We start from the raw sequence: 60,948 nt of genomic DNA, 5'->3' as shown, positions 1-60,948 counted from the left end.
AAAGCCTGTACTATTTTTCTCACCCGCGTTCAGTTGTGTAGCTCGCATGCTTTTGTACTCATTTCCCCTCCACTGTTATACGTCAGTGCGTTTGAGTATGCCGAGTGTGTGAAAGAAAGAGATGAAAAACGTCCGTGCTCTCTCTCTCTCTCTCTCTCTCTCTCTCTCTGTTGCAACATTCTGACATTGCGGAAAAATCAGCAGAATTATTCTTCCATTGTGAATTGAGTTTTCAAAATGTCGTTCGCCGTATGAGCTCTCTCGCGTACTGAATTTTAAAGGCTGCTCCATACTGTGAACTGGACTCCGTGCAGCCGAGTAGGCAGCGGAGGGGAGGTAGCGGTGCGGCGGTGCTGGCGTCCCCGCTTTCTCTGTGGCGCGGCGCGAGCGGCCGCGTGCTCTGCCGGAGTCTCTGCGTGAGTAGTTGGCCCAAGCGCCCGGCCGCGAGCACTGCCATTTATATCCGTATGTTTATTCTAACGGCAAAGAAAGATCGGCGACAGCATTAGTTTGATTTTCAAAGACGTTAATTCTAGTAAAATTATCTCAAGGTACTGATCTCGTGCTGTGAAGTTTGCCAGTGTCGACCTTTGTACATATACGTCATATACAATCAAAGTGTAGTGGATCAGAGACGAGGATGTGGCGCGAGCGAAGACTCGCGATCGGATACTCGCTGATGCTCGTACTCGTAGGTGACACATCGCAGCGAGAAAACGAGTCATCGAGACGACGATGACTGGTCGCGCCGCCACAGGTGTCTGTGTGTGCGTGTGTGATTGTTGAGTGCGCTTGAAAAGTGAGCGAGCTAGGTAGCTGCAAGGCGTTGCCGCAGTGCCGCACGCGCGCGCGAGATCGGCTCTCGCGAGAGGGACGCGCGACCGGTTATAGTTTCCAGTGCCAAGCTATACTTTTGAATCCGTCTCTTCCAACGTATAACAGAGCTGCAACGACGCGAGCTTCAAGAAGAGCAGGAGGAGAAGAAAGGAAAAGAAGGTATGGCGGCGGCGGTGCGGTGGCGCTGTTCGTTGGGTGGCGAGGATCGTAGCTGGGCCCGGTCTGCACGCTGCTGCTGGGCGAGGCCCAGAACCATGGTCACACAGGCAGTGTTACTTCTAGTGCTGATGTTTGCATCAACGACCATCGGTGAGTAGATGGGTCGAGGCGAGTCCAGTCATTTTCCTTTCTCTCTCTCTCTCTTTCTTATTTTTAGTATAAGGTAGTCAGTGTAGCATGTACCTGACTATAGCTTGAGCTCTCCTCCCGGGCCCCTTTCTCTCTACCTGTGTGCGCTCGTTCGCGGCTATAGCACTCCTCGTTGAGTTTTTGCTTTGAGACGGGGTGATGCTTTGTTGGCCGAGCAATTCTCAGTTTTCAGAACAAACTTGTACGCTGGATATTTCGTTGAGACAGGCTAACTAGTTTTACATTTCTCAGAGCGATGAAATGCACAATAATCTCACATGATCTTCTAAGAATTAAGCTCGTCCGTGTTAAATACGAGTTAACATACAGCAAAACGTGTTTTGTTATATTTTTTAATTATTGATGAAACCAATTGGTTACCCTTGGTCACGTTGCTGTAAAAAGAAATGCCAATTTAACGAATCATTAACTAAAGCTCGTTATTTGGTTGTTATTATTTTGGTGTTTCTTATAATTATTTATATGATCATCGAACGCGGCGGGTTCTTTAATTAAAATAATAATCGAAAGGAATGACTTTTTAATCGCAGACGCTGAATTGCTGGTCATAAAAAGTAATTAGCTGTCAAATATCGTGGTTTAAATTCTAATAACGTTAATACATACAATTTTTTCAAAGTAAATCACACTTTTAAAATTAAATGTTTATACGGCTCAACGCGTTGATTAAACGTACAAATGACTCATCGATGTTACGATACGATTATACCGTTACGTGTAAATAAAAAAACCAGATACGTTCAACTGAAAGCATAAGTTGGCATTTCGATAGAATTCATTGCAATCGCTTGCATCGATTGCTAATGCTTACTATCCTGTATTATTAAAAAACAAAAAAAATAGTCTATTGGCACAGGTTGTGGTATTTGATAATGCAATTATTGCACTGTAAATGCATCGTTGGTTTGCAATATTTGTGCATTCAAGTTCAATTATAAAGGATGGCCCAAATGTAAGAGGAAATGAAAGACTGAAACTTAATATCCATATCGTACGCTAGAAAAATACAAAAGTAGAGTAAATTACAGTTGATCTAGGTAGATATCGACAGGGATATCATATTTAATTTTCGAAGCATCTCAATAAATACCTTAGGAGAAAAATTACGATTGGAAGCGAGTCATAAAATTTGAAGCGTGTTTACGTAGATTTTTGGGTAAAACAGAGAGCGAGAGAGAGAGAGAGAGAGAGAGAGAGAGAGAGAAAGGGTAAGTTTAGAGCATAGTGTGCAAGTATAGGTATGGCTGGTTGGCCATGCGGATAGCGTGAGATAGAATAGAAAGTTGATTGAACGATGTCATCGGATCTGTACACATGCTTCGCCTTTTGGTTCTTGAGCTGCCGCAGCAGCAGCATACTGAATTACAAAATGTAGGCGATATAGGCGTTGGAGAGCACTCAAGAGAGTGTGGATATATAGACTACGCTATCCGTAAACCCGTGGGAATGACAGCCAATGCGCGCGTACGCACGCACGCAGACACACACACAGACGCAGACGAACAGGGTCTGCTTAGCTTCGAGCGATGCAACTCCTCGCTCCCACTCTGCCATGCATCACCCTGCTTGCTCTCTCTTCTTCCGATCGAGTCAACGGTGAAGGTTGGCCTCTATAACGATATACCGCTCTAATTGAGGCATTAAGTAGTTATTCTTGCAAAAAAAAAAACAACAAAAAGTGAAAGAAAAAAAGCGTAGATGCAAGGCTCTCACGATGTGTACCGTGGAGTCTCGTCGACTTTGATTTGATCATCCGACGAGCTCGAATGAACTTATGCGACGTACGCTTTTATAAAAGCATTCAAAGACAATATCCGAGAAGCAGCGTGAGATGCATTAAATTGAATGACGATAGATTGATATGTCGATCGGCTTTAAACTCATTGCGTATACAATATCAATGCAGTAGGTCGTCAAACTCGTATACTTGTATAGTGGCTTTCTTGTGTGATCGATGCCCCGGTCTGTACACTTACATAGGTTGAGTGCTGAATTGACCGACAGCGAATGTGTGGCGGTAGGTGTACCGCGACGGTCGCGGACTTTTAACCAGCGCGGCCCATTATTGGTTTTAGCTTTCGGCCGCGCGTGCCGACGTTTGTAAGTAAAGGTGCATTTTCTCGCGAGCTTTCGGGAAAGGGAAAGAGCGCCGTTTTGCATCCTGTCCCATTTAGGGTCAGGCTGGTTTTCCTCTTGGCCGAGATATATATAGAGTTTGGCAAGTTTATATCCTCGTGTCGGCGCGCGCAAGATATACCGGGGCAATACAGGCAAATCAGGCCATTCGCGTGTGCATCGACACACACGCCACACTGCCGTAGACCGACGACAAGGATTATGCAAATAAGAAGAGACAGAAACAAGGCGATTAACAGCCTGTACTATAGTGAACTGTTGCTGCAGTGCAATTGCACGCGTATGCAACGCCATGCCGCGCTTTTTTTTCATCTGTGTCATGTCTTCGAGAAGATCGAGTCTCAGCTGCATAAAGCTGACTGCTCTGAAAAATGCGGATGCAGATGCTATGAACATGTGCGCCGGATGCACTTTGCATACTCTGTCATTACCCGCGTTTTTCTCAACCTCTCTCTCTCTCTCTCTCTTCTTCTTACTGTTTCAACTTCGTCCTTACTTTTCTACTTCTGCTACTGTATATTTAATACTTTTATCTTTGAATTCTTTCTTTGGGAAAGCCGACGCTTCGCATTTCAAAAATGAAACTTTTCATCCCCTAAATTCCTCAATTGAAGCAGAGCTTTTTCCAGATAAAAGATTGATTGAGATATACTTGTTGAAAAAAATTCGAATTAAAAGACTTGACGACTATATAGTTATTGCATAGTTTTAGAATTTGAAGAAGGAAACAGCGCATAAGCGTAGATTTTTAATCCAATGCTTCTGAAATGTCGATAGTTAAATATTTTTTATTTATATTTTTTTGCTAATACTGAAATGAGGGGGCATTATTGTCCATAAGTCAATGTGCGCAACAAATATTGCACAATTTTTGCAATTAACCGTATTACTGTGTAATGTGGTTTTTTAATTTATGAATCTAACGTTTCATGAAATCTAGTTAGGAACTATGTTAGTTGAAACGAATGCTTGTCAACGACCGAGTAATGTATTTGTCAATTGTTGAATATCTTTAATCATGTATGGGACGAACTTTAACGAAATCAATATTAGTTATTTCAAATGGAGCGAGCGAGCAACTTGGACGATGAAAAGTTCTGCATTGCAGATCCAACCGCTGATTATATTTCGTGATAATAAAAATTAAAGGCTATTATTTTGAACGAATGATTGAATATATGCATTATTCAAGGCTAACGAGGTAAAACTATTAAAGGACTCGGAGAAGTTTAGTTTGCGCCTATACGTATACAAACGTGTCACCTCGCGGAGTTGCTACTTATGTACTTGCGCTAAAAATGAAGCACGATCAAGGGGGTAAACTAAGAAACGCGTCATATAAGAGAGCCAGGCTATATAGCAAAGAAAGAACAACGAGAGAGTGAGAGAGAGAGAGCGCACGATGGGAAGGGAAGGGGGAGCGAGGTCGGCGTCCGTTCATTGTAGGTGCAGTGCTGTATTCATTTACCTGGAGCCCGCTGTCTTTGCGTTCGTGCCACGGCTTAATGTACTGTTAAAAGAATTTGGAAAATGCAAACACAGTAAACTCGCTCGCTGGGATACGTGATCTATCGTAGCCGAGAACGTCGACAGCCGATTTGACGAATGCGAGCATCGCTAAGATCGGCTGTTTATCAGGCCACTTGGAACTTTTTTGTTTTCATCTTCGTGTCAGTATACTCCATTTTCGTAAAGTCGGCTGGTCGTTTACTTGTCACGGACAATAGGGTATAGTAAAAATAAAGAAAGAAACCGTTTGGTCAACGAAAAATAAGATAGCTTTCGTGAAATAGAACAAACAAGAAGAGTCATCTGAACAAACTGTACGTCTTGAAATTATCAGTTTTGGAACCGCGAAGGAGCGTTATCGTATCAGTTGGTTCGTGAAGCAGAGAGATTCGGATAGAAAAGATAAGGTTGTCAGTGCGACGACTACACGTCTATACTCGGTGTAAAAATCTGCGGTGTCACACGCGGGTGGTAGTAGCCGCGCGCGAACCGAGGTATTCGTTGCATGACGTCACTTTGGCTTGCGATATTTAAAAATAGCCGCTGCAGGAGAAGAACGAAACGGCGCGCGGGCGTGAGGTGGACGCGAAATTCGCGCGCACAAGGTAAACGATCGAGTCAGCGCTGCAGCGACGAGAAAAGAGGGAAGGAAAAGAATTCCTGACCGGCTGACTCATGGAGTCATGCCCCCCCCCCCTCCCCCCCTTTCTTCTTGCTTGCGGATGATACGTCGCGTGACACTTGCTTTTGTTGAAGCCTTCGCGGAGATGAGCGACGCGAACGAACACTTCTTACGCGCTGTGAAAGATGCGTTTGAACGAGAGCAGGAGAGTCGTTCGCTACTCGTCGCGATAGCTATTCAGGGTAGAAAGGAGTCGGAGGACGGAAATTAGTATTGCTCGGGCGAGAGCAGAAACAACTGCTTATTCGGTTATAGTTTCCGCCGTGTGCAGAGGGGGCTCGGAGAGAGCAGCGCTGTGCGAGAAACAGAGGGAATAAACTCAAGTGGCGAGATAGCAAAGACGACGGAGGAGAAGAAGGAGTATAGAGAGAGAGAGAGAGAGAGAGAGAGAGAGTGCGGCGTTGCCAGAGCGCGAAGGGCGAGCGAGCCCGCATCACGTCGGCTAGCGTAGCATAAACACGGCCCGAGACGGGAGACAGGAGACAGCGAGACCGAGCGCGATTCAATCTCTCGCGTGTATGTCGCGCTCGCGGCTAGACGCGCGTTTTGCCGTTACATTCGGCTCTCCTCTCTTCTTTATTGGCGCCCTCCTTCGCTGTTTCCTCTCCGGCGTTAATCGCAGCGGGCCAAACAACGGCAGCCGAGCGCGCGCGCGCATATACATAGCGTAAGGTTTGCGGCCTCAGCTGCTGGCTGCAGGCGGTCGAAAACTCGACAAAAGACTGGAGCCAAAGCCACCAACGGACCCTGCCCGACACGTGCCAAGCGACTGTTATTTGCTGCGGACGTACGTGAGCTCTGGTCAGCCTCGCGCCAACGTTTCAATGCACTCTCTCCCGCTTCCTTCTCTCGTTCGCATAAATCTTTTCTAAAGCCTAGCGGGAATCAATCGCCGAAGGTTTCGACAACGTCGAGCAGTTTCCGCGCTCGTTCCATTTTCAAGATGAAGAACGCCGAGCTGTCGCGTCGGTGCCGCATCGAAGAGCACCATCCGGGATGCAAAAATAGATCTAGAGGGAATGGCCGTAAGTCGGATTAGCGGCAGGTATTTCACGAGTTTGGCCGGTCGCTATCTCCGCCTGACTACTTTCGCATATACGCGTAACGTATGTGCAAAATTTGGCCCGATACCGCCTGTGCACATATGCGGCGTATGCAAGAGTTGCTTCGCGCCGGCTATAAACTTTGCTGAGTTTCAGGCTTATGAAACAAGATCGCCCCCGGGGCTTTGGGCCATTTTCGTGATTGCGCTCGCTTATACTTACTGTTTGCGTGACACATAATAGAGCGCGCCGCGTCATGATTCATTGGGAGAGAAACCGTAGAGCTGTATAGCCGAACGTAGCTTGAATTCCTCTCCCTTTTTCTCTTTCGCGTCCTATGCTCTCCGACTAACGCCCATCTTTCTCGTGACGTTTCCTAATAAAGGACGCGCGCGCTGTTCTGGTTCCATTGCATTTGGAGCCATCGGGATGTGGCGCTTCGCGGTTTCGTCAGAGCTGCAACCGAGAAAAAACATACTCATCGAGTGATCTCACTTATTATCGGATGACTGTTACTCAATGGGAAATGAAATTCCGTGATTAATGCGTTGAGTCATGGCTGGCGCCTGCCAAGCCGAGATTCGGCGCTTGGAATTCGCGTTAGGGAAGAGACGGCGAGGAAGGAAAAGGTCCGGCTCGGCTGCCAAGGAAGTGATGCTGCGCCACTTTCCAGAGCGACTCGCGCTCGTAAACGAGCTCCAAGTAATGGAGATTGCTGCTGCTGTGTACTCTTACTCGCTTTACTCGCTTGCTCACCGCGCGCGCGCTCTGACGAGACGAGTCTCCGAGAGGCACTTTTAGCTCGCGCAGCCAATGTAACCAAACTTAACGGCTCTTGTTCTCTTTCTCTCGTGTCCGCAAACTACCACTGACGACTCATTAAGCCAAGTGGTTAATCAATTATTCCAATCCAATTGCCGGGACTGCCGGCAATCTTTTGGAAAAAAGGAACGATTTTCTCGTCTCGCGTCGCGTTAGTCGCCGCGTTAGTTCTAGTTTTCTCGCGGTTGCTAATGCGATTACGCTCATTTTCCCTCCCAAACGAAAACCAGATCTCAAACAAAATGGCCATGTGTATGAGTTTTGGAAAAACTCGTAAAAAAGAACCCAAGTCTTTTTTCACGATTTTTCTTCGAACGTCCTTTTTTCCAAATGAATGATGCCGTAAATCACCGAATCGTTTTTCAAAAATAACACCAAATTATTCAGTAATATAATTTTTAATAGCAATTTTTTTTCAACGAAAAATGCTCTTTGACAGCCAAATTTCTTTCAAAGTTATATTATAATTATGCAAATGAATTTGGATGACTAAATAACTTTCTAGTATTCTGAAAACATCAGTCGTGAAGAGATTAGAGTTTTGAAATAATTGTTTTATCTTAACGTTAGAAAGTAACAATTTTCGCGTATTCTTACGCACAAAGGCAAAAAACACGAGCCTGCGTACGAAACTCGTAGGGCCGCGGCTTTTGTGCGTATAACAACAACGGAAAGAGTACTAGCTGTTGTGATCGATTGGGTAAAGAAAGAAAAAAAAAATAATAAAACGCGCGCCGCACCCACGCGAAATGCCTTTTATCTCGGTTGCTTTTACAGAGAGCCGAATTTTTCTCGGCTAATTGAATTGCAGCTACTCTAATTCGATTCACGCGCCAGGAACGTGCCACGGCCAATTTACCTCTTGGGCTTAGCGTTTAATTCTTTTTGTTTTAAGCCAGCTGCACGTAGCGCAGCTACAGTCGCCCAGCGGAAAGCAAAATCAACTGCGCATATGGCTACTAGATCGGCGGCCACTTGTTGTATTTCTATGCGCACGTCACGTGTGCTGCGTGTGTGCACGCGGCTACTTTGGCAGGCGCGCGCACACTCGAGCCCATATCTTTTCTACCCCTATCACCCAGTACTGCTCACGGTCGGCTTGATCAACACTGACAGACGTTCGTAGAAAGCACTATGTCTGACGAAGGCCTAATATAACGTGTATGTGAACGCGAACGGCCGCTCGACGGTTAATCCACGCCAGCAGAATGCACGACGTGCACTGCTCGGCTCGGGCTCATTTTATTTCACTTTTATTGAACAATCTGCTGGATATATATAATACGCCCGCTTGAAAATATCAAGAGCTAGTGTGCTTCAGCTGCGGGGCTAACGTAATTAATAGGTGCTCGTAAAAACTGCAGGGTTACTTACTCAGTGAAAGCAATTTCGCTAAAATCGGGTCATCGCGAATTTGGAGTACATAGTCGCCATATACAGTCTGCCGACGTATCTTTAATCTAAGCGACGCCTTTGCACTTTCTCAGACAGACGGAGGCGTCGCAAATAAAAGACTCTACCTACGCTCGACGTGCCAGAAAAGCGCATTTGTATTATCGTTACGCATATCAGCATTTCGAAGATGCATCTATTTGTTCTTCCTTTTTTACTCGAGATCATTGGAACTGCAACGGTTGTTACTATTGATGCACGTAACGTGCAATTTATATAATACGCTGGTTTTTAAAATTTCATGAGACCACGAAGAACTTTACTGTCAGCTCATCGATCCTTTACGAAAGGATTATTCGTAAAACCAGAGACTTTTGGCAGCTTTGACGCGTTTTGAGATCTCATGGAATATTTTATATTTTAGACGGACAGAACGAACAGAATCGCCATTTCTATCGTGCACGATTCCGTCGCCGTGAAAGAATATTCTCGAGTCAATATACGGTAGTACGCCGGCAGTTGATAAAGTTTTCAAATATGAAAACATTGCAGCAAACAAAGCTAAAGTCGTTCAGACTTTCGGCGCAGTACTCTCAGCGAGCTCACTTGTATATATATATATATAGAAGGTATATTAGTGGTGTATACTCGAGATCGTAAAACTGTAATCGCACTCTCGCGCTGCTTTGTCGCTTGAGCACGCGAGTCCTTCCAACAACGATGATTATTTTTCGAGCGGTATGCCTGTTACACACTTTCCTACCATTCACGTCGGCAAACATAATACCTCGTACTATGGATCAACATCAATCAAGCTACTCCGCTTCTCATTATCAAGCTCCAAACTACCAGGACAAAGCTGTAAATCGATTGACGTTGAGTACCGACGAGGTCGCGATTTTCAAGCTCCGCGCCCATCGCCTATATTTATCAGTGAAACCGTTCAATTTTACAAGCTTGCTCAATGAAAATCTTCATCTCAATAATAATGAATCCGCTGCTCCGAACGTCTTGGCCATTGAGCGTTCATTTTATTTGTCATCGTAGCGCGGCGCGTGCTGACCAAGACATCCACTCGCGTAATGACGGGTTCGTCGACCGCGTGCGTCGTCGCGTCGTAAGCTCGTTGCACGTCGCGTGCGCGTTCGGAGCCGCGATATCGGAGTCCGTCCGTCGAAAAATACGAGGGAGAAGCGCGCGGCGACGGCAGCAGCAACGCCCTCAAGCCGATGAGTAATAAGACGTATATTCGCTCTCCGTCTATTTTCGCTCGTGCCAGTGAAATGCCGCCGTAGGGGATTCGAGTGCTGCTCTGCTCCGCTTTGCCCCCCGGAAGAGCTTTGATACAAAGCGCGTAACCTTGCCCTTCTCGATGCGCACCGCCGAATATTGCGAGCCTAGGGGGGAACGCGGTAGCGTAGGTTGCCGTGCGATGCTTCACTTTTATTTGCTTCTTTCTTTGCTGTAGCGCTCGAGGCGCGCCGTTCGTATTTTCAATGCTTTGCTAAACGGCCTTTGTGTATTTTTACAAACATTTTTTAAAAAACGATTTGCCGACTCCCTGTCCACTTAGCATTTAACGTTCCTCAAGGAGCAAATCAGAGTAAGAACTATCAATCATCCACTAGAGAAGAGAAGTGCTGTAGCCACCTAAAATTTTATCTGCCTTTAATTATTCATTTGAATTATGCGACATTGTCCATTTTTGTCAAGTACTGCAGCGGACGACTATTCACGCTCGTGAGGAGTATCGATCAAAGGACTAATTACAAAGCTATATTTGCTTAAGTCAACGTAATATCTGAATAGCAATCAACGATTGCAAATCCCGTGTTTAAGTTTATATATATAGAACTGGGGCACCTGTTCCGGAGCTGCGCGGAAGCACCAAAGGTTTTTCATAAATCAGGTTAGATACTTGCTCCTTATTCGTAATCGGTTAATCTGCAAAAATACGAAAAGATTGGTTGACAAGTCACTTGAAGCTTGGGTGTGTGCATCGTTCGTCGTGAGTACTGACGGTTGCCGAGCGCGAAAAATTATTGTCAGGGCAACTGCGAGTACCGTAAAAGCTGTGTGGGATAATCCAAAGTTTACATGGATTGTGCATCATATGCCCGCGTTGGAAAAACTTTCCATCGCATGGAAGGTAATCTTATCGCCGCCCGTCTCCCTCGTAGTCGCGCTGTGCTGGCCAGGTGTGCGAGCGTCAGAGCGGATGCTCTTCTGGTTGCCGTGTATTTTCGGCATCTCTTGTTCGCTGCTGCGCGTCCGAGAGCGGGTGGGGAGGGGGGGGGGGGAGAAGGGAGGAAGCGCTTGCGCACGCCGGCAATGAAATGAATTCTCGAGCTCTGACTCATCGTCTCTGTTGTACGTTCGATGCACGCGTGCAACCCTCATTACCGATTGGTTTTCGTGCGTATATATCATACGGGGTGGGCTACTATTCACCACAAGTTTCGAGCTTGAACCCTCGCTCCCTACCTCTAGCCCAGCCTTTCGTCTCAACTTGAAGCGCTCGTACAATCGCTGGATCAGACGGACGATTGGCATACACAGCTCGTCGAAGCGAAAGCTAACCGTTGAAATAACGAAGACAGTTGCGTGCTCGATCGTCGTTGTCATCATCGAGGCGCCTTTGGCAGACGAGCAGTCGTCGCGTTCGTTTGGAAGGCGCGGGCGCGCACGGCGACGGCTATTTTGCGTAATAATATGCCTGGTGTGCGCACAACGTCCGACAGACGCGAGAGAGAGAGAGAGAGAGCGTCGCGAGACTGGCGTTCACTGTAGCCGTTTGTCGCGCTCGCGTCCCCCCTGCAGACTTTCATCGGGCGCGCGAGCCGTCGCTCGCTACGACGCCACTTTTGCAGCTTTCGATTCGCATTCGCCGGAGAAAGTGAGCGGCAACGAGCGCTCGCCGCGGCCGTAAGGGCTGAAGCCTTTGAAAGTTGACCCCGAACCGAAGTTTGCCGCCGAGATTACAGGCCGCGCGAGCGAATAAACGTCGAGACTGAAAATTCTTGTCCGCAACGGCATCTAAATGCGACCTTGCTCTTTGTGTGTTTCAGGCAATGTGCAGAGTTCGGGCATATCGACCTTCCTCAGCAGGAACATGTCGCGTGAGTACAATTTTCACACGGAAGATGCAAGGAAGGGCCGGGCAGCTGGCTCGGTGGCCCGTCGATCGGGCGGGCTTTTGCGGATTAGACGCGCAGGGAGAGGGATCGGCTTGTAATATTGGCTATAGCGCCGGTGGTCGGATGAAAGATCGTCGGCGCCGACGAGGGGGTAATATGCGTCATACTGGCGGCAGGCGGTCGTCAATGGACGAGCTCGGTCTCGAGAGCCTCCGCGGTAATAGAGCTACCGTGACACGTGCATGTGCTCGGCTTTCTCGTCGCGTCCGATTCCCAACTCGTTTCTTTCTCCGATAGGCTTTGTGCCATCACGCCAAAGCACCGCGACCGAGCTACCTTATTACCTCGCCTCGCGCAAGGCTCTCGTAAATATTACGAGCTGCCTATTTAAGCTCCACCAATACAATCTCCCGCTCATCGATCCCTTTACACCCACCTGCCCGCCTCTCGCGTATGAAATAGATAAGCACACACGACTCGCAAGAATTTTGCAGCGAGCACCTTGTCGAATCAAAATTGATACGTAGAAAATGCCACAGTTAGACCGATTATCACAGCATCGTAATGTAGCCCCGACATCGGCGAAAATTACATTGATCACGAAGCCGTGACGCTATAAAATTATCATGTCGCATATTTTAGTTATTTAGCCGATTCAATCGACCAGATTTAATCTGATAGATACGACAAGTAAGATTGAAAGTATATTAATTAATAATAATTGGAAGCCGTAATCCCTTGAGAATGAGATACCGGTATTGCATATTTTATTTAGATAACTCGAAATCGTCATTGCGGATATTAAATCTTGAAGCTACAAATATAAATGCCGTGGCTACGAAGGCGCACTCATCGTATGTACCGCGTTCAAACGATCCATCAATTTCTTCTTGAGTATCGGGTGCGTTAAATTTGTTCCGCTTCCGAGGAGCGATTAGTCATGACGCCGCGTCTGTGACGCATCGCCTTCACAAATTGATCGAAACACGTCGCACTAAAAATACATTCATCTTTGCATAACGAGTGCATTCAAAGCGCACCGAGCAAAGTGGAAAACAATTCAATCGATTGAATTGAACCGTCGGGGATTGGCCACCGTTGCGTTTGTTATTTGGCGCCCGGGCAAGAATACCGCGCGCTGATCAAAGAAAAGCAACAGCAGTGCTTTCGGAATTGAGGCGAGTAGAGGGGAAAAGGGCATCTAAATAAACTGAGGGAGCACTCGGTATTTAAATGTGTCGCGACACAATAACTCAGAGTCGAATACAAGGGGGAGTTGATGCGCCGTGTATACATAGAAAGGGAAGGAAAAGAAGCTGTTTTTTTTTGTCGTACGAAGCCTTACATCTACGTATAGGTGGATCGCTGTAGAAAAACGAGGCGCATGTGTGAGTTGTACGAGTGCACGATCACGCGAGGAGACTCGGCGCGCAACCGATCGAAAATAATTGAGGGAAACAAGAGCGCCGCAGCCATTCTCTCTTCTACACACACACACGTGCATGTTTATACGTACAACTGTCGGCTTGGAAGAGAGAGAGAGAGAGAGAGAGAGAGAGAGAGAGAGAGAGAGAGAGAGAGAGAGAGAGAGAGAGAGAGAGAGAGAGAGCTCTTTTGTTAATTTCGTTTTCTCTCTCTTTTGTCAAGAGAGCAGCATGTAAATTGTACGGACGTGCAACGAGGCTAATGAGGCGTCCTTTAAAAGTAGCTCGTCGCGATGCCCTTTTAGGTGATTACGTTGGTTTATCTAAAATATTCGCGGGTCATCCACGCGTGAGTTCTTTAGAACAGACAAAATTGTAAAAAGAATACTTATCGCACCAACAACTTTGGCTTTTAAAAGTGACGCGTGGATGCACTGTTCCTATCAGTTATTCTTCTCGCTTTAACGTCCCATTTCACTTGGCATTCGACGAATCTCGGTAGGTTTTCAGTTGTCCTCTGTGGCGTTTCGTTTATCGATGCACCGACTATAGATACGTTTTTTGGTTTATTAAAGCTCTGTCGGCCACGGTAATAACCATTGTTGGATTTGTTTGCGAGAAAAAAATTTAAGAACTTTTTTACTGCGTCGACACAGTAATTGAACAAGCAACTATTCAAGTAGAGCTCGCTGCAATAAAAGAATACACGGTGTAGAGCAATTCGCTCGTATAAACTTGGGCAATAAAGTGGAATTACAAAAGCGATGGCGTAGCGTTAATAATCCATGCGCAAGCGTAGCGAAAAAGCCATGAGAGAAGCGTTTATCAGGCGCTCGCGATTAATATCGGAGTTTATCGCGTACGAGAGTGGACAACCGATAGATAACGCGATGCCACGCAAACCGAGGGGCCCGGAGACAGAAGCGTTTTTGTTTCTCACCAGCCCCCTGCGTACAACAATATTGTCTCGCGGCTGTAACTTCAAATGAAAAATCAACGGTGATCTATTGTGAAAAAGTGCGCTTTTCAACTCGTTTAGGGTCACGGAAAAATGGCTTTGCAGCTCTCTGTCTCTCTGTCTCTCCGTCTCTCTGTCTCTCTTTTGTAGCGCCGCTTTATTTGCACATCCCAGTGCTAAACTGAAAAAGATTCATTCATGTTTTGTCGTTTCCTTCCAAACATTTCTCCGCGAGTCAAACAAATACTTGAAGCCGATCAACTCGATAACGAAATGCTATTTGTTCAGCACACGAATATCGTTGAAATAATTGAATAGGCAAATTGAACGATATGAGCAAATGCGGAGAATCAACGAGAACAAACAATGCGTCGTGTTTTCGGATCATCCATAAACGATGCCCGCTGCCGTTGCTCGCGCATCGATCATGCGTGCTTGTATAACCAATCTCAAAGTTTGGCATGCACGGTAATTTTATAATTTGCATGTAAATCGGGAGATGCTGCAATGCAGCAATGTTTTGCAAGTTTTCACCGCTACAAAGAAAAGGCAGAAAGTAGAAAATGGCTATAAAAATCAAGGCCTCGTTTAGCTCAGGTGTAACGCAGGTAGTCGGTAACCTCGGAAAGAAATAAACTGCGAGGCAATCTAATAACAGAGCCACATAAATATTCTGTACACGCGACATCGGGGCCGAGTAATAGGTTTTGCCACCGTTCACACGTAGTCCACAGTTTTTCAGCATTACGGTCATGCCTCCGAGGCTCGTTCGCTCTACGTGCATCTTTACTTTGACTTTTCAGTTCGGCGCGAATAAACGCACCTTCGTGCGTTATGCGTCGTCTATGGTGACCGTATACTCATGAAAATTAGCGCACTTTGTGGCAATTCAATTGATTGGTAATATTACACTCTGCATTCCGGACAGGTCGACTCTTAGTTTTTCAATTATTTTCTTGACTCATACAATTGGAAGAGCGCTGTATTGCAAATAAAATATCTCAGCGATTGAAAATATTCGCGACGGAGGCGACTTTGTTCTCTTGCAATTCAAGCCAAGTGTCCGTCAGTAAAGTTGGGTCAACATTGTAAGGCTGCTGCGACGTACGCATCTTTTGTAATTGTGTCGCGGGAGCGCGCAAGCTTTGTTCTTTTTGACGGTGAGAAAGGGAGGACAGGAGCAGTCAGCGAGACCCTGATGCTGCGGGCGCGAACGAAAGTTGCGCTTTGTCTTACGCCGTTCCACGAAGCGCGCGCGCGCCGCGCGATTTCCGCGATCGTAGGCTCCGAATTGATTTCATTTGCATACAGGCGCATTGTCCAGCCGTGTGCGCTCCAGTCGAAAGGGATACGAGGCGCACGTGCCACTTGCTCAGCGCAGCCAAATTGCCTTCCCTACCGTGCCGCGCACTTGCTATTTGCGCGCGCTCCTGCATAACGACAACCAGAGGGCTTGCGGCCGCGCGCAGTTTGATTTATGCGCGCATGTTCGCTTCTTTTTGCCTGCGCTCGCGTGGGGACAGCCAATAGCACGAAGCCTCGTTCGCACTATCAGATGTCCGCGCGCGCGCCAGTTCTTTCGATCCGTCCCTCGGATAATTTATGCCTCGCTCTTCTCGTCGCTTCGCCTGGCTGATTATTGGCTCCCGCGTGCTGTTGCATCACGGCGTGCTCGTGTCGGGCATGTTTCGAACGGACGCCGACGTTTTTCGTTATACCCGTTAATTTCGTTGGCCGCGCACTGATTGCCGCTTGAAAAATAAATACCGGCAATACCGGCAATACCGGCAGCTCGAATATTAGTTCCGCCGAGCGTAGGTCTAAGGTCTATCTCTAATGATTAAATCTATTTTCGTACCTCTGTTTCTTGGCTGACAAATAGCGTCTGACTCGAAATGAAATTTGCCGAAAGCTCCTAATAAGTTGTGTCGACGACTCGTATGGCCACGGGCTACGAGTCGCAAGCGAATGGCCTTCCGACTTTTCATTCCCCTTTCCACGCGCAGTTTGGCCAAAATCCAATAATCCTCTCGTCACTTTTCACTTAACACTTAGCTGCGTTTAATCGACAAAATTCACATCTGATTCTAAGCCTCTCTTTTATGTGAACAATTACAGTTTCCAATATTCGCAATAATCAGTCGCAGCCACGCGAAACGCGCGGTGAGCTTGCCTTTAGAATTGAATAGCAGACGTATTTGACTAATTGGCATTTTCAGCCGTAGCTCACGCTGATTTCTTTACATTCGCGCGAGACATTCGACCCAATCAATTAACGCCGGTCGGCGTATTTCAGAGACGCGTTTTTTTGCTGATTTTTTTTTTTTTTTTTTTTTTTTGAAAAATAATCCTCTCGCTCTCTCAGGCCAATTCGACAAAGGACAAAGCCAGCAAGACAGTTCTGTAATTATCCAACCGCGGCGCGCGAGCAACGTCTGTCATCGAGTGTTTCTACTACAAGGGAGAGAGAATGGGAGAAAAGGCTGTTTTTGTCGCAGCAACTAATGGCACCAAAGAGCAAATGAGTCTTGATGTTTTGTACGTACACAAGAGTGTAAAATTGAGGGCAAAGGGAGGCCGAGTCCAATTATAAACTGGAGCTTCTCTTTTCTCCCGTTGATCGATAATTCAAACGGGCGAAACTGAGATAGGGCATTCGTTTATGAAAATGACAATCGATTGACGCAACGAGAGTCGGTCGGAGGTGTAATGCAGCGAATTCGACAGGAGGCCGAGCACGTTTGTTTATTTTAACGGACCAGCGCGGCTATTGATGAGCTTGGCGCCCACGCGATGCGTTGCGGCGTCACTATTGACTGCCGGTGATCGTTGATTCCAGGCGAATGCACTCTACCGCGCGCTAGTGAGAGTTTTATCGCCCGTTTCGAAAATCTCTTGCTCGGCCCATTGGCAATAAATTGCTTTGAAAACGCTCGAGTGCGCGTCCGAGCGAGCCTTTATTAATAAAGCGCCGGTGTGCCTTGCACTCTTGGGATAATTCTGGATAAATGTACGAATTAGTCGGCGCAAGTGTGTCACTGACGCTGCGCATATTTGGGCTTGTAGAGCAGCGACTCGAGTAATTAGCGCCACTTTGATAATGCTCAATGCAGCAGAGAGCGCGCATCAACTACAACAGCCGAACACCCGGAAATTGCTTGATATGGTCCGCGATGACGATGGTCATAATGATGATGATGATGATGATGACTATGACGATGTGAATTACTATAGGCTATCGAGCTGCTTCGCAGTTGGTCGGCAATTACGATTGTCAGAAGTCTAATGCGCGACGGAGCCGTTTCGATGGCTTGTTTGTATTGTTGTCGTCGACCGATCTAGAAATTTAAATCAGTGATTAATATTTCGGTGGGAATATAGCGCCAACCTATTTATATCGGAAGCAGTACAGCAATAATCAAAACGAAATTATTTTGTTTCAGCTGACCTACCAAAAATCCGACACTCGAGGCACTTAGATTCAAAGTCGTCGTATCGGAACCCGGAGGTATTGGTAAGTCGGCTATATTTAAAATGTAATCAAGAAAGATAGTCGGTGAGGATCTGGAAATGCTCGATGCTCGCAGTGGCGTCAAAGTATTTCGAGAAAATAAAAGAAATACCTCCAGCGGGCTTTTCTTTTCTGTTTGTAGAAGCAACTGCAGCAGCGGAATAGCGAGAATCACAATCACAAGCCGGTCTTTTCCAACTGTTCGCGCTATGCGCCCGTGGTGAAGGAGGAAGAGTTGCCTGGTACGTTCGTTATCCAAGTGCAAGCCGAGGATCGGGATCCATCCGAGGAAGGAGGTAAAGTGTACAGATACGCTTACTCACTTATGACCTTTTCGCTTTTCAATTCTTCTTGCGAATCCAATTCCCCCATAGGCGTAATCTCGCTCCTTGTGCAAATGTCGTAATTTTGGAATTTCATTATTTTCGACAAATTCCGAGTTTTTTAATTTTTTCGCAACTTCACTAATCCAGTGGTCGGTTTGTCCGTACTGTTATTTTAAAAACAGATAAAATCCGAGTACTAAGTCGTGAATAGAGCGTGACATTTATTTGATAAATATTTCATAAACCAAAAGAAATGTGTTGTATTTTTGTGCGAGTTATACACGCGTGTACGTAATTGGGATGAAGACAATGAGCGTTTCATAGGTGTCTACATGCAAGTCAAAACGAGGGCAATTGTCTCAGAGCGTATAATCAGGTGAATAATTGAAGTAAAAAGAGGCGTATCGATTGTAGGAACGATCACGTATAGCTTCGTGACGGCAAACGGCGAGAAGCTCAAGTTCGACATCAACAATCAGACTGGTCTAATAAGGACGACACACGCTCACGATCGCGACGAGCCTGCTCGCGAGAAGGAGGTTTACCTGACGGTCCTCGCCACTGACAATGGTCGGCCGCAACTTGACGACGTTTGCACCTTCAAGGTCACTATCGAAGATATCAACGACAATGCGCCCGTCTTCGACAAAGTTGTGAGTATCGCACGAATGTTCTGCACGCGTAACTCTGCCTCGTATGCGCTTCTCAACTGTACAACGACGACTCGTGCGTTACAAAACTCACTGGTTTTCCAACTTTTCTATGTTCTTTTTTCTCCGTCTCGTGTGTATCTCTGTAAGCCGAGTCTGGACAAAGTAAACAAAAACAATTAATGATCCGTAGACGCATCAACCGAGATAGTTGCATCTCAAGCTTTACTTTATCTTTGCGTACGCGTTCGACTTTTATCTATAATGAAATCTGTTAGTTATCTTTTAAAGGTAATATTTAAATTTGATTAACAAATTATTGCGAGTGACGAGGCTCGAGATCAAACTAACATGTCTGTCTTTGTTTTTTTGCTTGGATTGTTTGCCTCCTTCATATAGGACTTCTGGGGACCAGGGCCGAAGGTTGGTTTTGTCGAATTTCTCCGTGTCCATGCACACGAAATACATGCACGAGCACGCGCACTCTCATGTGTCCTATGAATGTTCAGAGAACGTGAGCTGAGTGTCGTCGCTCTGCCACATGACCGATACGCGTGATCATTTTTCAACATTAATATTCTTTTCTTGTATTATATGTTATCTATCACTCTGTTTATGTGGCCCCCTTATTTACCACCACCTCTATAATTATCACCTTTTGTACACCTATAGACAAACTCAACTTACACGTGTACATAATTTCGTGTATATACATATACGCTGCACGTACACGCCTCACTAAAACACGCGCTCGTGCTTCTCGTTATTTATTTGCATTTATATTTTTGTTCACCTCCACGTAGAGACAACTCCATGCATACGAATCGCACTTCAGTCAAACGGCCCGTTAATTGTCTTAATAATACCCCTCGATGTTTTCTCTCTTCCCCCCCCCCCCTCTCACTCTCTCACTCTCTCTCTCTCTCTTTCTCTTTTTCTGTGTTTGTAACAATGCATGCCTTTTTTTACAAGGGTGAATTTTCATACATCACATTTATTTTTCATTATTCTCTTGACGTTTTTTGTCTACTTTTATTACTTTTATTGTTGCCGTTGTGTGTGTGTGCACCTTGTTTTATCAGAGATTTTTCATTATTCCTTTACGGCTTCTTTCATTGTGGCCCGACTCGACAATTAAAGCTTTTTATTGATAATACTGCACATTTGGACACTTTCGATAAATTTATTATGATGCATTCATTTTCGGACAATTCAATGTTTTTCTGCTTACAAACGCAAATATCACCTGAGCTTTGAGTTAGTTCACTTGGCAAGATGTAAGTAGAGCAAGTTCAATATCTGCTATCGGCGGGTTTTTATTTTTTCTGAAGTAAACTAATATTTAAAATGAGTGTTTACTGAATCAACATATATACTAGTGACATAATGCAAACTGTTAAACGGATTCATTTGAATAGGTTCAAAATCAAATCCAATATAGTTGAAATATGTGCATGCAGAGGTAGATTACAATCTACTGCAGTGTGTATAATGAGAAAATCGATCAGACACAGCGTATAGCGTCAGCAGCGGCGCTTTACACAATACGACACAGATTATGCATGATTGTACTGCGACAATAATTCGCAGCTATTATATACTTTTAGCTTGACACTTTAATGTTTAGATGTACTAGATGGCGAGTGGTCTCTGGATTAATTAATAACGATCTTATAGTCTGTATAGATGTAGGCGCCGAAGAGCTTTTCAGTGCGGTTTCTCATGATTGACAGTCTGACTATATAGTATAATCGATGCAATAAGGCTCTTATAAAGCTGCAGCGCGCTTAAATACTGGTGCTGGCATAAGTTAAACACAAAGCGCTCGATTTCATTTTTTCACATTCACGTTTAGGCTGTTCCTATGGCAGTTTACGCAGATACATGCGTGCCCAATTACATAAACAAAATGCCTTAATTATTTGACTTTGATTTTGCCTGGTTTTCAAATTCAGTGCGTGCTTCTAATCATTCTATTTTATCAGTATATGATGACAATAGAACCTAAAAACATTTATACCGTCTACTATGCATTTTTCTGATATTCCGTTTTTGCACTTTAAAATCCTAAAATCGCCCCCTTGAAAATCTTAAAATAAACGACGTGACAAACCAAAGTATTTTCCAATGGACAACCCTACATCCTTAAAATTTGACGAGAGTGCAATTTGAACATTGGACAATAACCGAAACGAATTTAGGCATTTTTTCTGTAGAATTGGCCACATGTATGTAGAATAAGCTTGCTGCGGCATTTCCCTGATTGCATCAGAAGGACTAAGTTTAATAAAGTTTTAAACTGAAAAAAGTTTATTGTTACAAGGCTGCTGCGTTCGCTTTTATAATTCAATGGAAATGAACAAAGTTTTGATCAATTGCAGCCATGAATAAGCGCTGAGCTCTTGATGATTGAAACACTTTGAGGCACGGATATGACTAGTCATTCATGAAAAATGTGTCGGTGAAAACTTGTAGCCGGCAGTCGCATAAAAAACTTATCGCATATATAATGAAATTGTATGGTATACTTGTCACAACTATACCTGATCAGAGGTCATATTTAATTGGTGTTTGATTATGATTCTTCCACAGTCATACATGGAATCGGTGCCGCAAGATCTTTCAATAGGCAGAGAGGTAATGAGGGTCTCGGCGACGGACATCGACGACGGTCCTAACTCAAAGGTGCAGTACAGCATCTCGCCTAAGCGCTTTGAGGACAGCATCTACTTTCGAATCGATGTCAATACTGGTGTCATCTTTTTGAATCATACCATAGACGTGAGTCAGTCCCGCATTGAAGTCTCGATTAAAAGTACATGTCGTTTATTCGCGTATGTCGTTGTTGTCTTTAGAAAACTCCGGGCTACAGATTCAGCATGACAGCGATGGCAAGAGACCAAGGTGACGAGCCGAAGCAAAACGTCATAGACATCGACATCCGTGTCGTTGAATCACACAAGAAGGCCCCCACCTTTACTTATTGCCCCGACGAAGCGATCAAACTGCCCGAGAACTTTAGCGATTACGAGGCGAGCATTGCCCGACTTGAGGCCGCGTCCAACATCGACGACAGTCCAGACTACTTTCTCTTTGAACTCGTTACTGGCAGAACCGAGCAGACCAACAAGGAGAACACCTTCAGGTTGGTGTCCAACAAGAACACTGCTGAGATAAAGCTGGCCAAGTCTCTGGACTACGAGAGTAATACCGAGTACTCGTTAATCGTACGCGTGCAAAACAAGTACCAGTTGGCCGCCGAGACAATGATCTACATCGAAGTGCTCGATGTCAATGATAATATTCCCGTATTTCGTGAGATGAAGAAGGGGAGCGTTCTGGAAAACGAACCACCGGGTACTCCTGTGATGCAGGTTCGAGCGATCGACGCCGATGGTACTTCAGCTCATAACCAGGTAAAATATATGTTACTTCATTTCTTATTCAGTTATTTTATCGAACCCGTCAATGCTATTCTAATAATCACTCCTCGTTTATTCCACATTCTATATTTGTGACGAATATACTTTTTAAAATAGTATTGTTATCAGAAATATTAAAAAATTTTAAGGTTAACAAATTTAAATTTTTAACTCTGCTCTTATACCGATTAAGAGTTTTGCTTGAATTGTTTTAAGATGTTACAATTTAAAAAAAAAATTGCATTATCCTCGAACATTGAACATAATTTAATTCATGACTATCGTGCAGGTGACTTATGCGCTTGGCAACTACGACAAGTTTTTCACAATTGACCGTTACACTGGTAACATTACTACTCTAGTAGAATTCGATCGTGAAACTGACTACACGTATACCGTCAAAGTCATCGCCACTGATAACTCGCCGAGTGCCCTCTTTAAGACGGGTGAGCACAACAAGGGTGAGCAGAATTTCCGCATCGAAATCGCCGATAAGAACGACAATCCACCACACTTTACTCAGCATGAGTACACGGCTAATGCCATATCCGAGGACGCTAATATCAATGCCCTTGTAACGGAAGTCAAGGCGCTAGATGCTGATACGGCCAGCCCTGTCATCTACAGCATCCTCTTTGGCAACGTCGATGATAGCTTTATGATTGAGAATACTACTGGTAGGATTCGTGTAAATCAGCGCCTAGATTACGAAAAGATCACCCAATACAATTTGACCGTCAGAGCTTTCGACGGTGTCTTCGACGATACGGCGACTGTGCGCATTTTCATTGAGAATGTTAACGATAATCAGCCGATTTTTGAAGTTTATGACCGAAATCCCATTATTGAAGAGGAAAAACTGTACAAAGGTATATTATTACTGCATTTAATCAAATTAGCGTTATTTAATCTATGGTGATATTTGTTTAATACCCTTTACTATATTCTCATAGGCTGTCTTACTACAATCACTGCTTATGACCCGGATATTAAAGATCGAAAAGCTGATCAACACATTGTTTATTCGATCTTGAGACCGGAACATAAACCCCTAATTCACATTGATAAAGATGGATGCATGATGTTGAAGAAACCATTGGATCGCGATCCACCTCGTGGTTATCCAGTTTGGACGGTATTAATAACGTTTTTTCATCCGTATAAAACAATAATATATTTTTTAAAAAACGGAGTAATTTGAAATTTTTTGAAAAACATTACTTTAAAATTGATTAATTTAAAGAAACTTACCGTTACTGATTTTTGCTGCTGCCATACTCTTTAGCTCATGATTATTTAATCTAATAATTACTTAGTAATTCATTTACTTAATGAATTTCTGATTATATTGGATTTTATTCAAAACATAGCAACATCTACTTTTGAACTTGATTGATACATTTAATCGAAAATGCCCTTCGTTGAAGTTTTCGAGTTTTAATATTTAACCACGTCCATAAAAATTATCCACATCAGCATTTGTTTAATGTTATGGTTTGGTATTATTCCGCAAATAAAAAATAAAAAATTACACGAACAATCGAGTTAATATTTCATACAGTAATAATACTTTTATCATAATGCATATAAGGTAATAGCTATTTTACATCATTTTTATATCCAATTAAGATCCATGAATCATCTTAAGCTAAAAGTATAAAAATTTAGTGTCATTTATACAACGTTAATGCAAAGTTCTTAGATAAATTGTTATATAGTTTTGAAGGGTGAAGCTTTTGTAAAAAAACCAATTTTCTATTTTACATTTATACAGATATCTGTAATTGCTCAAGACGAAGATGGAGGTCCTAACTCTCTTCGAAATACGGATTCAATCAATATCACTTTGACGGATATCAACGACAATGCACCTTTCCTAGACATGCCATATCCTGTAATTTGGCGTGAAAATCAAGGTCCAGGTAACATAACTCAGTTGCAAGCTCGAGATTACGACTCCGATAAGAATGGTCCGCCTTTTATCTACCGCATCGATATCTCAGCCGATTACGAGATTCTTACGAAATTTGAAATTCGTGGTAATGATTTATGGGCAAAAGTAGAGTTTGACCGAGAGGAACGTAAGAGCTACAATATACCCGTAGCCATAACTGACCATGGCACGCCAAGCCTTACTGGCATTTCAATACTAACTGTACTCATTGGTGATGAAAATGATAATCCAATGCAAGATGGCTCTAGCTCTATATTTGTTTACAATTACAATGGGGAGTCGACAATCGTCGACATTGGTAGAGTCTATGTCAACGATCCCGACGATTGGGATTTGGAAAATAAGACTTTTTCATGGTACGAAAATCGTGATGTGGAAGGCTTTTTGCTGGAAAAATCCACGGGACTTATAACATTGCTTCATGATATAAGAAATGGAACTTTCTTACTTAAGTTTACTGTTGTGGAAGAAAGTAAGTAATTTTGAAAATAGATTTATGTGATTATTTATGATATTTCCTTACGTGAGAAAGAACAATAATTTGAAATTTGATTTTCAGGTTCTAAAATAAGAAGGCACCAAGTTCAAGCAACGGTCAACGTTACTGTCAAAGAAATTCCTAAGGAAGCAGTGGTTAAATCCGGTTCTATTCGTTTTCTTGGAATTAGTGCCGAAGATCTTATTGCTCCGTCCGGCGTTGGGATCAGTAAAAAGGATCTGCTACAGGAACATCTTTCAACGATGTTTAATACTTCTGTAGAGAATGTTGATGTTTTCACGGTTTTACACTCGCCTTATCAAAACGATTCCGTCCTGGATGTTCGTTTTTCTGCCCATGGTAGCCCTTATTATGCTGCTGAGAAGCTTAATACAATCGTTGCCGATCACACACAAGAGATTGCTGATAGTATGGGCGCTCATGTACTTTTGGTCAATATTGATGAGTGTTTATTCGAGAAGGTGTGTTTAATGTTTTTAACTAAAAGGAGAAAATCTTTAACTGGAAGAAAATAAATTTTATTTATTTATAAATTTTATCCTAAACGATTATAGGTTCACTGCAACAGTTCCTGTAGAAGTTACTTGAATATAAGCTCGACGCCATACGTTGTTTATACAAATGCAAGTTCGTTTGTTGGTGTGAGAGCTGTAGTGGATCCGCAGTGTATTTGCCACGTGGTCGAACCAATCGAATGTCTGAATGGAGGTACACCTCTCGACACGAGGTGCGAGTGTTTACCGGGATACGAAGGGCCGAGATGCGAGTTGCTGTCTATTGGGTTTCAAGGGGATGGGTGGGCAATCATGCCTCCACCGGGACAAGCGTGCGATGAATCGTATTTGAGTAAGCCATCTTGTATTATTGTTATTTTTTCCATCAGTTTGAACTTCATATATCAGTGTCTTTGTTAGCGATTTTTAAATATTGTTAATTATTTTTAATTTGTTGACTTCTCGATTTCCAGGTCTTGAAATAACACCGCACGCCAAAGACGGTTTGATATTTTACTTCGGTCCTATGATATATTCTGAAAAGTTGGGTGTTCAAGATTTTATGTCGTTAGAATTGCAAAATGGAAATCCTGTGTTATACATGGATTACGGCCAAGGTACTGTGATGCTTGATAGGTCGAAGTCTAGTAGCGAAAATAACGAAGTTGGCGGTGATCAAATATTTATTGCTGACGGAAAGCCTCATAGAATTGACATTTGGTGGTCTAAAACTGTAAGTCATATACGATAAAATACAATAAGCGTGTAACACATGTAATGTTTATTTGATTTATTTCATAAACCTTGTTTACAATTCAAGAATATTGAAATGAAAATTGACGGCTGTGTGCAATCAAGCTGTATGAGGTTGGAAGCGCCCCGTGGTACGGCGGAAATTCTGAATGTGAATAGTCCAGTGCAAATAGGAGGCGCACAGAAAGATTTGGTTGATTTGGGAGAGAAATTCAAATGGCAACATGTACCGACTACGAAAGGATTTGTAGGATGCATTCGAAACATGACAATCAACGGAAACGTACGTTCCAATCATTTGATTACAAACGAACTCTTATTGGAAAATAAAATAAATCCACCTGAATTAATTTATTGTACAGACTTACAATCTTGGTATACCGACGCTGGCACACAATGCAGATTCAGGTTGCAGTACTGGCATGGCGAAAGCTGTTTCCTTCGGAATAGACACGAATTTCTTAGTGGCCATCCTAGTTTGTATCACTATACTATTGATTCTCCTGTTGGCAGTTGTTGTCCATAGACGAAAGACGGATGATTTATATAAGGATATGGATGATATCAGAGAAAATATTATTAATTATGAAGACGAAGGTGGCGGCGAAGTTGATACCGGCTATGATCTTAACGTACTTAGAGCAATGTATGATCCACCGAATGATATGAAGATTAACGCCGCGAGTCTACAAGGAAGAGGTAATTGTTGAATAATGCAACTTCCCAATTGACGACACTGTAATGAAATTTATTTGATTTCAATAAAATTTCTTTGTAGAAAATGACGAAGTACCAGATATATGTGGATTCCTCGACGGTAAAAAAGAGTGTTGTGATAAAGATCCGGATACCAATCCTTTCGACGATGTACGACACTATGCTTATGAGGGTGAAGGCAACTCAGAAGGTTCGTTGTCTTCTCTTGCCTCCTGCACGGATGACGGTGATCTCAAATTTAATTACTTGTCTAACTTTGGTCCGAGATTCCGAAAGCTCGCTGACATGTACGGTGAAGTACCCAGTGACGAAGAAAGCGAGGGTGCTGTTGACCGTGAAAGCGAAAGTTGGTGTTGAATGTAATATTCAAAACTATAGTGAAACTTGATTTTCAAGTTTGTTTTTCATTTGTAATACATAGTTTCATTATATTTTTCATTCCTTTCGTGACCATTTTAAGTATCGATATCGATCTTGATATTTTTCGATAACATTATTTACCTTTATATAAAAATGTACTGTACTGGAATTTAATTTAATATCGTTGTTTATCGTTTCAAAGCAGCATAAGTAAAGCGCATTTAAAAGATGAAATACTGTTCTACTTGTAAAGAATGATATGAAAAATGCGATAATGTACATTGCGTGTATTGAATGAAATATTTCAATATGACAATCCATGATAGAATGAAATAAACTATTTCGATTTTTTTATGTAAAACCATTATATGTGAGTGTTGTATCGATAACAGGGTGAATTTATATAACTACTAGCGCAATTATGATTAATCATCTCGTCCGTATTGTAGAAGCAGCATTATACTCGGGACGTCGTAATTTATGTATGTTACACGCATTCTCAATGAGGATGAACGCGAGAGCTGCAAATCGTGATAAATTTAAAATCACGTTTATAGATGTATTTACTTTTTGCCAATGCAATGACAATGGACAACGTGCATGAAATTTTGATCGACGTCCCTCTACTTGAACAAGTCAAATAAATTTGAAAGTTTTAGGGACGTAGCCTGGTGCTAGTTATCCTAAATTATAAGAATCTGTTATCAATGTTCTAACTGGTATTCGTTTTCGTCAGTTCATCTTTCTACGATTGATAAATTAAGAAAAAAAATAAGAAAAAACGTGAATTAAGAAAAATGAATTAATCATTTTTTTTTTCGAAGAAACATTTATAGCTTTTGATTTTTACTAGTTAAAATAAGAAAATTACAAAAATCTAAACATGATGAAGATTGTTACAGTGTGAAATTATCGAAATAAAAAGAAATTTGTGACGCAAACCATATTCAAAGGTTTGCTCTTTTTTATTTATATAAGGTATTTATGTATTAAATGTTAAAGTGTTCAATGTAGTACGACTTTAGTGATTTCTACTGTCACCACGAACAACAAATTTTTAATAATTTTTGGGTAACATCAATAAATTTTAATTACTTTAAGTTATGTTTAGCAATTTTTTTTATATTTTCTTTCGTATGAGACGAAAGTTTAATTATACAGAAAATCCATATCTTAATTACAGCAGTATTTCGTGTGCAAAGACAAATATACAAGTATTTTTCAGTTCATAATGTATACTTTTAATTTGATATTGAAGTTATCGAACTATAGAATTACAATGGAAAATTTATAGAATTTTAATTGTCATGCATATCAAAGATTCTGTTTGATACATTCCATTTTTTTGAGTAATTCATTTATATATATATATATACAGATGTATGTGTGCGTGCGTGCGCACACAAAAAACATTGTAAATTTTCTATTTCAAACAATTTAGAGCGACGGAGATCGACTGCCATAGCACGTTTTCATTGTTAATTTACTTATTACTACTGAGAATAATTAAAAAAAATATGAATTAAAAATTATAGTATTATTCTCAAAGGAAATCGAGCCAACATTTTTCGTCTCAAAGACTTTGACAGTATTGTCTTTATTAATGAAGATTCTTCCTAAGTTATACTGGTAATCATTTATATCGCGCTTCATAAGGCTTTTTTGTATGATCGCATTACTTAATAAGAATAAATTCATAAGTAGCGATGATGGAGTATTTTGTGCGAGAAAGTTCTAATTTTTAAGATTTTGTATGATAAATTAATAGATTATAATCATTGTAAGAACAAATCGGTAATCTCCTAAGAGTTTTTGCCGTAAGTGTTTTTTGATCTCCAAAAGACAATCCCAGAAGAAACTATACTATGTACTGTATATAAAAGCAAAATTATTACAGGTAACAAATATACATAGATATATGTGAATAAGATTGTATTCAATGTAAAGATAAAATATAACAAAAACCTTACCTACATTTTCCCCTTTAAATTCTTGATAACATAAACAAGATTTCTAAGGGTAAAATGTATCAAAGTTTAATCTTATAACTTTTTTGTCAATCACGATATGTTGCAATATAGCGAGAAAATGAATTGTTTTCAGATAAAAAAGTTAAAATGATCGAGCTTTATAATGTTTTAAGAAAAACTACGCGATAACTTTATAGTTTTCTAAAACTGTCCTTTTTTTATTTTAATTTTCAAGAGAAGTATAGATCGTTAAAAGTTATCAGAATGGCTCGATGTTTTAATTGGAGGCAGTTTCCGATTATTGAGGATCGTTGCTCGATCATAAGCGGTGAGATCACATCGAAAAATCTTTAGTACTCTTCGGTATATTCAATAGAGTTTGATTTTTTATCGAAATGTCTATTATTTCGCTAGTTGTGAAGTTTCCATACTACTGTTATTGCAATTGTGCAGCTAAAATTAACGCTATAAGCTGAGTGCAAACATAAGCTAAATAAATGAAACAGTTTATGTAAACCGAAAAGACTTGAAATGAAGATAAAATTTAAAGCTAAAAGAAATTAAGCGAATAAATGCGAAAGTGGGTGAAGTTTTGTGTAAATATGTAGCGACGTATGTAAAAGAGCTCTTTCATAATTATAACGCGTATACAAGGGGCATAAGCCAATGAATATGTGATAGCCAATGTTAATAATACGATCGTTCACACCTTCACCCATTCATATCACCGATCCATTATTAGTTTATATTGAGCTCTATGTAATTTTCCATTTCTTTTTTTCATTAGAAATAAATGAAAATTTCTACTTATTGTAAATTGTCGTGGAGCTATTAAATTACCATTTCTGTTAGTTATTGCAGTTTGCCTAATGCAAGAGCATAACTATTCCGCAGTTCGATATTTGATTCGAATATTATATATCTAGGTTATTATTTGGAACATTATATGCCTGGGATTATTATCTGAGTCAGTACCATCCTGAGAGAATTTTTTTAAGATATTTTTTCATAATTATTTCGACGCAGTTCTAAAACTTTGTACATAAACTGTAGACAGATATATATTTTTGATTTGAAAGCTGAATACTTTGTTACGATGAGTTAAAACATTATGTATTTTAGTTGATTTCGGTGTTCTTCAATAGCTATTCTAATAAAAATATTTGTATAAATTTTATGAAGAGTTTGCACACAAATTTGTCTGAAGTGCATAAGGGACTCTGACAATTCATCTCCGAATTGTCCAAACATTAGTATATAAATTTGATATCAATTTCGTATATAAAAAATGTAATTAGAATCTTTTCAAATACGATTCAATTCTCTAGTACTCAATCTATACGATTACAATAATAGTCTGCTTATAACGTCTATTCTTAATGCATTATAAGATGAAAATCAGCATTAACAATTTGACTTCCCTCGCAAATCAGTGCATATTATTGAACTCAATATCTATATTTTTGTAAATTTCGGTGTGATTATTTTGCTCGAAAGCCCAAAAATATATAAATATTTTGTGTACATAATTGATTGGTAACAAATTATTAGTACTTTTAACATATTAGTTACTGCGGTGGTATAGCGATCGTTTTATGATATTTTTGTATAAATGACCATTTTTTTAATTTCATTAGATTTCATACCCATTATTTCTTTATCAATTGTACCAATTTTTTTGATATATATATACTTCTTTGGAATTAAATTAAAAAATTAATTAATAAAGTTAAAAAATTCATATACTTCTTTTCCATATTTACTTACTATGATGAAAATTTCAGATTTAGTCGCAGCAAAAGAATTTACCGAAGTAACGATTCTAGAAATTTTAACAGATTTTTTTGTATATTCACTTTTTAATCGATAACAGAATTAATTACAGGTGAGTATGCTGTTTCCTATTAAATACTTTTCTATTAATCTACATTTTCTGCACTTAATCTTTCGACATATTTGACGTAACACCCTTTTTAAGACCCAAATCGATAATACTTTCTACTGTGTGCAACATTTCAGGCATATTATGTGTTATGATTTTGTTGGTATAATGTTCTTGAATATTGCGCAAATAAAATCTTTTTTCAATGTATTAACTGTTAGTAATGCTAGCTTTCTGAAATACTTACACTTTTTATAATATGAAATGAAATGATCAATAAATAACTTTCAAATCCAGAAATCGTTTTCAAAGTCGGCTAACTTTAAAGAATTAATAAAGAATTAATAAAGAATCAAATTTTCACACTGTTAGGATCCTTTCGACGTTTTTTATCATTCAACGTACGAAATAAACCACCTTCTTGTTCTGACGCGCTTATCTCTTGGAATATTTCGTCAATATCCTTGATATTTTTGTTTATTGGTATAGTTGCCAGTGTACGTTGAATTAAAAGAATAAGGATTGAAAATATGCACTGCGTTCTCGTTCTTATTAAATACGTCAATAAATCCAATTTTGAGAGCAAACCTAACATTTAAAAAACACCCATTAAAAATTCCATTTTTTATCGATGACGTCAGCGTCAGCGTCCACTATTATCGCTCACTGTGTTGCATGTAATGATCGCTCGATGAATTTTAAAACGTATTCTTAAAGATAAAATGTCAAGGAATTCAATAATAAAAGAATTTTAAAAATAAAAATAAGACTTTTTGTGATATGGTCGATTGTTTACAAGAAATGTTAATGCAAGAATGACGTATGTGCTCAAAGCTTAAAATTACGGTGCGATTGTTTTATTGGATTCAGACGGGGAAAACGTGTATCCTTTAACCTCGCTAATAATTCTAGGATTTTCTGATCCGATTCCTGTACGATTAATATAAAAACAAAGAACTTGAGAAAATCTAGTCAGAATCGTGCTTAAATCTAGGAATCAAGCAGGGAAATTTCTGTACGGGATGACCACGAAGGTCAAAAACAAAGTCATGGGAATATGACCTCCGCAAAATTGAGCAACTTCTGTCTGAAATATTTTTCGCTAGCACCCGTAGCTTTCTATATATTATATTAGGGAACTTAAAATGGTTCACCCTGTATATATGCATCTATATAAAAATAAATAATTGTTTTACTATTTTAATAATTTATTTGTATGTTATAAGTGATATCAATTAGACGTCAACTAACTGACTAACGAATAACAACTGATTAATAATTATTTTGTTGCTATGCCAACAGCACGTTTTTGTTTTTAAATTCTATTTTCGAATCTGTCGCCACACATCTGTGTATAATGGTCGATTTGATTACATTTTGATTATATATGTAATCAAAATTTGATAAATTTTTTTTTGATAAATCAATTTATAATATTCAATATTTATATATATCAATATTGATTGATGATTAAATAGTGATTGATTGGATGAAATTATTTAATGGATTGCCAGTGATTAAATAATTTTATTGAATCCGTTCAATTTTTATTGAAACAGTTAACTTTATTTCTCAGTGGAGAGGTATTTTGTCTCTTGGTACAAAGCAGTTGATGAAAAGTGTTGGTTCGGCGCTCCAGGGTTTCTTTATTTATTCCTCCCTCCAGGGAGGAAGCTCAAGTGTCACCACGCCGGTGATTACCAGAAATGAAACAGATCTTCTTGGCGTTGTAGGACGATGATGATGCCGACATCGACGTATATTGTGTTCGACGTATAGTTGAACGGCAAGGTGTGAGTTTCGATGTTGATGCTGCGGCGGCCCCGGAGTGAGAGTCGAGAGAGAGAGCCAGCATATCTGCATGCTCCTAGTTATCGCCTCTTGTCTCTTCTCAAAGGCAATAGTTTGCTTAATCTTCGCCTCGTGGAGATGGCGAGAGCGCGATACGCAGTGTGGGGATTTTAAAGCGCTTGAGGACCGAGGCGTAGTAATCGAGAGTCCCCATTTATCAGAAGCTTAACTTTATTAAGCACTAAGTAGGCGTCGAACACGAGCGATACGCAATCGTACTTGTCGAAATGTCGCGAAAGAGTTTCTTTGTTTTACGCGGTACGCGTTCTGAGTACTTATGCGCCGAGTGCACGGGGGCGCCACGCTATTCCCTTCCGAGTGAAACGATACCTGATAGATATGTAATTAAGTATACTGCGAGAATGCAATACCATTCGGTAGTAGATATGCTAATCGCGATTGTATAGAGTAAGAGAGTATAAAACTTGAGTCTATGAAATGTCATACAATTGACAAATTTGTCAGTGGTAACGAAACGCTTACTATTGGTTTGAATATAGGTAGTTAATCTAAGGACATCGTTTTATTAGGAATACAAAAGCCTTGAGATCATAATCGAGAGCTTATCAACTAATTTGTAACATTTGTTTTTACTTAAATCTATCTTCACTTTTTTTGGGCGGTAAGTCATCAAGTTAGGAGTAATTGATTATGCGTCGTTACCGGCCTAGGAATTGAGGGGCCAGTATGGCGTAGTTGTGATTCGTGCGTTGGGTGGTTGAAGCACTTAAATGTGCAGTTGTTGTTGATGGTTGAGATGTTGGGATCGGGGAACGAGATAACTGCTGACTATTTTCAGATGAGAATGTAATCCTGTCTCGTTGGTTGGGATGTGCTGACGCTGTCAAAAGATCCCTCTGAATAAAAAAATTCAGAAGACGGCAAGTAAGCCGATTTCAGGCGTTCAACATTCGCTATTGATTCTCGACCGTTAATGTCGATCTTGAAATTTTTGTCGTCTATTCTCTTTGCAATGGTGGGATACAGAAGCCGGCTTTAGTTTACGCATGCGATTTATTTATGTATGCGATAGTCTTCTAAAAAAGCGTGAGGATCCGTGGGCGGGTCTTCGTGTAGGGAGAATTCGCTAGGGAACTTGAGAGTAGTACCGTATAAATACTCAGCAGCTGAAGCCTTTAAGTCCTCCTTGTAACATGTCCGCAACCCGAGGAGTACTATAAAAAGAGCATCAAACCAGCTCTGTCATTCACGGCACATGATTGCAGCTTTTAGGGAATGGTGCCATCACTCTAGCAATCCATTCGCCGAAGAATGATACGGTCAAGCGTGGATTTGTTTTCCGTCAATCAGCTGTACAAAAGCAGAAAGAGCGAGCTTTGATCAGTTGTCAATATCTTAGGGCTACCGAATCTCGCTATTCATTGCGAGAAAAATACCTTTGCCCGTGTCTGTTGTGATGTGACTGGTAGGGATCGGTTCTGACCACCTAGAAAAACGATTGATTATGCTTTGTATCCGTGTTTTTCGAGAAGGGATCCAACGATGTGGATCAATATGGACGTGGTCAAAACGGGCATCTGGATGCATAAAAGTCGCAAGGAGCTTGTGCGCGTAGCGTCCAACTTTGAAACGCTGGCACTCGGCGCACTCCTTGGCAATACGGCGAAGACCTTTGTGCATAGATGGTCAGGTGTAGCATTGAAGCTACTATAAGTGATAGTAATACTCTTCCTCCTCGATGCGATGGATTATGAAACGCTAAATTTTAATTAACAAATAATTAAAGTTCAGAGGAGTTCCACTCTCGAGTGAAAATGCTTAATCGCGAAGGCGGAAGAAAATAGTTAACTTGTTATTCGTTACATAGATGTGACCTATCAGCAAGAAGATACATACTGTGATTGTTTATTACTTGAGGTCAAAATGTATTCGGTTCAGCTACTATAAAACAAGGCCGGGGCTTACCTTGAGAGCATGTTTTCGGATAATATTGTGATGATGTTTTCTTTATTGTTGCAAACATTTCAGAGAATAAATATGTTTCTGAATGGAAGAAATGTTAGGATGAGGGAAATTAACTGAAATGTTTATAACTTGAAAGTGAGCCCGTTTATTTAATACAAAATAACGTGTTTCTGTACGGAGCAAAAATTTACAAAGAAAATTAGGTGATGCGTAGATGTGTGTGTGTGTGTGTGTGTGTGTGTGTGTGTGTGTGTGTGTAAGTGTGTAGGCTAGGCACTTAAAATTAATAGCAAAATTAAATAATAAAATTAACCAAAGAACAAAAAGGATTGGTAACGAGAATAGTATTTTCACAAAGAAAAGATATTAAAGACGCGAACGCGGAAGCGCGATTTCTTACTCTGCAATGCACTGATTAAGCAAAATTAGAAATTGATTTACGTAGGTACGCAGTGAATTTACACAGAATGACTAAACAAATGATTGGATGAATAGTGCGGGTCGAATATTCAATCGTGCAGTACTCACTTTAAATTTGAAGATGTACAATAAATTCGATTCTCCAACAAGTTGCAATCAATACTACGGCACACTAAATAATTTGCATACTATACCAAATCAAATAAATTATGGCACGAGCAAGCTACGGTGCTTTTACGCGTATGCAAAATGATTTACTCTATTCACGGGGAAAATTAATTGCGAAGAAGCTAAAAAGTGATCGGATCTATACATCCGTACTCTATCAAAGTCATCGGCAACTCCGGCTTTTCCTCTTTCCTCAGTTCCCTCTTTGCCGCGAGCATAAATCCGCGAGCCATTTCATTTTTAATCTGCATGATTTAGACATGTAATGCTATCTCTCTCTCTCTCTCTCTCTCTCTCTCTCTCTCTCTCTCTCTCTCTCTCTATCGCATCTTGATCAAGTTATCAGTATGTCTTTACCGATGATAGGCTGAAACAAAGCAGTTGTGACGCTGTCCTTTTCTAATTTGTACCTATACGTAGATAGTCGCATTGGAAGCGCTATAGGCCTCATTTATATACATATATTTGTATTAGATAAATGCACTTTTCTTCTTATTTTTATAATCGGCGTTTTTCAGCATCATTCTGAAATTTCCATGTTTCGATAAATCCTGCTTATTCAGATTTATTTGTTGACATATAGGTCTTGAAATTCCAAGGAATAGCTGGTAAAATTAGTTAAATAATAACAATGCTGGTGCTCACCATGTGTAATAACAGGATATGAAAAAAAAATAAACATAATTTATTAATATTTTTGGAATGAATCACGAAAAATATTTTAATTAATTACGATTAATAAAACAGTCCATTACAACGTGCAACATTTATGCACAAGAATTGTTAAAATAACAAAATATAGCGTATAATAGATACAAAGATTATTAAATGACTACATTTAACACATTGTATTATTTGTATTGTATAAGTTTTACTGTAGAGAAAACAAATTTTTCTACAACTGTCTATCTTTTCTAATAAGAGCGATAAATACAGAAGCAAAAGAAAGAAAGGAGGTAAAAGAAATCAGAGCAAGGAAATTCGACTTGGATATACGGAAAAGAGATGATTTCATAAAAGGCTTATGGTTTATGTTACATTATTGTATACAGCAAGTTAATTTATAATAAATATAATACCTTTCTGTACACTCCAATTGAAATAAACCACAAATTCAAACCTTATGGTATGGAATCCACAAACCAACGATCTAGCAACTGCTAACTCAATTCAATAAACTTCAATTCATCAGTCTAAATTCTGGCCATCAAGTATACGATAGTTCATGTTAGTATTGTGACACTGCCTTTGTCCATATGATGTTGTATAGCGCTTAATTTGCGCAGTTATATGTAAGAAAGTAGTTTATGTGATACCATTGCATATTGCGAACCAATGTGCAATCTCACTAACGTATAGATTTAAATTACTTAATGTAATCAAATATTTCATACGTATTGAAATAATGATTAGCAAAAATAATTTTTACTATAAACCCAACAGTGATATAAATGATGAATTATACTTGTATTAGAAGAATGAACGTACATATCAAGTTTGAGAAAGACAACTTTTAAATTGAAAAACATATGAGTAGTTAACACAAACACAAGCGGAAAAAAATAGTGAAATTATAAATTTTTTGAAATCTTAATAAATTACGAACTTTTTAGGGTGGAAGTCCGCCTGTACATATATTTTATACTAAACATAATATCAATTTTGCTGAAGGTATCATAAATCTTGTATAAATAACTCTTTTAAGGTTGACTCAAAAAAATAGAATATTGCATTTATTCTCGATCATCATTTGCAACCATTTACAAAATTATCTTTCTATTTTGTATTCAGTTGGTACTAAGTCGCACTATGTTAAAGATATAAACATTGTAATGTATGACACTGACGTTTTGATAATCTTAGCATGAAATATAAAAATAATATTTAATATTTATGCCAATATATTTAATAAAATAAATCATATATTTTAAAGGATAAATTACCATCGCAAAATTTGAAAAATTCATCACGTATATTCCTCCAGCGGTCAATTGACATGGTTTAATGCATCTCAAAATTAAAAATTTTAATGATCTCTGGGATTCTATAGATGCTTCATACCATTCATTTGCATACCTATAAGAACATAAGAACAAAAATACAAAATCAACGTTTTTATTGACAAATCATAAAATATAAAAATCCCAGTTTTTAAGGCTATGACACAGACACAGACACGCGCGCGCACAATAAAAGTAAATGAGGATATATATTACTATATCATAACAAAAAATTTAATATTTACATCAATATAATTTACTTTTCGTTAAAATATCTAAATTTTCTATGAAAAATTGAAAGTTATAACAAAGTAGCAGTAGCGTAAATCAATACTCACGCATCATCAGAAAGACTAAGACTGTAATCGGTTAGTGCTTGACCTGGCCAACTTAAAAAGAATAAGTGTAATACTGATCCAATAAGTACAAAACTAAATCTAAGAACACTCATAATGTCATTGTCATCAATTTTTATTAGTATCTACGAATTAATAATTGCGGGTATTCACTAAAATTATTTCTTATTTAAAAGTTTGAAATTACTCACTAAAACGCAAGCTAAGCTGATAATCAACATATTTAATCCTACTAAGATTAAGAAAGTCGAAGAGTATGTTGCTTCCAAAATTGCAGTAAAACTGAACGATAAAAATATTAATTATAAGCATAAAATTGGGCACATCATTGAGCAACACAACCATCAAGTCTTTATTTAGTGTGAGACAGACGCTGTAAAGAAAATGTATACTAAACACTTAGTCTACGAAGTTTTCACACATTGTACAAATTAAATACTGATTTTTTGATAATTTCTTCGATTAAAATAGTCTATTTAATTATACACTCTATAACTTCCTTTCAATTATAAAATTGCACAGTGAATCATAAAAAAGATGATCCCATTTTTTTAGTAAGTTACTGAAAAATTAACGAGTCACAAATGTGTTTACGACACTCTCTTCATAAATTATATCATTTATTCCAATTATGCCAGCATATTAGGAATTTTTAATTAAACAAGGTGTTATGATGCTCGAAGTCTGTTTCACACTACATAAATACTCAAAAATGGTGTTGATTAAAATAAATGAACTTAACATCAATACGTTTTTATGTAATTCAATTGTCTTTGTTATGTATTTATATGTGACAGCTTCTTTTTCCACTTTAGATAGCGTTTGATCACTATATGACTCTGTCGATTTCCGTAATCGAAACCTGTAATCAGAATATTTTATAAGAAATAGCAACTCAATTTGTTTAAGCGCCATTGTTTTATATTTCTCAATTACTTATCATTAGTTAATATAAGGATTAAAAATATTTTACAATAGTTAACATATCTTGTTAACTAATTAATAAATAGTCGAAACGATTCTTTAATTTCTCAACATCAATAAAATATCTTCCATTGGTATAATATAATACGGCTGTGATAGCTACCATACGATAGCCATTGAGCAATAATAAGTACAAATTCAAACTGAATTTTTGTATACGAAAAAATACATAAAAACTCGCTTTATTACTTTATTATTCATTATATTTATATTGAAAAAGAACATTTTAGAACCGACAATAATTTTGATAAATAATAAACGATATTGATAAATAACTTTTTATTTGCAACTGTATGTCTTAAATCTTTATTTTGTAATTTTTATTATAGCATTTTTTTAAATGTAGAAAGAAACGTATGCACTAATTGTGAGGTAAGTCAAATCTCCAAAATTATGTATATAATTGATACATTTGTCAGATATGAGTATTTTGAAAATATATTATATAGAAAAACAAATAATAGTTTCTGTATAAACGTAAATTAAAATTAAATTATCTTGAATTTGAAATTACTCCCATCAACTTCCACAGCAACTAAATATAATCTTACTTGATTATGGCAAATAGCCCTAAACAATGTTGAACGCAAACAACGTACATGGAGTCAAAGGCGCACATCAAAGGAGCACAGACAATTATGCATATACAATCAAATATAAAAATCTCTGTATAATATTTATCTCTATCGACGAGAAATTCTCCTCCTAAAATAAACGTGCGATCAAGAGATATGTTCAAAAATTTTATGTTGTTCAATACCAGTGGTGCGGTAGGTACAGAGATATAGACAATTATTGTAATGATGATATATGCTGAAAAACAAAATACATAATTTATTACATCTATAACCACAGAGCACTGAAACAATATTTAAATTTTCTTAATTTAATAACTATATTAATCGTAAGCTATGTCCATTACATTATCCTGGCTAATTATATTAATAAAATGTGTCTATGTCATTCTAGATTTGTTCCATCATAACAAGGTTTTTAGCATCCATATTTTTTATTCTATTGGATATATCCTCTCGAAATATTAAAAAATACCTAAATATTTTGTAGAAAGAATAATTTTTCCTAGGAATTGTAATATTATAATTATAGCAAAATGAACAAGCTTTGCTAAAGAATAGACTTTTAGTGCAAAGATTTTTGTGCTCGTATTTAATAACCTATTTGCTTTTTCAATGTATACTCACAGCGACCTTTCGATTTAATCAACGGAATAGTTGTAGTACATTTCTTGATTTTCTTCATATAATTACTACTAACAGTAAATGTTACGTCTATCATTAATTGTTTTAAAATATCGTTTGCTATTATGTAACTATAATAAATATTCGAGTATTACTATTAACTTTTAAGCATCACGCTATTCGTTTGTTTTGTTAGACAATCATTAATATATTATTTTATATAAAGCTCATTTCTTATATCTTAGACTTTTTAATTTTCACGAATTTACAACAAATTAGCGATAAGGTGAAAAATAGAAATGTCTTCCGGCTTGAATTTTCCGACTGTGGCCTTCAATGATCGAAAAAAATTGTTGAGCTGATACGCGTTTAATCTCGATGTTCAAGAGTTTGAATTTTTTCTGTAAATATTCTGGAGACATTCAAAACAATAATTCGGACGATTCAAGCGAAAGTTTAAGTGGAGACTCATATACTTCAATTATCGGAATATCTAAACCAATGGACTCCACTCAGTTTGCTCAATTTCTAAAACTACAAAAAAGTATGTTAGATAAATTATGTGGGGCACCAGGAACGCCAGGTCTCGGGGCTTCAACAATATCTAGGCAAATAAAAGCTCAACACAATTCAAAAGGCTATAATCAATCTCAACAACGTTCGGGCCAAAACAACAGAATCAACAGCAATTCCAAAAAAATTCAAGATTGAAAATCGATTATAAGACTTGGGTATTGAAGGACTGTGTCTCAGATGTGGGCGAAATAATCATTTGATTAAAGATTGCAGAGTTGACAGGTCAAAGCTCAAATGTACTCAATGTGATAAAACGAGTTCTCATGGAAGTAAAATTTGCATCCGTACTCTACTTAACAAAGCAAAATCAAATGCGTCAACTACCAACTACATACAAGATCAAGTAATTTTCGCTGATTATGGTATTAATACTGTTATCGATGTTTATCAAAATGATCAAGCGGCATTGAAATCAAACGAGCGTTTCTTCGCGTACATCAACATCAAAGGCAAAACTGTCAAATTTGAGGTTGACTCTGGTTCTGGCTACACATTTTTGCCGAAGGATTAATTTTCTAAGCTCAACTTGAATGTGCCAATACTTCAAACATCGATTGGATATCGATCTTATACTCAGAACATTTTTGTGCTATATGGCAAAATTAGAGTACGTGCCGAATTCAACGACAAATCAATTGAAGATGAAATTTACATTGTGCCAGACAAATACTCTGCATTACTAGGTCGAAGCTGGATTAAACAATTGGGAATCGACGTGACTAAAATAGATCAAGATGGCACATCAAGTCCTTCAAATAATATGAAGTAAAAAAAGTGAAAAAAAAAAACGAAAGGTAAAAGAATATTCTCAAAAGAGACAAATTTGTGAAAATTGCCTTCATGGTTATGAAAACATAAAGGACGAGCAGGCATTAGTCGATATAGGTGGAGTAAGTAGTTTAACTTATAATCTATTTTTAAAAGTGTTACTAAAAGATAAGAGAGATCATCCTACGTTGGTTGATTTACGACAAAAAGTCAATCATAAAAATAGAGTTTTGATATTTTTAATGAAAATGAAGTGCGCTACAACGTTTTCGGCGTTGAGTGTTTTCTTCAATGTTCATAGAACTACAGTGTCAAGAATTTATTACGGTACATTGGATTATTTTGCTGTTGTCTGCCAGCCTTTTGTTAAATGGCTAGACAAAATAGTAGTTCAAGAAACTATGCCATCGATTTTTGAAAAAGAATATCAAAATTGATCCAAGAATATCCAAATCTTATGTATATCTAAGAACCATACCTATAATAGAATAGAAATTGGTTCTTAGATATATCTAAGAACCATATATAAGAACGATATATCGCTTTTAACACAAGTATAACGACATTTCGTATTGATTGAATAGGTTCAATTGAGTTAACTGAATACTCCTTTCGAAAATTTTCGATAATCAAACGTAGGTAATAAATAATTTATTAAAAGCTTAATACACTGCTATTCAATACAATGTATCTTTAGGATCGAAAAGTTACAAATCGTGCCAGCCGTGGCACCGACTGTAAACTATGCACGAAGCGAATACGTAGAACTTCTCAATGCGATATCGCTGTTAAATTTAGCGCTAATCTCTAATCATTCGAGCAACTATACCAAGAAAACGTGTCAATGAGATTATACTGATGACAAAAAAATTGTTATGCAATGTTACAGAACTTTTACAAAAATAAATTACAAATGAGTTGATTAGCGCAAATATGAATAAGGTGGAAAATATTAATAAAATAATAGGTGACTTTTCTAATTGTTTAGATATCGTAGACATAAGTGGTTTTATCATTATAAAATATTAATATTCGAGTAGGCGAAAGGGTCGAATATAAAAAAGTTGAAAATTTACAAATTCAGTTTCATATTCCTATAAACGCACAATTTATCCTACTGAGATTTGTGTTGAAGCTTTTTTTTTTGAATTATCACTAGTATTTAAAGAAACTATGGAGTATTTGCAGCATTTGCAATTTAATGATAAAATAATAACGAATTTTGCCCAAGGAGACTTTTGGAGAGAGCGTGTGCATACGTTTGGAGACAAATATGTTTTTCCCTTGATAATATATTTTGATGATTGCGAAAACAATAATCCACTAGGAACACATAAAGGATTATCAAAATCCGGTGCTGTGTACGCGTTTAAAAGATTCGAAACAATCTGATATTGTAAGAGAGTGTTTTTTACATAAAATTCGTGTCTTGCGGATTGCGGTTGATATCATGCACGACCTTCTCGAGGGTATTTGCTGATATGACATTGCGCTGCTGCTCATAATTTTACTTTCGAAAGAGGTTTACTGTCTCTTGATGATTTTAAAGCTGAGGTGCATGGCTTTGATTACGGCCCAGGATATAATGTTAATAAATCCACAGAAATAACACAAAAATCTTTTAAGAATGGATGCATCATTTTATTATTGGCCAAGATGTTGAACTTTATTTTAATTATAACATTGATTATAAGGCCATTAGTACCTGTTGATTGTGAAAAATTGCAGATATACTTAACTCTTCGAGAATTAATAGTAATTTTATTCAGCAGTAAGTTGCACCCATTGATATACCAATATTTAGAAACAACCATTTTTGACTACTTGTCACTTTTTACGACGCGTTTTCCGCGTACATTCAGGCCAAAGCATCATTTTTTAGTACATTATCTTCTCTGTATGAGATTGTTCGGTTCTTTATGTAAAATATGTTGTTTAAGATTCAAATCCAAACATCAAGAAAGGAAAAGCGTAGCTAAAAATACTGTGAGCCGAATAAATGTCAATAGAACCATAACTATCAAATGCCAGTTAGATTTTAACTACCAGTTTATATCGAAAGAAAATTCATATAACTGTCGTGAGCATGTTCTAATAACATCAATTGTTACATTGGTAACGCATGCAAATTCAGACTATTGACTTGGCTCGTGAGAGAAACAGGCTCCTGAAATATCTTTCATTCTATCTAATATTTGTTGTACTTATTTAACTTTTGCTATCACTAATAACGTTACCACAACAATAACCTCCATGAAAAAATGCAAACGTACACATACACTTATAGGTGTGTGCGTGTGTGTTTGTGTGCCCACGTGTAATCATCACAGAGGACTTGCCAAAAATATCTAAATTCAGTATAGAATTACGTTATAGTCAATTTATTTGATAAACTCATTCTCTAAGATTTTGAATTTCTCCATGTTAGATATTGTGATATGGTTTTGTGTCATTTTGTTAATACTGTTAAGTAATGCAATTTGCAAATGTTCATTTGGCAAAAGATATGTTTTATCTGCCGTAGGCTACTATGTCATTTAAGTTTTCGCCTAATATTTTTAATATAAAAACTCTGATATACTATTTGATTCATCGCTTTTTGCTCTTTTTAAAGCATTCATCGACAATTTTTTGAACTCATGACCAATCTTAATAAGTATATTATTATCGTAAATAGATAATAATTTCAGGTACATTTCTTTCTTTACGGCTTAGCATTTATTTATATAAATTGTAGAATATAAAAGTTAATGAATCAAAATTCGTTAAAAAGGAAATGGAAGGATCTTCGTTTATGATATAAAAATAGTATCCATTTATAATAAATGTTGATATCAAAACTTATTCATCGACATTGCACGTTATTTCAAGCATCTAAAACACTCTTTTGCCAAAGTAACTTTATGAGGTACACTCACTTTCATACATCGAAAAAAGTAGTTTGCTTCAAAATACACGAACTCGAATTTGATGTTATCAAATCAAGTTGATACTACGTGGATTCATTTAAAAAGGTAAAGATCTAAACTTTGAAGGATTCGCACGTTGGAACGTTCGTTTATATTAAAAAGTTATACTCGTTTTAAAATCTTGATAGCATTAAATGAGATAGACTTACCTTATAAAAAAGGAAAGGTTTATAAAAATATGTCCCACCTATATAAAAAATTGTGATTGTTCTTCCCTTTTCAGAATAGTTAATCAGTACTTTACGTTCATCTTTATTTTCTATTATCTGCCAATTTTTCACTATGTTAACGTATAACCTTTCAAGCTGAAAAAATTAATACTGATATATTGATCTATATACATCATAGCATTTATACATTGCAATCCATCATTCGTACAGAATATTATTAATGCTATCAATGCTAACGTTTTTATTTATATTTAATCGATAATTTTTATAAATCGAAAATATTAATTATTATTCTAAACCATATTAATAATTAACAGACCTTTTTTTCATGGATTATTGTTGTTAATAATTTAATAAAAATTGAACTGAAGAAAATAAATATCCCAGTGTGTTCCATTACTATATCCAGATCCTTTTCCAGATACAAATAGGCTCGTAGCACCTAATTTCAATAGAAGTATAAGCTTATTAGAATAATTATGATTTTATATGAAAATAAGACATGACGGAATTTCTACATAAAAATTTTGAATAAACAAAAACAAAGGCTCGTTTTAATAAAAATAGGTATCATTCTTTTACTGAGCTAACTTAATCCTGTCTACATATTATAATATTTATATAAAAAATAGTAACAAATCATGGGAAAAATTGTTATTACTAATTTTGTGATTTGAAAATGGAGTGAAATTTCCAAAAATAGCATCATATTTTTTAAAGACCGTCTTATTTATTTCATTTATTTAATATCAAGTGACTTAAAACAATTAAAACGATTTTGAAGTTCGGAAATAATTGTAAGCATAAGGTGATGTTTTACAAATTTACCTGAGGTAATAAAATCAGAAAAACAACAATTATTATAAGACTACGTAAAAAAAGTTTTTGTTTAGAATCTTGGTGGGGCCACAGTCCAAAACTAATTAAAAACCTCTTATTGATAATAAAGTATCTGCTATTATAAATATCCATGCCCTTTTGTTATCTGCAGTACTACTCATTGAACAGTTGAATAAGATCAAGAAATATCTATTCTATCAACCCTTTGCCAGTCACCTTCGCAAACCTCTCTTCTATAGAATTAAAAAAATATGGACTATAATCGCTTTATTTCTTATTCAATAGAATTCCCGGAATTGAATGACGCATCTGCAGCTATACGCTATACATTTAAATAACAGCAATTACGCGATCCGTCATATCTCAATTTGCATATTTAAAATAAGCCTTGAGCCACCACTTAGATCGTCTTTGTAAAATTATCAAGAAAATCATCTGGGTTCCGTTCGAGAAATTTATTGGACTTAAAAAGTTACTGATACACGTATATACATAACTAAAATTTTTAGTTTTAAGTCGACGTCATGTAAAATGCAACATTCTATTATCTGATTAAATCCAGAAAACAGGTTAGACAGATGATACACGGTATTTTTCATTTTGTGAAATTTAATTTGACTTTTATTTTTGTAGTTTTATCAAACATGAGAAGAAGGAAAGCATTGCTGAATCATTAATTTATTTTTTCTTAACTCGATTTTGTTGTATAATTCAAACATTGCGCTTAATACCTCTACACATCTTATATTTACGATTATAGTATACGTTTCTGTTTTTTGTTTTTAATAATTGTTTTTATTCGTTACAAATTAATTATCAAACATATAAGGAAGGTGTTTAGTATATGTATATATGTCAAATTTTTTAATTTAACAATAAGTCTATTAAATACTTGTTATGCACCTGTACATAATTATTTATTGAAAAATTTCAAGTGTATAGCCAATAATTATCATTTTTAATAAATAATTACTTTTTGTTAACGAAGTTTTAATGCAAGATACCTGAATTTAATCTCCAAAGTAATATTTATCAAATTATAAATTACTATAAAGAAATAAATTAAATTCTTATATTTAGATTTTAAGTAATCAATTTACCAAAAACTAAAATCTCCGCACAACAAATCATTTTTCAATATCGCATGTTTCAGCGTCGTCTTATAAGCGTCGTGTAGATCAAACACACTATTGATCATACAGCCCCTTACAAAAAGCATAGTATTTTTGGTATTTTTAAGGAACCTAGTTCGAAAACAATCGAATTCTTATCTGTACTTATTGTGAAATGAAGTCATTTAATTCAAAAGTGATATTTTCTAAATAATAACTTTCATCGTAAATTTAGCAGTAGTTGAGATTATTCAAGAAGGAATTTTCAAATATTTTACTGTCTACTTGAAAATTAGTTTACAACGACTACATATCTTTTAAAGTAATGTGTAATAGTTAAAAAATTAGTAACTTTTCAATAATTAAACATTTTTATTATATACATTTTTTAAAACTCTTTTATACATTGTAATAAATATTTGCTTTCACGAGTTCTATATTTGAAAGTTACGTTTAGGATCTTATTAACTTTGATAATTTACTGGAACTACGTTTGACTTATAATATTTTTGTATCAAGTTTGAATTACTTTTGTTATAACAAACTTACTTATCAAGTTTGAATTACTTTTGTTATGACAAAAGTAATTCAAACTTGTTGAATAACAATTTTATCGAGCGGTTATCCAAAAGGTTTTTTTTTATATTGATCGTGTGGTTGTTTTTTAAAAAACACATTTCTTGTATACATATTTCTTGTTTTTCGATTAAAAGTCGACTATTTCAATAGGTAATGATAATCATGAATACATAAACTTTGATCTCATATCATTAAACAATTAACATAATTATCATATTTAATGAATAAATAGGCGATTCAACTAATTAAGTTTGTAAATATAGTAATTTAAATTATACTATTTCTAAAAAGAATTTCAAAATCAATTAAATAAATACCACTTACTCCATATGAGAATTCATTTTTTGATTACATTATTTAACGCTATGAAAAATTAATTGTTTATATGTTCATTTAACTTCTGCGTTTTTCACGTATGGTTCGACTGTTACTACGGACCTTCAAGAACTGAAACTAAAATCCGTATTCTCACCAAGTCTTATAAAACTCTATGGTGAGTATGGTGTAAGGCTATTTAATACGTATCTCCCTTCTATTATACGGCCTACAATATAAGATATACCGTGCAGTGCTTCCCTCTATTTACCGACTGAGTAAAAGGAACAAATTTTTTAGTTTGTGCACGAATTCACCGACGGTTCTTTTTATGTCTCACATAAAAATTACTTGTATTCATAATTTCATTTATGTGTATAATTGAAATATTTTTCTATGAAATTTCTTTGGCATTTTAGTACGTTTTGCTTATTGCTCCATAATTGTATTAATCATATTTGAATAAATATTGTTTAGGTAAACGGCCGGACAACGGAATGAACAAGTCGACACAAGACTGACAGCTAGTAAAAAATCATATTATTCCGATCAATAAAAATCATCTCTTTTCATGTTCTTTGAATAACGGAAATTAGCTTTTCGTTCCTCGTAGTTTGAAGGAAAAATTCATAAGTGTCGCGTGAATTAATTGATGTTGTCTGGTGATTTGCATATCAATCTCTGCTTATTTATTAAATGTATTGCGTGCCGAAGGTGTAAACATCTATCTTTGTCAATGTACAATAGCATAAACACTCGATGAACGTCACAAGCTCAACGAACTAATTAATGGTGTCTACTATAATAGAATAAAAGACATTGAAGCTGAGAAAAAAACTGATTTAGTAGATTACCAACAATGTTACTCTGAATTCATGATTTCAATTGGATTGGTTTTCTATATACCTATCGAATGCGCATTTTTCTTTATTTTGATAAAACTTTTTATATTGCAAATACTAATGCTCGAGTATCCAATTTCCTTTGCAGAATTCAATACTAAGAGTCGATTGGATTGCTATTGTTTGTTTTGCCATCTCACTGGCAACATCAGCTTAACAATATTTGAATAATTAAGAGCATCGAAGAATTTGAATACTTCTAGCTTTTTCTGTAAGCGCGCATACGCAGATACATCGAAAATTGCGAAGAAGAGGTCGCCGAAGCATTATGCAGCTCTCTTGGCGTGCCCTTAAAAGTGGCAAGATTTACATCGCAGAGCGTGCGTAAATTAGCTCGGGACGTAATTTGCGCTAAACAATCCATAAAGTATGGAAGAGCCGCGCGCCGCACGAGAAACCAGAAGCAGCAGCTCGCCGTTGTTTTCCTCCTTTTTTACTGCCCTCAAACCCTTGACTGTATCTTCTCGCTTGCATGCCAGATATTAGCATCGGACCCTTTTTCTCGCTGTATTTTTTTTTTTTTTTTTTTTTTTTTTCACTTCAGCGTTTATTGCCGTTCTTACCAATGCAATCGCGCCTTTGCGGAATACACTGCGGACTGAGATCCGATTCATTCGATAATGAATTTACGAGAATCTTTCTTTTTTTTACCCTCGCGACTTGTGTATACGTTTGCTTTAACGCAATATTACTATCTGTTGATGCGACAAAGGTACATACATTATCATGCAAATTAAGTGATTGTCCGAGATATTTTGTAAAAACGATAATTTTTATTCTCGTAAATTACCATTCCCTTTGAAAAGCTCGTTACTATATTATAGCATACAAAGATGCAGCGTAATATAAAATCCAAGTAATTCTTAAAGTAGACATTGGAGGCAACATCTCATTCAACGCTCCTTTATTCAAAGCGGTTTAAGTAAGCCTAACAAGTCTATCGTACGAAATCTTATTCCAAAAAAGTTACACGAGCAAATCCGCGCAAGAGGACCCTCAAATCCCCTTTAGAATTTCAGGCATACTCGAAGCACGGCGGTGCACTTCGGCCGTAGATGCGGATTCTACCGGCCTAAGCATCCGAAAAGAAGACGTAATCTGCAAGCCAGTATCGGTTGTACACCGAAACATAAATACGATCCGCGATGTAAATTTGTCAAGGAAACGAATGTAAAAATGGGATTGAAAAAATGCGCGAAAGAGATACTCAGTTTAGATGTGGCATAGTGATGTTAACGAACGATAGTGGGATAAACTGCGATGAAATTCCGCAAAGGCAAATCAAAAGCATCGCTGCAATTGCTTCATGCTATTATGAGAAATTTATCTAGTTCGGTCAAGTGCGTAGACTGTAGTTTCAAAAGGAACATGCAGCAAAAAGTCAATGTCTGCGATGCGATTGGAAATTCCAACTGGCGCGACAATGTTTAACCTTGAACTTGGGAAGCCGAAAATCCGGAGATGCATGCGGCGACAGAGCGTGTATCTTGAATAAAAGGAAATTTATCACATAACTAGGGGCATCAGCGAGATGCGCACATAAAATGTTCCACGCGTCAATAGGGCAACAGTTCCGATGCGCCACGACGACGGCGGCATGCCGCGGCAGGTATAAAGAGGCAGTTCGTAGCGCAGAAAAGATGACTGGAATCGGGCAGCCCACGCGGCTTCGTTTCCGAAATGCGATGTCGCATAAGGGTGCAACGACTCCCGAGGATCATCGTCGCTGAGGATTATAATAATAAACCGCCAGTCCTTTTCTACCGAGCACGCGCCGACCTTATAGGCGAGACAATGCCACCCGGCTGAAGAATGGAGCCGAGCGCGCGTGTGCTGCTCGATCGCGCGCAGAATCGTTCATCATCGCCTTCGACGATCGCCGCAGGCCGGGTGGTCTCGCGCTCGCGCTTTTCATTCCTGCCGATCTGAACTTAGCGCGGATGCAAGTCCGTTGAGTAGAGCTGACGATCGCGCAACTAGGTTTCTTTTTGCAACGCACAGATGTCTGAACGTGCACGACCGACTCTCGCAACTGACATATGTGCGACGATACTTTTGCCCCCGAACACACCCACCAAAATCATCGGATATCAACGTTCATTGCGATTATAACAGTTTCTTTGAAACACACGCTAACGCTGCGGTAAGTAGTGCGAGTTATCACATTTGTGCGCCGTAGAATACAAATAATTCGTATCCGAGCGTCGCGCGGAGCGCAACTGCGCGCGGCTGTCATAAAAGTGTCAGTAAAACCCATTCGTGGCCAAGCGTTTCTAAGGCGCAAAGCGAAAGAGAAGGGGAGAAAAAGGAGAGCGGTGCACTTGATGCGTGCTTTCGCGGATGCCACTGGATTATAATGACGAGCGCAGGTAGATCCAGGGTGCAACGTTATGCGGAACATGACTGCGACAATAAAGACCATTTCACCTCCCCCCCCCCCTTTCTCTCTCTGTTGTGACTTGGGCTTTTGTTTGTTCTGCTTCGATAAATTACTGTGTAGGCTTTATTCTGAGCTGCCTTGTCGCAGCTCCTAGCACGTCGCGATTCTTTAATGAGCAACACCAAGATTTACAAAGTGTATAACATTTTCAACCAAGTGCATTGAAAGCTGTGAACATATTTATGGATGTGTACGTTTCATTGAGTTTCATTTAGGGTAAAAAATAATAATAGACAATGAATCAATCTCATTTTTATAATGTGTTATTTACAAACAATAAGATTGATAGTTGAAAGTCTAAATCGAGGTGTGTTCTCTCTCTTTTAGTTTCCAGTTGGAGGGAAAAAGGTGATCCTTTCCTATTGTTAAATTTCACATACCTGTGGCCCGAAATGAAACGCTCATTTTTCCTGCGCATTACAGCGGTAAAATGCGAGACGCACGGGACCGAATCAAAGCAAGCAAGGAACGCTTATGAAGCATTTAATCGGAATCGATTATAAGTCGACGTTGTAGCAAAGAAAAGCTTCATAAAGAAAGTGAGAAGGGCTCTGTGAAGTCGATTTGATGAAAAGAGAGGACCACACTGATGTTACAGACCGCGCGATGGTTTTTGCGTGAGAGAATTTTAATCGATTTTCGATGTCCCAAAGTCAAGGCTTTTAAAGAAAAAATACTTTACAGCTTTTATGCGGACGTTGCTTTATTAAGGCGCTTACAATAAGAAAAGAAGAGTCAGGGATGAGCAGAAAGTTTTGATGCCAGCATGCGATTCATCCGAAAGTGTTCACGTCTAAAAAACTAACACAATGAGCCAGAACAATACGCTCTCGATTGATCTCTCGAAAACAGAGGCTGCGATACATATCGTATGGGTGTAGCCAAAATATAACGAGGTACGTCGAGGAAAGCCGAAAGGGCGAGAAGAAGTAAGAAATTGGCTGCGATTCCGCGAATGTGGAAATTCAGACGCGCGCACAAAGGGAAAAAGTGGAACCCCTTCGGCTCATTAAAAGACGGAGGAGACGTGCCCGCTATACGCCCACGACTGGCCTCCTTTTTTATCTTTTTTTGTTTTTTGATTTTTGATTTTTGAGGAAAGGAACGGAGAAGAAGCGCGCGCTTGGTTTTTCCCGCCCACCGGTCAATTTGCTAGCGCCGGGGCGCGCGGCTCATTCGTCGTCGGCAGCCCTCGAATAACCCTTTGTCATTGTCCGAAAGCGGCCGAACAATGCCCGCGCGCAGACGACGATGATGAAGGATCTGCCTCAGAATGCGAGGTTTCAATTTTAAAATTGATAGTTCCAGACGAGCCGCGGCTTCCACATATATCCATATGCAGCTAATGCTTGTTTTGTAGTTTAACTGCGTAAAAGAAGCGCGCGCGTAAGTATACAATTGTTGCAGATGAATTGACTAATCAATTAGCAATTTCGGCACGCTTTGTTGTATCTTGATTGCTGCAGTTACGCCAGTAGGTAAGCGTTCGTAATAGCAGTTTTTACTTTAGCCCCATAGAAATGATGATAAAATTGACGAAAGGGGGCAACTAATTAAATGAGTATTTGTGCGCCGTACGAGCGGCTTTTACAGCAACATGAACAGCACGTAGGATCGGATTATTAATGCCCGCACGAGCAGTAGTTCGCCGCCGATACTCTGGCGAGGCCGTAAACTCTCAATCTGGTCTGGAGTCGCGTTCCTCGCGAGGTGCCGCTTTGCAATTTTCTCGCGAGAAAGGATGATAAGCGCAACGCTCGAGTCGCAGCAGCGCGGCAGCTCACTGTCAACGTCAAGGCTTTTTCCTGCGCGAATGAGTTCGCTACTTCCTCGAAACAATGTTTCTCAAGTGTTTCAGCTTTTATGAGACTGCCTGCTACTTCTATACGGGCTTTACTGATTTATGCTGCTTCAGCATATTACTTTTAGAGACTCTTAGCGACAAATGAGGCAACGAGCTTCGTAATGAATACGCGCGCGCGCGCGCGCGCTCTCCGTGTATACCCGGGACTACAGGACACCAACGACAACGAAAAGCAAAAAAGGTACGTGTCTCTGGTCGTTTTCTGCGAAATGATTAATCTTGCACCGTATAAAAACATATGAACGAACGTCGTGTCATGGGAATCGCAAGTTTTGTGTGTGTTACGTAACAAACGAAAAAGACAATTCAAATTCGAATGGATTAACGAAGGCAAGAAGAAAGCAAAGTAAAGCGAATGTCGAATGCACCGAATTAATCTGAAATCCCAGTAGACCTAGTATATGTGTGTACATTTTATCGAGTTTGAAGGGGATCTGTCGAGTGGCGTTGCGCCGCAGTATTTACGAGGTTGACGCTGACACGTGCCGCCTTTCGTCTATATCGTTCCTCGCTCTCCTTTTTTACTTCCACCAACTATCACGCATTGCTGCATTTCAATTGGATTTGAGCACTTCAACTCAATCACTCTTTTTTAATGCTTGCTCCGTTTCTTTTCTTCTCCTCGTATTTCTATTTTCTCCCTTCTCTCATTATTCTAGCCTCATCTTTTATTTATTTGCTTTGTTTATTAGATCATCTTTTCTTTTCTTCGCGTAGCATTGCTGCTCCCCATATCAGTATACAAAGTTTCTAATAGTCTCGAATGTATTTCCGCAAATAAAGTTGGAAATAAGTAATAACACATGCGTACGGCGTTTATTCGTGTTTCCATGCAAAATTCTAAGTATATATAATTTCTTATACATATTCTATCAATAAAATAGCACATGACTTCTGAGAAAATTCGCGCCATTAATTACCACCTAACGTCATATTTACAATATTACAGGGCTACACCTAATGAATTCCGAACACCACGACTTGAACATAAAAGAATAAGAGCTACCGCGCATGCTTGGCTTACAGTTCAAGTATATAGCATAATCGAAGCTGATTTCAATTTTCGACTTGTCACCCACACGCGACCTACAAAATCGCGGTATAAATCCATGAGGTGCTCCGTACTTGATTTTTTTGTCCCATATGTGAACTTGTTTAACGTCGCGTTCGGCTTCGCAATCGTCTATCGTACAATTAGTAGCCAGCACTGTGAAATTCCCCTCGTAGCGATTAGTCACTCTCATGCTCGTCCAGCCTTGTGGATAGTAAAACGTTGAGTTCAGTTTTTGTCTTCCTTTGTCGTCGTATTGCAGGCAAGCCGCTCGCTGGTATCCATTCCACTTGTAGCAAAGCCCAAACAATTTATTTTTGGTTGATATTGAAAGAACGCTTACGTCAGATCTTGGTAGCTTGAACAGAATTTGACTTGTGTCGTGACCACCGTATGACACCAATTTAATGATCTCGCAATCGTAAGTCAAGCCAATATTTCCACTGTATTGTTCTCCAAAAACGTAGGTAATTTTATCTTTATTTGGATTTCTGATAGGACGACTCACGTTATATGGGCCATCGAGTAATTTACCACTGAAATCGTAGGTGTTTACGCAAATTCCATTCCGGCACTCGCGTTTATCTTCGTAGTAAACGTCGAAGGTGTCGTCTTGGTCATTCAATGTCACATTCACTTCAACCGTTCCAAAATCATTGTACTTCACCGGATCCGCCTCGATGAATACGTCGCGGTAGCGACACTCTCTCATACGAACGATGCGGATTTTAACCCAATTTTTACCAGTACTGTAAAGTATAACAATGTTAGGATTGACCAGTGCTGAAACTTCGTAGTAAAGATTCAACAAATTGGTAAAAGGTGGCTTGTCAACGTTGCAAGTTAGCCTTTCGACTGAGCCGCGAGCACTTGATAATTCCGTTGTGATATTACAGGGAGGTTGAAGGAAGTCAGAATCATAACGAAACCGATCTTTGATATAGCATCCCATGTAAAACGCAATTTTTCGATTAGATTCCTTCCAATTGTTTTTTTGATAGTAATCACTTTGTTTTGCGTGAACTTGCATTTGTTGAACCATGCAAGCGATGGTAAAAATTGAAGATAGAAGCTGTAACGTTGACATTATATCGACTGCAAAAAGTTTATATACTTAATTGAAAATGCAAATAATTCAACGTACCGATGTCATCGTGAAGCTTACTTTTGGATCGATGTATGCGAATGTGTCAGTATTAGCGTCAATGATGATCGACCTAACTATGGAGTCAGTTGACCTGCTTTCACAGAGTAGACTGATCAAGTTCAAGACAAAAGTTAGATTTTATAATCTTTTTAGTCCACGGGGGATTACAAAGTAAATATAAGCGACAAATGTTTATAGTAGGAAAAACTTGTTGCAACACTGTATCCTATGTTCTTGATATACGCCGTTTCACAGCCAGATAACTTATCACTGTCCGCAACCAATTAAGCCAATTAAGAGTCTAAAAAATGTGTTTATTTTCAAACAGCAATTATTGACAACGAGAGAAACTCTATAATTTAAACTCGAAAGCACAACCAATTTTAAACGTAAACAAATTGATGGATTTCCCGATTCTTTGTGAACTTCAGAAATGAGATATCGATGGCACAATCGGTATTTTCCAGACGTTAAGTATAGTGTGAAAAGCTCGATAGCGAATCAATATTTTGATTTTCAATATTTCTTTTACTTTCAGGAATTGACAAATATTTTTTATCGGATAACACTGCAATAAGTGAGCTGACCGATCACACGATATATAGCATTTTCTTGTTCCGTCAGATATAGTTGATATATTCTTTGAACGTTATAAACATTACCATTTCTTTCGCGTGCAGTTAGTTGGATGAGTAGAATACAAATGTTATTAATTGAATGTTATCGTTAAAAAATAATTGCCGAAGTAATAAATTAGTGAGTTGGGAACATTAGGATACGCAGATTGGCAGAATTGTATAGCATTTGGCGCAATTCGACGAGTAACGGAGATGAGAGAGAACTAGAAATGAAGCGGAGATAACGCACGATAATCTTAAACGTTATCAAGATCGCGGAATGAAGTTGCGAATGATTTCGCGCAGAAGATGAAAATGAGCCGAGGATGCGTGGCGCGGAACGCACCGGGAGAGAGATAAAAGCAAAGTAAGGAGCGGAGTCCGCAGGGGCACGAGCGAGGCGTAGCTACCGGGTAGCTTATAGCGGCACACTTATCGTGCCTTTAACGCTCGTAACTTTCCGCGTAATAAGTCATCCTCGCGCGTGCACGCGTCATTCGCCGTGGCAGGCACTGAACGCTGGCGGCGGCGAGCGCGCGCGCGCGCGCACGCATCGGCGGCGAGACACGCGCTCGCTCGGAAACAAAAGCGCGCGGCCGCGGACACGAAAAAGAAACAGGCACGGCGAGAGGAGAGTATGTAAAGTGTCGAGGGGGCTTGCGCGGCGCATTAGCCGCGGAACGTTATACTTACGAGTGTATATAAGTGGCGCGGGTCGTCCTGCGCTACGCGCGGCGCGCTTTACGACCCGACGAATGCACTTGGGCGAGCGAGCGCCCGACGCACGCGCGCGCGCGCCGCACAGCGCGCAACGGCGTAACGGATAATCGAGGGATGCTGCGCTCGCTGCCGCTTACGCTTACGAGCGCTGCGTGTGGCGCGCCGAGCCTGAAAAGCGCCTTTGGCGGCGCCTCGTTGCCCGCTCCTCCCGGCGCGCCGCGTTTCGCGAGCTCGCTTTGCCGAACGATTTGGCGAAAACTGAGGTCTGAACAGCCGGAAAACGCTCGGAAACGGCAACGCCGCTATTGCTTGGCGACATACCCAATGCGCAATTTCGCCCGGTAGGTGGCTCCTTTTTCCAAGCCCGCACGGCTACAACTTTCCCTCCGCTGCAACGCGTAAATGGCGCGAAGTTGCAATTTGCGCGATTCATTCAATTAGAAAGGTCTGACAGATCGTAAAACCGGCGGTCGCGATGCAAAGCAGCCACTTATTCGCGGTCGTACGTCGCGCTATTTCATCTCTGGTCAATTATTGCCGAAAGCTAACGTTTGCGCAGTTGTTATGAACAAACGGGTCGGCCCGGTCCGTCGGCGACGGACGCGATTTCGAAAGCGCCGTAGTTAAAATCGGCGGGCGTCGATTGTGGGTATACAAGTGATAAATGGTAGCCGAACGCTTTCTCGAGGATGTAAGCGGCGATTAAAGTCGATAAAAGAACAAGCGAGCGGGCGCACGCCTAGGCATACGAAGGAAGCTGCGATAGGCTCTCGGATTGCGACGAAACCTGGCACCGGAGCGTCACTGGGTTTCGGGTGTCCAGCGTAAGACCACCGCCGATGAGCAACGACGCGCGCGACCCTGCCTTATTTTTCGACGATTCACATGAAAATGCCTACGACAATTGTAGCTGTACGATTGTCGTATATACTGCACTCGTTTATCACTCGAAGACAAACTTTCTGTAGAAATCCGTCGCTATTGTGGTCGTCGCTTCGTTCGCGCTTCAATTGGCTTTTAATTTTGCGGACTTGTAGAATCGGTTACCTCTCCTTCATAAGGCGCGTAGGATTACTAAGCCGCCATAATACCTTACTTTTGGCGGACGTCTCAAATTTATAAGGGTATTTGGAAATTCTAATCTAATTAAAATATTACTTTTAACAGATGTCTCGAAAGTAGTCTCGAGATATTTAAAATTCCATTTGTATTTGCGTCGATTAATTCACAGAATACATTGACAAATTTATTGTATTGGAGTTGAGAGAAGCTTAAAAGTCCCGGTAAAAATCAATTTACAATTAATAACAGGAAACAACGTTGAGGTAAAATTGAAAACTTGAAATTTGAACTGTGGAACAATGAAAGCAAGCAAAAATAGAGAAATGATAAATAACCCTTCTTCGGTAGTTGGGAACCCGATGCCAACTGAAACGCGCCTTGAAAAATGGGACCAAGGCAATTAGTCGTCGGAGACGGCAGCGTCCCAAGGGCAGCCCGTGAATCAGCTGTAATGCGCTTGCGTTGGTACAGCAGGTATAAGCAATAGGTGCATGCTTAGCGGCAAGGAAAAAGGGAGCAGAGTTCTTTAGACGTTGCGAATCACCGATTTTCCGCAGCATGGGCCCACTAGCGGTCAACATGAAACAGCGTAACTTTAACGATCGAGTCGTCGCGGAAAGAATTTCTTTTTTTCCATTTTTTTTCTCATTATACTGACAGTCTTTTCTAAAGTCATTTTAAAAGTCGAGCACGTTTTCCAGCAAATTCTTATCTTTTTTATTACCCCTGTAAGTATATTTTAAAAGATTATAACATCTTCTGCTATATTATAGTTTTAATGATAAATCAATTATTTGAAATTGAAAGATCTGCAAATGAACATTTTATTTGTCTTTTGGTGGTATTTTGTGATTGGCAATTATTTTGGATGTCAGGATTGCGATGGTCAACCTGTATAGGTAAAGGAGATGACAGAAAATCCAGTAAATAAGATTATGTATAAATTTAACTTATTTTTTATTTAACAGCGTCAATATAAATAACTATGTACGATAGTCAGTCTCTTACAGATTTTTTGTTGTCGTTGCATGAAACTATATAAATACGCATTAGAATTAAATAACTTAGTCGATATATCATTTGCACCAGCTGAATGACCTAAAACGCTCGCGTAAAGCATAAAAAATCAGTGGCACAGACAGATCGCACACGGCGAATCAACACTTCTCGCGTCCGCTATTTACAGAAACCTTCTTAAAGAACGTAAACTATAGGATGAGCGTTCCAACGACTTATGTACAGTGAACGTAGGCAACAAGAGGTATTTACAGGAAACGGTCGATCTGCCGGGAAGAGCTACTGCAGAAGATTGGCGAGCGCGGAGATGTAGGACTGTGCCATCTGCAGCGTCTCGTACTTGGACAGCTGCCTGTCGTTGCTGAGCGAGGGCAGGTAGGTGCGCAACTTGTCGAAGGCCTTGTTGAGGTTTTGCATGCGCCTGCGCTCGCGCGCGTTCGCCGCCAGCCTGCGCTTCCGCACGACCGTCGAGCTGACCTGCTTGCCTCGTCGGCCGCCGCTCGAGCTGCCGCTCGTCGAGTGCTCCTCCAGCTCGTCCAGGTCGCTCTCCTCCAGACTGGAGTTGACGCTGCTGTGCTCCGACTGGACTCGCTGCCGCTTGCTGGCCGGCGGCTCGCACGCTGTCCGCTCCTCGTCGCGTTGCGACTGCTGCTGCTGATGCTGCTGCTGCTGCTGCTGCGGCTGCTGCGGCTGCTGCTGCTGCGGCTGCGGCTGCAGCTGCGCCGGCAGCGGCACCGGCTGCTGCGAGTAGTCGACGTAGTGCGGCTGCGGCTGGTGCTCGTAGTGCTGGATCTGCGCCAGGCCGAGCTGGCGGTGGCAAGCCGTCGTCTCCGGCTCGGACACGGAGATCGGCGTGGCTGCCGGGCTGAGCGAGCGCAGTGAGCCCGCGGGACTCGGCGTGTGCCAGCCGTCGCTGTTGTTGTCGTAGGCGTTGCACTGCTGCTGAAGCAGCGTCTGCGGCTGGTGCTGGTGCTGCGCGATGCTGCTCATCGGCGGCAGCCCGGCGAGCTTGCCGCCGTAGCCGGCCGGCAGCTCGAGGTAGGTCGGCAGCTCCTCGGGGAACATGTAGCTGTAGCGGAACACCTCCTGCAGCTCCATGGCCGACGTCCGCGGCTGCGCTTGGCACTCGTATCGGGGCACACTCGCGCACAACCTCGCGACTTCGCTCTGCTCGGCTTTGCCCTTCGACGCGGGAGCGCACTGCAAGAGGACGGCTGCTGCTCCGGCCGAGCGCGAGACGAGTTCTCAGGCCGCGGGACGCTTGCGCCCGCGGATTTAAGGACTCGGCCGTGCCACCCCCTTTCGCGCCAGCACGTGCCCGTCGACCAATGGGCGACCGGGCCGTCAGCCCCTCCAGCGCTCCAAGGCTCGGCCCATCTCTCTGCCGCGCTCGGCGGCAACAGGTGGCCCCGCGGCGCCTAGATCTTTCTCTCCCTCTCTCTCTCTCTCTCTCTCTCGCCGTAGGGAGAAAGTCACGCTGCCGCGCGAGGCTCTTGTTCGATTCGATTGCAGCCCGTAGTACCTAGGGGAGGGAATGAAGCGATCAGCGATCGATTAGCCCGACTCGTAATTCGAGACTTATCGCCCGCGACGACGAGGAGCAGAGCTCGTGCGTGTGGCGATTAGATCGCGCGCCACTTCCCTCTTCTGTGGCGGGCTTCAATTTTTCGGCGGCTTACGCCAAATATTGCACCGCGTCGTTGGCCAGTCGGAAGTAGCTGCTGCCTGTGCTGGCTTACCGTGGCAGAGGATAACGCGCCTTTGACACGGATACGGATTGATTGCCCTTCCCTCCTCGTTCGTCTTCGAGCGATTCTCGGTAGTTTCGTTTATGTGAAATTCGATTAGAGTCCCGCTCGAGCCAATGATTGGAGCGCTGTCGCGCCGGTAATGGGGGATGGGGTTGGGGAAGCAAGATAAACAGTCAGCCCCGGAGGAAAAAAAAAATTGGTTTTCCACGCAACAATTTAATCGGGCGAGAGCGGCCGCGCGATGCACGCACGACTGGCTGAGAACGTAAATTGGTGGCGCGTGTTTGGGTTGCGCGCGTGCGCTACTACACCGCGGCGGCGAGCGCGACTCTAGGATCGACGAGGGGTGCGCGCAATTATTGCGATCGCGATGCATTTTGCGCTGCGTCACTCGTGCACACGACGATTAGAAAACGTTCAGCCGCTATAAACGCAACTGCGCGCTCGCGCGCAATCGCTATATTTTTCAATCAAAGCCGGCGCGCTCGCTCGTATATTTTACTTGCCATTAACATTGACCTGCGCGCTGCGTTTGCGTGAATACTCGATGTAGGCAATATAGCGGTAAAGAATTATTGCCAGTCGTCGTGGACGGGAATCAGACGCGGTGTACGCGCGGATGTAAAGGTCAAATCGTTGCGCTCGACTGACCGCGAGAGTCAGAGCTGTCGTAACATAAAAGTGTACGCATACGGAGGAAAGAAAAGCTCCGTAAGGCAGCCCCAAAATTCATCAAACACGGCATGCATATTTATACGAGCATAACAAGCTTAAGCGGCTCGTCAAATAAACCAAGAGTCGTCGTTGCATCAGGCATAGGGGAGAGAAAAGATTACGTGGATGTTATACGGGCGGCTGGGCTTGAGCATGCGCAGAGTGCGCGTAGCATAATGACAATAGCACCAAAGAGAGAGTGAGTACCTGCCGCCCTTACATGTTTATCCAGGCTCGAGGGGCTATATACTCTCTTTTCGCCTATCATTATTTAGGCTGTCATGAGCCTCTCTCCGACTACAATGCCGAATCAAAATCTCGAGCAGCGCGCTTATCGACCACCCTATATCAACATCGAGTGAGTAATACGCGCCCACAATGAACTTCAATTTACTTGCTTTTTCATTCCTTACGCCTGCGCGTAATACAATGTAAACTCGCGTGGTGCGCGCATCGAGAGAACGAGTTTTTCGAGTGACGCACCGCCTCAATGGGAAAGTCAGTATACGTATATCTGCAGCGAGAAAAATTGAAGGAAGAGTGGAAATTGGCTGCTGGATCTTTTCAAATACAGTTTTTTATG

General features: G+C 39.8%; 3 protein-coding genes across 4 annotated transcripts; 1 reads left to right on the top strand and 2 right to left on the bottom strand.

Annotated features, from left to right (window-relative positions):
- The first annotated feature begins 443 nt into the window (after positions 1-443).
- Positions 444-30,626, top strand: LOC131675127 (DE-cadherin). 2 transcript variants are annotated; one of them, XM_058953979.1, is made up of 16 exons: positions 444-1,146; positions 11,859-11,909; positions 17,753-17,823; positions 17,963-18,116; positions 18,561-18,799; positions 21,389-21,577; positions 21,652-22,212; positions 22,508-23,087; positions 23,172-23,353; positions 23,993-24,644; positions 24,732-25,132; positions 25,226-25,517; positions 25,639-25,898; positions 25,986-26,201; positions 26,281-26,617; positions 26,697-30,626. In XM_058953979.1, the coding sequence occupies exons 1-16, from the start codon at positions 999-1,001 to the stop codon at positions 26,990-26,992; spliced, it is 4,629 nt and encodes a 1,542-aa protein (XP_058809962.1). In that variant the 5' UTR covers positions 444-998; the 3' UTR covers positions 26,993-30,626. The 2 variants fall into 2 exon arrangements, with proteins under 2 accessions (XP_058809962.1, XP_058809964.1); XM_058953981.1 differs by lacking the exon at positions 11,859-11,909.
- Positions 30,627-36,952: 6,326 nt separating this feature from the next.
- Positions 36,953-39,427, bottom strand: LOC131675145 (odorant receptor 30a-like). The gene is made up of 6 exons (XM_058954008.1): positions 39,104-39,427; positions 38,311-38,430; positions 37,760-37,850; positions 37,551-37,693; positions 37,156-37,288; positions 36,953-37,070 (listed from the first exon to the last, which is right to left on the bottom strand). The coding sequence occupies exons 1-6, from the start codon at positions 39,169-39,171 to the stop codon at positions 37,020-37,022; spliced, it is 606 nt and encodes a 201-aa protein (XP_058809991.1). The 5' UTR covers positions 39,172-39,427; the 3' UTR covers positions 36,953-37,019.
- An 18,405-nt stretch (positions 39,428-57,832) lies between these two features.
- Positions 57,833-59,129, bottom strand: LOC131675134 (protein atonal). The gene has a single exon (XM_058953991.1). It carries the CDS (start codon positions 58,996-58,998, stop codon positions 58,180-58,182), a length of 819 nt encoding a protein of 272 aa, XP_058809974.1. The 5' UTR covers positions 58,999-59,129; the 3' UTR covers positions 57,833-58,179.
- Between the last annotated feature and the right edge of the window lie 1,819 nt (positions 59,130-60,948).

The sequence above is a fragment of the Phymastichus coffea genome, unplaced genomic scaffold (assembly GCF_024137745.1).
Source record: "Phymastichus coffea isolate CEN01 unplaced genomic scaffold, Cenicafe_Pcof_1.1 PCOF00016, whole genome shotgun sequence".
NCBI classification, from domain to species: Eukaryota; Metazoa; Arthropoda; class Insecta; order Hymenoptera; family Eulophidae; genus Phymastichus; species Phymastichus coffea.
Note: the sequence above shows the minus strand (reverse complement) of the source record. Positions and strands in the feature narration are given on the sequence as shown.

Bases quoted from the DNA above. Each gene is read 5' to 3' on its own strand.
- LOC131675127 (XM_058953979.1), top strand. From the start codon at position 999: ATGGCGGCGGCGGTGCGGTGGCGCTGTTCGTTGGGTGGCGAGGATCGT. The intron at 1,147-11,858 runs GTGAGTAGATGG...TGTGTGTTTCAG, and splicing joins GTTTGCATCAACGACCATCG to GCAATGTGCAGAGTTCGGGC. The intron at 21,578-21,651 runs GTGAGTCAGTCC...TGTTGTCTTTAG, and splicing joins TTTTGAATCATACCATAGAC to AAAACTCCGGGCTACAGATT.
- LOC131675145 (XM_058954008.1), bottom strand. From the start codon at position 39,171: ATGTGCGCCTTTGACTCCATGTACGTTGTTTGCGTTCAACATTGTTTA. The intron at 38,431-39,103 runs GTAAGATTATAT...TTCTGATTACAG, and splicing joins GGGCTATTTGCCATAATCAA to GTTTCGATTACGGAAATCGA. The intron at 37,851-38,310 runs GTTAAGTTCATT...TTTATCGTTCAG, and splicing joins TTACATAAAAACGTATTGAT to TTTTACTGCAATTTTGGAAG.
- LOC131675134 (XM_058953991.1), bottom strand. From the start codon at position 58,998: ATGGAGCTGCAGGAGGTGTTCCGCTACAGCTACATGTTCCCCGAGGAG.